The sequence below is a fragment of the Triticum aestivum genome, chromosome 2B (assembly GCF_018294505.1).
Source record: "Triticum aestivum cultivar Chinese Spring chromosome 2B, IWGSC CS RefSeq v2.1, whole genome shotgun sequence".
NCBI classification, from domain to species: Eukaryota; Viridiplantae; Streptophyta; class Magnoliopsida; order Poales; family Poaceae; genus Triticum; species Triticum aestivum.
The window spans coordinates 677180624-677250488 of NC_057798.1; the positions used below are offsets into that span (position 1 = coordinate 677180624).

At 47.3% G+C, this 69865-nt stretch overlaps 6 protein-coding genes and 1 long non-coding RNA gene across 8 annotated transcripts; 4 read left to right on the top strand and 3 right to left on the bottom strand.

Annotated features, from left to right (window-relative positions):
* Positions 1-7127: 7127 nt before the first annotated feature.
* Positions 7128-16582, bottom strand: LOC123046656 (chaperone protein DnaJ). 2 transcript variants are annotated; one of them, XM_044470062.1, is made up of 4 exons: positions 16356-16582; positions 14622-14718; positions 14478-14532; positions 13972-14392 (listed from the first exon to the last, which is right to left on the bottom strand). In XM_044470062.1, the coding sequence occupies exons 1-4, from the start codon at positions 16488-16490 to the stop codon at positions 14287-14289; spliced, it is 393 nt and encodes a 130-aa protein (XP_044325997.1). In that variant the 5' UTR covers positions 16491-16582; the 3' UTR covers positions 13972-14286. The 2 variants fall into 2 exon arrangements, with proteins under 2 accessions (XP_044325996.1, XP_044325997.1); XM_044470061.1 differs by lacking the exons at positions 13972-14392; positions 14478-14532; positions 14622-14718 and adding an exon at positions 7128-7848.
* LOC123046655 (F-box/FBD/LRR-repeat protein At1g78750) lies at positions 9007-11523 on the top strand. The gene is made up of 4 exons (XM_044470060.1): positions 9007-10377; positions 10483-10557; positions 10642-10824; positions 10962-11523. Exons 1-4 carry the CDS (start codon positions 9442-9444, stop codon positions 11298-11300), a joined length of 1533 nt encoding a protein of 510 aa, XP_044325995.1. The 5' UTR covers positions 9007-9441; the 3' UTR covers positions 11301-11523.
* Positions 16583-40958: 24376 nt separating the features above from the next.
* LOC123046661 (uncharacterized) lies at positions 40959-45161 on the bottom strand. The gene is made up of 3 exons (XR_006422497.1): positions 44064-45161; positions 43534-43976; positions 40959-41740 (listed from the first exon to the last, which is right to left on the bottom strand). It is a non-coding gene; the product is annotated as an uncharacterized lncRNA (long non-coding RNA).
* Positions 45162-45975: 814 nt separating this feature from the next.
* LOC123046658 (uncharacterized) lies at positions 45976-47624 on the top strand. The gene is made up of 2 exons (XM_044470064.1): positions 45976-47059; positions 47385-47624. The coding sequence occupies exons 1-2, from the start codon at positions 45976-45978 to the stop codon at positions 47426-47428; spliced, it is 1128 nt and encodes a 375-aa protein (XP_044325999.1). The 3' UTR covers positions 47429-47624.
* LOC123039386 (uncharacterized) lies at positions 47484-49259 on the top strand. The gene is made up of 4 exons (XM_044462581.1): positions 47484-47534; positions 47799-47893; positions 48252-48319; positions 48400-49259. Exons 1-4 carry the CDS (start codon positions 47484-47486, stop codon positions 49257-49259), a joined length of 1074 nt encoding a protein of 357 aa, XP_044318516.1.
* A 1463-nt stretch (positions 49260-50722) lies between these two features.
* Positions 50723-51676, bottom strand: LOC123046660 (uncharacterized). Its single transcript, XM_044470065.1, has 2 exons — positions 51385-51676; positions 50723-51050 (listed from the first exon to the last, which is right to left on the bottom strand). Exons 1-2 carry the CDS (start codon positions 51528-51530, stop codon positions 50723-50725), a joined length of 474 nt encoding a protein of 157 aa, XP_044326000.1. The 5' UTR covers positions 51531-51676.
* Positions 51677-52376: 700 nt separating this feature from the next.
* On the top strand, positions 52377-55922 carry LOC123046657 (uncharacterized). Its single transcript, XM_044470063.1, has 7 exons — positions 52377-52601; positions 52760-52861; positions 52942-53113; positions 53260-53369; positions 53464-53502; positions 54445-55185; positions 55364-55922. The coding sequence occupies exons 1-7, from the start codon at positions 52427-52429 to the stop codon at positions 55465-55467; spliced, it is 1443 nt and encodes a 480-aa protein (XP_044325998.1). The 5' UTR covers positions 52377-52426; the 3' UTR covers positions 55468-55922.
* Positions 55923-69865: the final 13943 nt, after the last annotated feature.

The following is a 69865-nucleotide window of genomic DNA, read 5'->3' on the forward strand; positions in this document are numbered from 1 at the left end:
CTTCGGGAACGTGATCTTCTCACCGAACGTGATCCAGGAGACTTGGACCCTACTCCAAGAAGCTTCCGGGGAGGTCACGAGGGTGGAGGGCGGGCCCCCCTGGGCGCGCCCCCCTGCCTCGTGGGCCCCTCGGAGCTCCACCGACGTACTCCTTCCTCCTATATATACCTACGTATCCCCAAACGACCAGAACAGGAGCCAAAAACCTAATTCCACCGCCGCAACCTTCTGTATCCACGAGATCCCATCTTGGCGCCTGTTCCGGAGCTCCGCCGGAGAGGGCATCCACCACGGAGGGCTTCTACATCATCACCATAGCCCCTCCGATGAAGTGTGAGTAGTTTACTTCAGACCTTCGGGTCCATAGCTAGTAGCTAGATGGCTTCTTCTCTCTTTTTGGATCTCAATACAATGTTCTCCCCCTCTCTCGTGGAGATCTATTCGATGTACTCTTCTTTTTGCGGTGTGTTTGTTGAGACCGATGAATTGTGGGTTTATGATCCAACTTATCTATGAATAATATTTGAATCTTCTCTGAATTCTTTTATGTATGATTGAGTTATCTTTGCAAGTCTCTTCGAATTATCCGTTTGGTTTGGCCAACTAGATTGGTAGTTCTTGCAATGGGAGAAGTGCTTAGCTTTGGGTTCAATCTCGCGATGTCCTTACTCAGTGACAGAAAGAGTTGCAAGGCACATATTATATTGTTGCCATCGAGGATAACAAGATGGGATATTTATCATATTGCATGAATTTATTCCTCTACATCATGTCATCCTGCTTAAGGCGTTACTCTATTTTTAACTTAATACTCTAGATGCATGCTGGATAGCGGTCGATGAGTGGAGTAATAGTAGTAGATGCAGAATCGTTTCGATCTACTTGTCTCGGACGTGATGCCTATATACATGATCATACCTAGATAACCTCATAACTATGCTCAATTCTATCAATTGCTCAACAGTAATTTGTTCACCCACCATAGAATACTTATGCTCTTGAGAGATGCCACTAGTGAAACCTATGGCCCCCGGGTCTATTCTCATCATATCAATCTCCATCACTTTATTTACTTGTTTTGCTTTTACCTTTTTACTTTGCATCTTTATACCAAAAATACCAAAAATATTATCTCTATCAGATCTCACTCTCGTAAGTGACCGTGAAGGGATTGACAACCCCTAAGCGTTGGTTGCGAGTTGCTATCGTTTTGTGCAGGTACGAGAGTTGCGCGTGACCTCCTACTGGATTGATACCTTGGTTCTCAAAAACTGAGGGAAATACTTACGCTACTGTGCTGCATCACCCCCTCCTCTTCGGGGAAAACCAACGCAAGCTCGAGAAGTAGCAATCGCCGCGACTTGGGGGGTGGCCGACTGGCGGGCCACTGCATGCCTCACCCACCGCTGAAGCCTCGACCGACCGGAGCGCTTGCGCTGGCGGGAGACAGGGAGGGAGGACGACGCAGGAGTCGACCGACGGTTTCCGCAGCAGGACGCCGCGGACACATGCGCGAAAGTGTGTTGCCCCGCGGACTGGGAGCGCGTCGATGTCGAGTGGAGCCTCCTGGAGCCAAGCAGAGTCGTCGGCGATGAACGTGAGCGCGCAGAGACGGATCTCGCGGCCCTCCACTAAAACTCCGCCAGAAACCATGGTGAAGGCGATCGGAACAATTGCAACTTCTCCAATAAGTCGCTAAGACACCCGCCCCACGGTGGGCGCCAACTGTCGTGGTACTAAGACTGACAGTAGAATAGGGGGGTAGGTATAGAGAGGCAAGATCCTAGCTATGGAGTAGTTGTATACGCAAGAGATTTACGAGTTCAGGCCCTTCTCGGAGGAAGTAACAGCCCTACGTCTCGGAGCCCGGAGGCGGTCGACTGGATTATATGCGTATGAATTACAGGGGTGCGAACCCTTTACACTTAGGAGGGGGTGGCTTATATAGTGTCTGCCAGACCCCTCCGGCCCTCAGTTATGCGGGGTTTAAAGTACATTAAGGCCAGGCGTTACTGGTAACGCCCTACATAAAGTGTCATCATGACCATAAAGACTACTTAATTACAGACCGTTTGGGTACAGAGTGACTCTCGATCTCCTGGTGGTCGAGTGAGGCTTCATGGTCGAGTGTCTTCGAGTCCATCGAGTGGAATCCCTCCAGGTTGACTGCAAGGCAGTTTCTTCTAGAGACGTCCTTGGGGAGGGTGTCTTTGGACAGGTCCATGACCCTACCCTAGGTACATGGCTTCATCAACTACGTCTACAACTACTCAACGGCAACTACTCCAGTCAAACAATGTCTTTGTCGTCAATATTATTCATGTCACTTCTACTAAGACGACACAGGGAATAGATGAGAAGACAGGGAAGACACCACAATGCCGAACCATCAACGTTGATGATGACGAAGTGGAGAGGACGACAAAAATGTATGACTTTAAAGTCAGTCGCAATTGCTTTCGCTACAATCGAGGGGGTATTTGAAGTATATAAATGTGTTTGGTCCGACATATAGACAAAACTAGATAATACCCCGCGCATTGCTGCGGGAATGCGTAGACAAATATTTATAAAGTTACATGCAAAATTATATATAGTATTAAGCTCTCATGGAAGAATGTAATGAAACCATTATCAACATGCCTAATGGATGGCCACGGGCACAAAATGAATCCCATGCATAATAATTCTCACAGAGAAAGGCGATGACACCAATCCTCCAGTAGTTCGAATACTTTTAAAATGTAGCTCACTGTTACATTTTGTCCTGATTCCTAGCATTTCGTATTAATAATCGTTATCATAAATGTGGAAGTTTTCTATTATCTATAAAAGAATGAAAATTTGTTTTACAAACTTAGAATCGACACAACTAGCCACCAAAATTACTTGGAATTGTATTAACTATAAAATGACAATGCTTATGTTTGCAACTACATATTACAAAAGAAAAATGTGGAATGGACTTAATAATAGTATTTCTATATATTATACGGAACCATTAAAACAAAGCTGAGTGAAACAATTCCTAAAGGAACTAAGTGACACAATATTTTACAGCAAAATAACTTAAGCATGTTTCAGTTTGAAGCATGACGTATCCTAAAGCATCGGGTTTCTACAATAAATGAAAAAAAGTCTCACCTCGGTTACGTAGAGGTGCAATAATAATTTACCATGCCTTGTTCAAAATGGGCAAGATGTAGCACAATGTGTCGACAAATGAAGAATCAAGATCAAGATCAAACTATTAACAGAGAAAAAGGAAGTTAGTATATTTTTGTACAAAAGTAATGTATTTGGCCACCTCAGTGAATCATTTGATGAATCAGTTAATAGGAAAAGAAAAACAGTAGGAAAAATTTCAACATATTTAGGATGAGCATATATTGAATTTCGATGCTGCTATATTATCATAGACTCTGTAAATACATATAAATCGATGCCTTGAAATTTTAGCTGTTACATACTGACCTACTGGTAAGAGCACCTTTGTAGTAACATGTTGGATGGAGCAAACTGCAACTTTTATCCTAATAGATGTTGGCAACAACATAGTTACAAAATCAGAGGAAAATGACTGCACCTCAGTGAGTATAATACAATATAACATGCAATAAACATAATTAAGTGAAAGGTTTAATTAGGGATGAACAAAATTCAATCCGCCACCAAAATAAACTCTACCCTGTGCAAGAAAAAGAGGCATAGCTAATACATATAGCATCACATGGCGTGCTTGACAATTTTGGCAACCCCTTGTTGGGCATCATTCCATTAGACATGAACATTATTGCTAAATGTCAACTATAGTATTCATCGCCTAATTAGGAAAAGGAAGTGTGGGACGGCGCTGGCTGATAAGATGATGTGTCATCCTGGTTGGTGGAGCCCTTGTGGAAGTCGTCTTTGCTGGAAGAGGCGGACTCCTTGACGCTCGTCGCCGCTGCTGACTGTTGCGGAACAGAGCAATGGTTCAGAGCATGGTTAATAGTATAGCCAGCTGCTGGCTATAAGCCAGTGTCATGTCATCTACAGCCCATCTTATAGTCAACATGTACAATAGTAGATCAAAAGAATGTACTATTTTTTTATTATGTGACCCATCTTTGATTCTTATAAAGTGCCTAGAAGCACGTGTTAGAGCTGGCTCTTTACGAAAAACCCGCTTACCTTCTCCATCCTCTTCTTTTTCCTCCAACTAAGCAGAAATATACTAGTTTATTTCTTATAGCCCGCTGACTCAGCTCTATTGTATTTGCTCTCACAGAGGCCTCGTCTATTGTGCATTCAACAATAATCTGGGAGTCCGGGTGGCTAGCAATGGAACGGCGGAGAAACGGCATGCACACGCCCATTCAGTTGCGCCTTCCCTGCCGATCTTAGTGGCCGGTAATAGAACCGTGGCCCAGCCGCGTAGAAAGGAATCAGAAGACCGGCCATGTTGCAAGAGGAGTGGACTTCACGCGGAGATCGCCTGTCAGTCGCCGGACTCTGCTGCATCTAGGGGAGAGAGAGCTGGCCATCGATGACCGCGAGTTGTGTGCAGGGAGCGGAAAAGTTGGCCTTCTCTTATGAAGGTTGCTTACATGAAGCAAATTCGCTTTAGATGAGAGGCTGTTCGGCTGGGAGACTACCCATAGTGGGAGTTGTTGAGATTTAATTAGCACGCGTAATTAAGGAAATCCATGCTTGTAATCGACGTGTTGTTCCCGCGCACTTCCCCTCCCATTCTTTGGGCAACTGACGCTCTTGTTCGACGCGTCTCTCCCAAACATCGCGTCCGTGCGGCATGTCCCATCTATAGTTTTTTTTTTTTTGAAACTTGTCCCATCTATAGCTTATGTGTGGCTCAATAGGCAAACTGTGAGCACATCCAGATGTTCGCTATGACTGGCTTGTGGGCCTGTGACATAGTATTTTTTTTTGCGGGGTTGGGACATAGCTGCTTACTCTATGTTGCCCTACAGCTGTAGTGTGGGCCAATGTTTTGTATCGTTGGCTGCGTTGCTAGCCACGACCGTGGTTAAAACCCAATATTTTACTACTATAATACTCCCTCCGTTTCTATATATAAGTCTTTCAAAAGATTTCACTATAAACTACATACGCATGTATGCCTTTTAGAGTATAAGTTCACTCATTTTGCTTCATATGTAGTCTATAAAGAAATCTCTTAAAAGACTTATATTTAGGAACAGAGGGATTAGTAGCGTAGGTGCTCTAAATGATCTTGGCAATGTTCTCTTTTCTACTCCCTCCGTCCCATAATGTAAGACGTTTTTTGACTCTAGTGTAGTGTCAAAAAACGTCTTACATTATGAGACGGAGGGAGTACCTTTCTGGTTTTATTTTTTTCCTTTCCTGATTATATTTTCCATTTTTTCTTTTATTATTCTTTTATATTTTGTTTAAATAAATAAATAAATATGCATATTTAATTCACAAGAAAACGTGGATATTTTTTATGAAATGCACCCTCTACAAAAGAACACATATAAGAAATCTTAAGTTGTGAAACATTTCTTAAAATTACACGCATATTTTTTGAAATAGGTAGGTACTTCCAGAAGTACCTGAACATTTCTAGGAAAATAATTGAACACTTTTTTACTACATCGACAATTTAAAAGGCATGATTTTTCAATTATATGCACATTATATGGACATTTCTAAAACCCTATAATACTTTTTAAAACTATATGAACTTTTTTTGAGATTGCATTAATATTTTTGAAAAGCACAGACTCTTTTCAAAATTGCATGAACATTTGTTTAAGGGAAACATTTAGTGTCAACTGGCTGATTTTCGTTACTCCATCCGCCCACTCTTCTTCCTTACGCGTGTCCCAGTGGGACCACCGACCGCTTTCTCCTCATACACGTTCTGCTACAAAACTCCATTCACTTTTTCTCCCAACACTACATCGTTGCGTTGTGTTGCCGCCCAATACACCATCATCGCGGCTGCTACAAAACACCAGTGGCAGCAACCACAGAGGAGGTCGACGCACGCACATCACCTTTGGAACAAGTTTATGCAACAACAATGTTGTTGCGGAACGGTGTGAACGAACGATAATTGTGCCAGTGCGACGCAACGGGAGATGTTGTTGCAATTTTTGCAACAAGGATATTGTTACAGAAAATTAGACACGGTGCGAGGTGTGTTTGCAATTTTTGCAACAAGATTCTTGTTGCAGAAAATTTAAAGAAGAAGAAGGTTTTGCAACAGGTGACTTAGTTACAGAAAATTAGAGAAGAGAAAATTTCGCAACAAAGGTCTTATTGCAGAAAATTAGAGATGGGGTTTCGCAACAAGAGTATTGTTGCAAGAAATTACAAAAGAGAAACCGACGGGCTGAAATATGCTTAAATTGAGCTCCCCCTTTTGTTCGGGCACTCCTTTCAGGTGAGAGCGGACGAGGTCCCCGCCGATGTGCAGCTGGGAGAGGGCCGTAGACTACTGGGCCGACGATGATCCAACAAAGAAGGCAATCGGCAAGGACCTCGTCGAGCGGTTCAAGAGCGTCCTCGCGCTCGTCAACCATGCCAGAGGCCTCGTGCCGGTGTTCAGGGATGACGACAGGGCATGCATCTTCTGTGATGGCCGCAAGGCCGTGCCAGTGGTACCCGTCCTCGTGTGGTGCATGCTCGAGTCAATCTCTGGTGATGTCAGACAGTGCAACCACTAGATCATGTATCGGCCTCTGAAAAGCAGGTTTCCGACAGATCCAGCGGATGCAGACGTGTTGGTCAAGGTAGTCGTGCCAGACCGTGTCGATCTCGGGTACGAAGCCCTCGTCCGCAACCCCCCCCCCCTCCCCCACACGGCACATCCTGTCATTTCCAACAACGGTGAGAAGCCAGAGGTGTAGGCTTCCATTTTGGTAGCATCTGCTGATAAAATTAACTTCAATTTTGGAGTATCTCTAGAAAGTAAGCTCCCATTTGGTAGCATCTGCTGATAAAATTAACTTCAATTTGGTACAATAGAATGACATCTTCTTGGTTTATAAAATTGATTCCTTCCTGTATACCAAATTGGCACAATATGGTGACCATATTTACTGTAGAGATGGATCATCACAGAGAAAGCTGAAACTTACATAATTTGTTTTAAGCTAACACAAAATCATCCATGCAGTAGCTAACACAGTACCATATTACATAGAATTACAAAGCAAATACTTCAGTTTGCACCCTCACAAAGCAAATAATTTAGTTTGCATGCATAGACCATGATGGAACACATCATTCCCACTTAGCACTAGTAGCTATCAGGTAATCTCTCATTCTGATAGTTGGTTTTATCAGCCTTTTGGAAGGACCTAGATCATTAGCTGCTCCGGGGGCAGAGAAAGGCCTTGACCTAGTTGTTTTAGCCTGTCTGGTAGCTGCAACCCTTGATCTTGTGATAGGTATGGTTGTTGTTGCTGTTGATCTTGTCACAGCAGATCCAGGTGGAGCCCTAGTTGATGATGGAACCCTAGCTACAGGAGATGTTGGAGCCCTAGTTGTAGCAGATGCATGAATCCTTGTTGTAGCACTTGATGGAGCCTTTGGTGGAGCCCTAGATGCAGGAGATGTAGCCCTTGCTGTAGCACTTGATGGAGCCGTTGGTGGAACCCTAGATGCAGGAGATGTAGCCCTTGTTGCAGTAGTTGTTGGAGCACTTGCTGCAGGAGATATGTGAGCCCTTCTTGTATGAACTGATGGTGGGGCGGTACTTATAGGAGTTGCACTAACAGGTACAGTTGGTCCAGTCTTTCTTGTTGTACTTGAGGCTGTCTGTGCACTGCCTTGTGCTGATGATTCAACCTCCCCACTGTAGGAGCTCCTGTTTGGCTGTACATGAAAACAAATTGTAAACATGTTACCTTAAGAAGTGAACAATGCAAAAGAAAGCAATTGTGAAGTACCTTGTGTTTGTTTTTCCTCATCTAAAGAGATGGTGTAAGAGTGATACCACAGTTAGAGTATCTATGGCCTTACTCTTTGCAGTTGCTGCAGGTTATGGTTGCCATACTTGAGGAAACTTTTGGAACAACAAACTCATCCTTGCCTTTTCTCTTACTAGTTTGTTGCACCCTTTTCTTGCTCTTGAAAACAGGTGGATCAATGTCATGTGAGTTGTTTTAGAGCCACAGATCAGGACCAGGCATAGGATATCTGATGTGCTTGTAGGCTTCTCTATAGAGTGGCTTATTGAAGAAGTTCATGACAAAATCCTCAGAGTGAAGCTTAGCTTTATTGATGGCCGCCACATCATGGTTGCAAGGCACACCAGTCATATCTCACCTCCTACAACCACATGTCCATGCCTCAAGGTTCATTGCATATATCTTATCACCGCTACTAACTTGCCACAACAGTGGGCCAGATTGTGCTGCTTTGCAAAACCTAGAATAATTTTTGGACTCCTCTAGCCTAGTCCATATAATGTTTCAGTTCCTCGGCCCTAAATCCAGCCGCTTGAACATTTGCATGGGTATACCTAAGGCAGTACCAGATGGGTTCCCTGCTGAGTTCTATCAGAAATGTTTGGCAATTATTAAGGGTGATATTCTTCCAATGTTTGTGGACTTATACAATGATAATCTTTCGTTGTTTCGTCTCAACTTTGAAATTATCACACTTATGGGTTAAGGTCAATGATGCCATCGGTCATTATTTCTAAACCCTGAAGGGATTGAGGCAAGGGGACTCCACGTCACCATTCTTATTTAACATTATGGCAGATATGTTGGCAATTTTGCTGGTAAGCCGCTGCCATCATTGATGACTGTTATCACCTGGCATGTGAATTCATTCCTATATCCTTTGAGTATTCTCCGAGAGAAGCTAATGGTGTTGTACATGAATTAGTCAAAATAGTTAGATCTTTGTTTTGTAATGAGTGGACCAAAGATGCTTCTACTGAGCTACTTCCTCTGTTGATCAAAGATGTAAACCTGGATACTAGTTAATAGAGGAAGTAATAAAGTTATTAAAAATGATACTGCTAGCATTTCACGAATTGTTTCTTTAGAGAAGTTCACAATTTTTTTAGGCTTTTAGAGAAGTTAACATTTTTTTTGAGACGAGAGAAGTTAACAAATTGTTGTGATAGCACAGATATTTTTATACGGCCTGCGGCGTAGCCATTCAGTAGCCCAACAAGGCCCAATCCAGCGCCAGCCCACGCACACCACTAGCCAGCCCCCGTTTCCAGTCCAGTCCATTCCAAGTTCCCGACCGGAGAAGCCAGCCAGCCACGCGCCGCCGCTGCTCAGCTGCTCGCCTGCCCCGCCTCCCCGCTGCCTGCTGCTCCCGCGCCGCGCGCCGCCGCCGCTCTCCCCAGTCACCGACTCTCCCGCTCCGGCCCTTTCAACATCCCACCAGCACAGCACAGTCGGCAGCAGAGCTAGCGAGTGAGTGCAGTGGGGACTGGGGAGTACAATGTCGCTGGAATCCGACGGCGCCGCCACCGCGAAGAGGCCGCGGCTGCCGGCAGAAGATCCATCCAGCCATTGCGAGGCTGCGGAGGCAGCCGACCGCATCTCGGCGCTACCGGAGGCGATGCAGCTGCACATCCTGTCCTTGCTCCCGCTGCCGTCGGCAATCCGCACGGGGGCGCTCTCCCGCGCCTGGCGCGACCTCTGGAAGCGCCGCTGGCAGGACGACGGGAACGCCGCCGCCTTCCTCCACCACCACCTCCGCCCCTGCTCCTCCCCGTCGTCCAAGAAACTGCTCGAGTGCCTCGAGCTGCGCCAATCCCAGGGGCGGCGCGGGCGCCTCGACCGCTACTCGCTCGTCGCCGACAACCCCGCCATGGGCGCCCGCCAGTTCGGCCGCTACCTCGACGCCGCCGCCCGCTGCGGCGTCGAGGACCTCCGCGTCGAGCTGCCGGAGAAGCCGCCCTCCCCGGCCACCCCCCAGAAGGCCACCCTCCGCTTCCCCTTCCCGGCGGCGGCCGGCCCCTCCCTCGTGCGCCTCTCGCTCCGCGGCATTGGGCTCTCCGGCCTCCACAGCAGGGCCGCGCGGCAGTGCTCCGCCCTGGAGGTCGTCCGCCTCCACTCCGTCCCCGTCGACGACAGGGGTTTGACGAGGATGGTCGCCCTGTGCCCTCGCCTCCGCGTCCTCGGCCTGCACTCCTGCTCGGCCCTCCGTCGAATCGCCGTGACGGCGGCGACGGGGCGCAAACTGAGGAGCGTCACCATCGCAGGGTGCAGCTGGCTCATTGAGGTGGACGTCGCGGCGGTTTCTAGCCTCCGGTCGTTTCGCTACAGCGGCGGTTTCCTCTCGTCGTTCTATCTCCCCGACAACGCCGCATTCGCCGACCTCTACATCTGCTTCGACGCCCAGAGAAGCTGCAATGTCCGCATCTGCCAAAAGGTCCACTGACTATCTGAAGAATTCTTGTCAAATTTTCTTCAGAAGTTACCATGATGATTATCTTGCTCATATCACTGAACTCTGTTAACCTTTGCACTTTATCAGGTGTTCAGCGACTGGTTCGAAAGCCGTGTATGCTCCAAACTCACCGCGCTCACCATCTGCAGCAATGTCCTCTTTGTATGCACTTCTTTGCTGGACTTTGGTTTTGTTTACGATGTCTGAAATCATGGACTGTTTTGTTAACCTTGAATGCCATCTTAGGTTGTGTCTTCCTTGCCGAATGGAATCTCGCATGCCGAATCGGCCAAGATGGGCGGTGACTTCTTTCGGAGCATGACAGAACTACAATTGCTTATGTTAGATATGAAGGCCCCTGAGCTTGCGAACATCTATGTGTTCCTCAAGAACAGCCATTGCTGTAATCTGGAGAGGCTTTTCTTGCAGGTCTTACATCCTTTACAACCTTTTACAACTTAAGTTGATTTTCTTAGTAGTGATTCTGTCATTCTATTACATTGGCATCTTCATTTTGTTTTCATTTTGATGCAATGCCTCTGAATGGCCGCCATTTGTGCTTGCAGCTCCCTAGCATCCCCACTGAGCCCTCAGTGGATTCAATTGACCATGTGGGGGTAGAGCCGCCAGAGGATGTTTTGGAAAACCTTAAGGTGGTAAAGATTACAAACTTCAACTGGAACCGCATTGAGCTGCAGCTAGTGTGTTTTTTGTTGAGGAAGGCTAGCTCTCTCCATAAACTGCTACTGGTTACTCCCAGTTTGGTTCCATTGGATGTGACCGGTATTCAGAAGGCAGATCTCTTACTTGTTCGAGAAGCTGTGGTGAATGGAAAAATAATTCTCAGCAAGTTGGACGATGCTGCAACCCAGCCATTTCATTCGGATGTCTTTGCCGAAGTTTAGTTGCCAGTCACAAGTCCAATTATGGCCCTATAGCTTGTTATATTGTAGCACCAGGCCTGCCTTTTGACTGCTATGACATATTAAGGATTAGCATATGATATTGATGTAGTAGGCTATCAATGAGGCAACTCATCATGCTAATTTGTATGCAACAAGTACTACTTCTGAATGGGACATAATGTCCTGCTAGATATATATAATGTTATTCGTGTTTAAAACTAAAGCCTGCCCTTGGGAGTTGGGTCAGGGTGGTTTCTTTTTCTACGCACAATGTTGATTTTCTACAATTGCAAGTGTTGATTTTCCATCATTTTCAGTGAGCACAGGATGATGAAGTTTGCTTTGTGTACAGACTTCCCTGATCATTCTCATTTCATTTCCCATGGAGGGATCAATATGTACAACCAACTATCTATCTTGTTGAGCCGAAGGTACAATGTGTAAGCCTAGTAATATTTTCAAGAATTGCATAAAAAGTGATATAAGATGGGAGAAAGTCAAGGTATCGCGTAAACAACTAAACATGATCTTTTGCCCGCAAAAAAAGTTAAACTAAACATGATCTTCTCTCTTGCCAAGAAACTATCAAAAGCTCTCAGTGTCTTGTAATGTTGATTTAGATTGCCCTTGATGCTTGCTATGTGGTTCCAAATTTATCAGCTTTGCTTCAAGTTACCATTTCCTTACACAAATTTACGTGCTCTGTCTATTGCGACTTATTTCCTTAACTCCCTGAGCTATTTTATGAGATAGGATGTCCTTTTCGAATGGGAATGACTGCCTTATTTTAACTTGAATGTAGATAGGTATCCTTTACCAATACATGTTTCTTTGACATGTTTGCGCTGCTAATATGCAATCATGCTAGGAATGTTAATCTTTCTTTGTTTTTTTCATGAGCAGCTCAAAATGTTTAAGCTATGATTGTGAATAGAAACTGACACAGGAAGGAAGCCTTGCTTAAGTGTGCCCGATCAGCCGAATCAGAACTACATGAGATAGGTTGTCCTTTTCGAATTGGAATGGCTGACTTATTTGAACTTGTATATAAATAGGCAAATATATGCCAATACCTGTTTCTTTTACATGCTTGCGCTGCTAGTAATCAGATCATAGCCAATGCACTCATGCTACGAACGTCGATCCTTCTTTGACTTTTCAAGAGCAGCTCAAAAAATTTAAGCTATGAATGTTACTAGCAGAAACTGACACAGCAAGGAAGCCTTGCATTGCTTCAGTGTGCCTGATCGGCCAAGTCTGAATTTTGATTTTGATGGGACGATGGAGCCTCTAATTGGTTTCAGATGATACATTGGGAACGAAAAAGCATTTTGCATCAAATTGACAAGTGAAACGATGTTCGAAAAATAAGGGAAGATAGTTCGCTGGTTTGAAGCATACCTTTGGAAACCTACTGTTCTATGGGACAAAAAACCTGTTACGCAGCACCCCAGCTTTATTACAACTTGAAGAACATTATTATGTGTTGAAGAAAATAAATTACTGTACTACTGTAATAGTATCCCACCAAGACAACAACCAGAGTAGAGTGGCGAGCAGGTCACTTGTAGCTCGCTGATCCGACCGTGAAGTGGATACAACTGGTGGGATTCGAGGCGTCCTTTGCTCTCCCTCTTCAGCTGACCCAGAAGGAAAGACTGCCATCGGGCCATCGGGGGCATCAACCAGAAGGAAAGCAGCTGCCGCGCTTTGGCTTGCTCTCTACGACTACGAGGACAGCTCGCGAACAACCGGTCAGTCCATGTTTGTATGCAGGCAAAGGCAATGGTGCTCACTGGTGGGCAGGGCAGTGATAGCTTTGATTCATTCAGCACACATGTCAGTGAAGAGGCCGAAGGAAGAGATCCTGATGGACAACAACGGCCGTGGACATGTCCACACCTGCTGCTTTCGGCATCCTTCCTCCCGTACCGCGTGAACCATGCTCTGCTCGACGTGTTCCTTTCTTTCCTTGTCGAGCAAAACTGGACGCTCTCGCTCACCGGAGCGGACAGACTGAAGCTTCACCGGAGCGATGTCGCCTTCCCTGTCCTGTGCGAGGAGGGCATGGCGTGCATTCGGGAGGATGGGTTACCCTACCCAGCCGCACCGCTCCCTCGGTTCACCGGCAAGTATAGACATGGATATTTGCATCAAGCTGTGAGGAATTTTGTTTTTAAGCATTTATTATTATATGCAACAAAAATACGTCTAGATACATCCATTTTCAAGACAAGTAATTCCGAACGGAGGGAGTACCTTTCTATAAACTCGAAGCAAATGTCAAGGATGAGATGGTTTGACCGCAAACCAAGTTTTTCCAGGCAATTGTGCATTAGCAATTCTAATCTGATAGTATCCAAACGCCACATTACTCCCAAAACTCCTTCTCAGTTTTCTGACCCAAACATACTAGTCTACAAATCCTCCGCAAACAGACTAACACCTGCTGTTTTATGCAAATTCATTTCTAATCCTTGGCACCAAAAACAACAATGTGGTCTTTTGGCTCTAGACACTCAATTTTGGAACGATGGGTTACAACACAAATGATCAGTTAACATGGATCAATGCTATGTGGTGTGTTCAGATGTGGTAAATCGACATTTTCCTTTTAACAAAGCTTTCAGATCCACATCCTCATCTTCAGGAGCTCAGAAACATACACCAATGCGGTAGAAAGCCCTTATTTATCACCTAATATAGTTGCATACACAATTTTAGCCGGTTGATTAAAGTGATGACACTCGCCCTCTGATCATAATCTACATCTATTTTTCCTTTGTTGACAACAAAATTCTACAGCACCAGCATAAGATGAAAGTTTTCACAGCAACAGACATACAAAATATTGGGCTATAACTTCCAACAGCTCATTCAAATGTTGATCCTATGGCCTCAATGGGATTTTGTTTTTTCCGACCTTTTGACTGGATCAGCCTTCCAACACTGCCTGTGTTTTTTTTCTCTCAGGCCTGTGTGATGCTCATTTCCTATTGACCGTGAAGTGAAAACCCATGGGTTCTCGATATTCACCTGTTCCATGGCATCGGTGGCAGTAATCCAGGCCGCTACCCCCGCATATTTGGCACCTGACAAATGGAAGTCATGTTAGAGGGGTGTGCCGCTGTTCAGTACCTCGGTATGCTAGACGTATATGAGTAGGGGTGTCCTCACCATTGCGGCCATTCTCCCTTGGGGAGCACGGCGAGATCGACATGGTTTATTCTTCCTGCACATTTCAGGCCCGATTTTCATGAGAACTGATGGAACGAATGAACATACTAGCAAGAGAAAATAGCATGGGAGTAAAATAGAGACCTCTACCGAAACAGTTGCGGCAATTTATTGTCCCGGTGCCTTTGCAGATGGTGCATGGAGGATCAGGTCGTTTTGGTCTTTCTCTCCTAACATTCGACTGCATCATGGTACAACTAAGAAAACAGAGAACCGGCCAATAAACAAGTGAAAGAATGACACACAATGTTCAATTATTTGTATCATCTAATGTATATTTGGTCTGACATGGTGTCCTATATGGCTATTTCTCATTTTTTTCCTGCAAGGTGAAAACCTCCTATACCCTGAACTTGGAGGATCACAAGGGAAGCGGCAACATAATACATCGCCGTATTGATACTTTGTTTAACTTATCCAGTGTAAACTCAACCATGACTATGTTTTGTCTTCTGTGGTTCTGTCACAAGAATCACCACGCTAACAATCCAAGGTATCAACACCCTCTTGGGGACTAACTCTTCTGTGGAATTTGAGTATGTTGCTAAGTGGCGGGTTAGTAACAAAAAAACATCAGGCAATCAATCTTGCTCATGCTGCAGCCTTATGGGCTCTCTGGAAACACAGAAATGAACTGCTTTAACAGACGTTCATGACTTGGTGTTGGTGTGCAGGTAGTTCCGAGGGGGATGGATGTAGCGTACTCCCAGTGGGCGACTCTAAGCTCCAGTCCTGCAAAAGAGCACGTTCTGGACATCACAAGTTCTTTATGGGTGCTGACCAAGTGACCAGGAGCCCACCTACACTGATGTGGACGGATCCAGGCTAGCTGGTCACTGGATGAAGCTGTCGTCCCTATCTGGCCTGCCGGCCTCTGAGGATGCTGCTGCCTGGGAAGCCACCATTGCTGGGTTAGCGAAGCATGCACAGGAATCCTCCCGCAGTCTGCTTGAAGACAGCGTCTGGCTCAAGTGTGCGCCGGGAGCTTGGCGGCACTGGGCTTGTGTTCTGATTTGGTTCCTGTGCCATGTGTAATCATACAATGGTCATATTTCCTGAATCCAAAATTGTAGCCTGTTCCCTTCCCTGAACTTTGGGCAGTGCTTGTTTTTTCTTGCTGTAATTTCTAGTACTTAGTTTCCGCTGGAGTTGGCATGTCAGCCTACTCCCGAGTGTGTTCATGTATAACTGTTTGGTTTCATCTCAATGAAATGGAGCCAGGGCTGGTGCCCTTTTCCTCTAAAAAAAATCCAAGGTTTACATGTAACTCTGGTTATTCTGTCGGTAAACAGGCATTTGATGCACAAATGAAGTTGTACGCCGCAATATTTGCACATGAACTGGCCACTGGATCACATGAATTAATCATTTTGCAATGCTGCTTACCCCCATCCACTCAGCCACTCGGGCAACATGTGCAACATCCATTCTCCGTGCTTCTCAGCCTTACCATTACATTAATATCCCAAAACTACTTGGAAGCACAAGCAGTTCTACCTCACTGTTCCAAAAGGCAGCGAGAACAAAAAAATACAAGCTCTGCCTAATTTTCTGTCCTGTGTATTTCATTTTGGATTAGTTGCTAATTTCACCCTTTCTTCTGCACCGCTCTTCAACGGGACGCTGCCCACGGTACAGTAATCAACCACACGAACGATTCACATACGCCTTGCGGCCAAAGCTGTCCCGTGACGAGAACAGGAGCTAGTGTTACTAAAGGTTCAACTATTTTCGCTTGCTGCCTATCAATTGTTCGACGAATTGCGGACACGGGAACAGAGCAGAAGGAATGGGGCAAAGGGGGAAAGCTCAGCTCACCTCGGTGCGGACGACCCATGCCGGCCTCCGAACGCCCAGCCGCCTAGGAGGGCCTTCAAATCCGGGGAGTGAGCTCGTCGGAGCCTGCGCCGGCAACCCAGCGCAACCGGGGCCGGCTGCCGGTGTAGCAGGCATCGGTGGCTACCCCTACTCCACGCCGGATTCTAGAAAAGCCTAAAAAACGTTTTCAGGGTCTGCGTTATCCACTGACGACGACTGGACACTTTGGGCCCTCATTTAGTTGGACTTGCCATCAGAACTTTGGGCTTTACATGTGTCTTGAGATTGTGAGTCCACCCTTTTGTGTTTATTCGACGTTCTGTTTATAGAATAATGTCAAAAAAGATGTGGCTAGGTCTCAGCCAACTTAGATTTAATCAAGTCTCAATCAAGTGACATAACATAGCTGTAGCACACCTACGCTTCGCGGTGCAGCACACAATTGCTCTACGGTGTCGCACACCTGTTCTCTGTTGCGAAGCATATATGTGCTTCACAATTTTTTTTCTCTTTTCAGGCAAACCCGTGCTCCATCCACGATAACATAAGTTTGCTTTGCTGTGAAGCACATCTTTGCTTTCAGCCTTTTTTCTTTTTCTTTTGGGGGTTGCACGCGCTTCACTTTGGGAGCACACGTGTACTTCGTAGCAAAGCACAACTATGTTTCGTGGTGAAACACGCATGTGTCCATCCGCGACAGATGTGCTTCGCGTGGAGCGCACCAGAGAATGACACATGCCGCACTCTTGTGTGCCCCCGCGCTCTACCAAAATGACCTGTGCAGGGCGGTTTCAAGGGGTAACCTCTAACTTGTTGCTCCCTTTTCCATAAATAATACTACTAAACTCCTACATTGATGGGTATGTGTCCCATTAGAAGTTCCCCATTAGGGGTCAGTGATATGTCACAAACGTATATATTATTTTTTAAGTTTAATTGTACATTTTTCCTTGTTTATTAATGAACTGCTACTAATAAAATGTGAGAAGGCAGTTGTCCTCGACTGCTCTAGTGGTGGCTATAGTTGTGCGGGTAGTGAGCAGGAGAAGAAGAAGATATTGATTGCTATGTCACAAGACCAGGTCCATGCTCACGATCCAAACAAGGAAGGTATCCAACGTGTCTTCTCTGCTCATGAGACTAATATCCGGATCGGCCAAAAGGAGGCAGCTATCATGCTTTGGCTTGGTCTCTACGAGGACAACTTAGTCTGGGATGAGGGAGAGGTCGTCAGGATAAGGAGGTATTATCGGTAGTCACCAAGATCCTAGTGAGGCTTTCGATCAAGTCTATCGCGCAGTCCATGCTAGTATGCAGGCAGTGACACTCACTCATTAAGAGTAACAATTTTATTACATCACACATGTTCAATGCAGAAGCCCATGAGGATTTTTATGGCCAATAATGGTTGTTCTCAACATGCTTTCTTTGAATTTTTTCCTTGGTCGATAATTGGCTTCAAGATGCAGGTCCCGCTCTTGCTGGCACTCTTGTCGACGACAAGATCATCTCCTCCAAACCATGTTGCGGACTCAACTTGATAAGCAACAACACCGATGACTTCCTGTGTAACCCATTCACCGGCGCCATCAAGTGTCTGGGAAGATATGGCAAATCACACTTTATACCAGCTGGACATCATCGTTGTCACGCATTCTTTATTGGTAGAAACGTAGAGTTGGGTTTCGACTGGTCAACTGGAGAGCGTTTATGGTCGAGATAGGCTACATATGTGGAACTTTGGCTTGAATGATCAAAACAAGCAGCGAAAAGTAGTGGAACTGCATTGGCAAGCCGCCAAGGATGGTGGGTGATAGGCCACCAACGCATGTCAATGTGACACTCTACCTTTTGCCATCTAAAGATTACAAACATGTTTCTTTCTTTTCCAAATTTTCTGCCACGATATTTTTAGTACATGTTTTCCCTCTTAATTTTAGTAACTAGACGATGATAATAGGTGATGGCAATTTTCTAAACATGGCAAATAATTTAATTATACAATGGCAAATTTAGTAATTATACAATGGCAAAATACATGGGGAATGCTCACATGAAAATATTAAAACTTGTCAAATGGCAATTTTAAACTTTTCTTTGCTATTCACATGTCAAGTTTTTTCTACCCTTTCTTATAATAGTGTCTTACCATGGCAACTTTTTTAGCTCTGCATGTATGTTGTTTTGTACTATGTGTGTGCATCATGGATTTCACATTTTTTTACATCAAGTGTTTTCTAGCATCTTACCAATTTTCTAAACTGAATTCAGCTAAATCTTTTTCTTTTTGCATCATGGCAAGTAATCTGTGTGCATCATGGCAATTCATTCACATTTTTGCCCTGAAGTGTTTTTTAGCATCATGGCAATTCTGCATAATTTTTTTTGCCATCATGGCAATTTTACACATAATTCACCTGAACTTGTCTTTTTTGCTGCACCATGGCAAGTAATCTATGTGCATCACGACAATTTTTAGATTGTTTTTTGCCATGATGTATTTGTTTGCATCATGCAAGTAGTGTGTGCACGAAATATAACTCTTTGGTGAGGCCATGGCGTTTCGGTCTGGCGACTCGGGGTGCGACTCGGGGGGCGACGCAGCGGGCGACGCTGCCCGCGGCCCCGCGGCGGAGGCGGACGGCTGGACGGAGGTGCGGCCTGCTCCGGGGTGCTGGCGGCGGCGCACGCTGTCTAGGGCGGGCCCCCCCGCCCCGTCCCTCTCCGGCAGCAGGTTCTGGGCTCTGGAGGGATTCGATTCCGACGACGACGACGACGAGGTAAGGAGTGAGGTAAGTGCAGGCGGCGGCGGTGGTTCGCCGAGGCCCCGTGCGGGGTGCTCGGTGGGTGATTTTGTCGCCCGTGCGGAGGAGCTGGGGGGCTCTCTCATGGCAGGTCGTCGGCGTGCGTTCGCCCCTGGTGGACGCGGCGGCCGGTGCCTTGCGCCGCGGATCTGGCGCCCGCCAAGGGGTGTGGACGCGGGCCCGGAGGGGCGCTCGCGTGCCCGGCCGGAGGAGGGGTGCCTCGATCTGGCGTTGGCCGCGCCGCCTGCGGGTGCGGCGTGCTCGCCGGAGTCGACAGGGGTCGGCGACGGCGGCGGGGTTGCCCCTGCAAGGGAGTCGCAGCCCTCGGCTAGGTTTTCGGCGCCGGCGTCGCCCAGGCCGGCCCCCTTGCTGCGCCTGTCGGAATGGCCCAGTCTACCAGTTTGCGGGCCGGGGGCCCATTGGCCGAGCCCAGTGCGCCAGTGACAGCAGGGACGCATGGGCGTCTCCCAGTGCTTGGGCCTGTTCGGCCTGGCCCGGTCGCCTCAAGCCCGCAAGGGAAGAGGCCTGGGCCCATCGCGACGGTGGATGCGAGGCCGCCTCCGCCTATTAATAGGTGGTTGTGGCTGCCGAAGGGTGCCCTAGATCTGTCGCTAGGGTTTCCCGCATCCCCCTCGCAGGTGCGGCGACTCGGGCATCGAGCGCGTCGCCTGCGCCGCTCCGCCTCTCCACCCCCACTCACTTGCTCGTTCGCCACCGCGGTGAGGATGGGCTCCCGCCGCATGGAGAAGCCACCCATGTCGCCTCCGATTCCGGCGGCGGAGCGGCAACGCGAGCAAGATCTGTGGGCGAAGGCGCTCGCCAAGGTCTCGTCGCCGCCGGCGGGCGAGGTGGGCTGGGGACCGCCGCCTCCCTGGTGGCTCGCGGAGCAAGAGCGGAAGAAGGAGGAGGAGCGTGAGCGCAAAAATAAGAAGAAAGAGGAGTACCGGCGCCGTGGGCTGGAACAGAAGAAGGAGCTCAAGAGGAAGGAATCCCTCCTTCCTCTGAGCGGCGAGCGGGCTGGGGATCCTCTCGCCAAGAAGCAGAAGCAGAAGGGGGCAGGCTCGGCGCTCCCGATGTTGGCGTCCGGGCCGTCGGCGTCGAAGGGCTCGGCCGACGCCCCGATCTCAGTGGAGGAACTCGATGGGCCAGAGTGCTTAAAATGCGGGAGGGTGGGCCATTACCAGAATATGTGCCATTTCAAGCCTCTGTGCGTCGTCTGCCACGAGGAGGGGCACGCATCGGCGCACTGCCCCATGCGTGGTCGGCCTCTGCAGATGCAGATCATGGGCAACGCCATCCCCGGCGAGGGCTTCTTCTGCCTGCCCTTCGTGGAGACGGCGGGCGAGGAGGTCAGGGCCCCGGCGGTGGCGGACGCGGCGCTCATCTCGGCGGCGCCTGGCAAGCTATCAATCCCAATCTTGAAGGCGGAACTCCCCCACCTCTTCGAAGGGGATTGGGATTGGCAGGTGGCGGCCGTCGGATACGACACGTTCTCCGTCGTCTTCCCAGACAAGGCCATGCTGCGAATGGTGACGCGAAGCGGCAAGCTGTACCTCTCCCTCAATGACATCATGGCTGATATCAAGGAAGCAATTCAGGAGACTCCCAAGGCCGAAATCATGCCGGACGTGTGGGTCAAACTCTGGGGAGTGCCACCCAAGCACCGCCGCATGGACCGTCTCATGGCGGGGACTGTGATGATCGGGCGTCCGATGGAAGTAGACAAGGCGTCGTTGGCGGGGCTGGGGCCCGTGCGGATGCGCTTTGCGTGTCGCTCCCCGGCCAAGATCAAAGGCTATGTTCAAATCTGGTTCAACAGTGAGGGCTTTACCATCCGGATGGAGGCCGAGGCGGGTGGCAGGCTGGGAGGTGCCCCTCCTCCCCCTCCACCGGCTAGCATGGACAAGGGCCCTGATGACATGGACAAGGACAAGGACATGGACAAGGATAAGGACGCGAGCATGGGGGATGACTCCATCGACACTGCGACTTGGGATAAGCTGGGCCTCAAGGACAAGTCTTCGGAGGCCGTGGCCACGACTGCGGGTGCCGCGAAGGACCTGGAGGAGCGCCAAGTTGGCGTGGGCAGCAACGAAACGGGCTTCAATCAGTATGGCTCCAACATGTCCCTCGGCCTCGACCTCGACAAGGGCATCTCGGCTTCATGCGACTCGGAGGGCCGCTCCATGCTCATCTCCCCGGCTGCGGAGAAAGGCGGGCTTCCCACGTCCGCGCGCGTTCTGGAGAGTGGCGGGGTGCGGCTCCATAAGAAGACGGCGGGCCGCAAGACTCCCCCGGTGGTGCCAACGAGTCCCCCCTCGGTGCGGGCGGGCACGCCTGTCTCGCACCGGCCGATGGTGATGGCGTTGGCTTCCCCCCCGCCTTCCTTCGACACTCTCCGGGCGGAGGTGACCAAGGCGGCTCCCATCTCCACGGCCAAGCGCTCCAAGGCGGTGGCGACGACTCTGGTGGCGCAGGAACGGGTCAGCTCCCGTCCAAAGGGCGCCAAGGGCAACCTCCCTGCTCTCCAACGTGCAACTCTTGCTGGCCCAGAAGAACATGGAGACCGAAGGTAACCCCCTACCCCGTTTTACGATTTTCGACGATTATTCGGATGAGCGCCTTGGGGATATTTTAGGGGATAGTGGGGTTGATCTGTCTGATGAGGGAGAGGCTCGAGAGCTCCTGTCTCTCATACGCTCTAAGGAGATCGCGCAGGCCGCGCTTGCCCAGGCTGCGGCGGCACGCGCTGCGACGGTCCCAGAAGAAGCAGGGGCTTCTCTGGTTCCTGTGGCTCCGCCCGATCGGGTGGACACAGCAGTAGGGGCTGCACTGTCCCCCCCAGCCCGTGGTCCTGTTAGGACACGACGAGTGGCCAAGGCGGTTACCGCTCGTGGTATCCGCCTCCACAATCGCATAATCTAAATGCGTTTCTTCTTCTGGAACATCCGAGGCTTCGGCCACGTTGGGAGGCGGACCCAGCTAAACGAGTTCATTCGCGGCGAAAACATCGATGTATTCGGTTTGCAGGAAACCATCAAGGCAGATTTCTCTCACCGAGACCTGCTCGCCATCGACCCGCTCGAACGCTTCGTGTGGCACTGGGTGCCAGCGATAGGCCATTCTGGGGGTATGCTACTTGGCATCAGCCAGGTTTGCTGTGAAGTGGTGGCTTGGGATGCTGGCCGATTTTTCATGTCGGCTCACGTCCGCCACCGTGCGTCTCTCCGCGAGTGGGAGATTATAGTGGTCTACGGCCCAGCAGATCATTCACACTCGCATGAGTTCTTGGGGAAACTTCAGGAAAAGGTTGCGGCCTTGGGTGTCCGCAACCTACCCCTCATCGTGGGTGGGGACTTTAACCTAATCCGTTCGGGAGCGGATAAGAACAATGGGATTATTAACTGGACAAGGGTGTCCATGTTCAATAATGCGATTGCTTCAATGGCCCTTAGGGAAGTGGCTCGTGTGGGCGCACGCTATACCTGGACAAACAAGCAACTCACACCGGTTCGGTCAGTGCTGGACCGTGTTTTTATGTCCGCGGAGTGGGAGATGCTCTTTCCCATGTGCTCACTCCACGCTGAAACGAGGATCGGGCCGGATCACGTCCCTCTTATCCTCTCCTCGGGGAAGGACCGGTTAAAACGAAGCCCACGGTTTTTCTTTGAAACTGCATGGTTTGAAAACCCGGATTTTGAACAAATCTTCCTCTCCAAATGGGAGTCCTGTGTGGCCCGGATCCGGCACGCGAGAGGGCCCATGGATTTCTGGATTTCCGCAGGGGCGGGGTTGCGCGCGCCTCTCAAAGGTTGGGGGGCCAACCAGGGCCATGCGGAAAAGCTGCTCCGAGCACGTTTGGTGACGGACCTCGCCCGTATGGACGCGGCTGCGGACGTACAAGCCTTCTCGGAGCAAGACTGGGCCAAGCGGTATGCTATTGAGGCCCAGGTTGAGGCCCTCCTTCGTGCAGAGACATGGAGCATGCTTTACAGCTTAGAGCCGGGGCTCCAAAAGCGTTTTGAGAGACATGGAGCATATGAGATGTTCGAAGAGCTGAAAATGGTTTTTCAAGCTCATGCCCGGGTCGAGAGATATGAAGTCTCCGACAAATTCTTCAGCTGTAAGATGGAGGAAAATAGTTCTGTCAGTGAGCACATACTCACTATGTCTGGGTTACATAACCGCTTGACTCAGCTGGGAGTTAATCTCCCGGATGATGCGGTCATTGACAGAATCCTCCAGTCGCTTCCACCAAGCTACAAGAGCTTTGTGATGAACTTCAATATGCAGGGGATGGAAAAGACCATTCCTGAAGTATTTGCTATGCTGAAATCAGCAGAGGTAGAAGTCAAGAAGGAACATCAAGTGTCGATGGTCAATAAAACCACTAAGTTCAAGAAGGGCAAGGGTAAAAAGAACATCAAGAAGGACGACAAGGTAGTTGCCGCGCCCAGCAAGCAAGCTGCCGGGAAGAAGCCAAAGAAAGGACCCAAGCCCGAGACTGAGTGCTTTTATTGCAAGGGAAGTGGTCACTGGAAACGGAATTGCCCCAAATACTTAGCGGACAAGAAGGCTGGCAACACCAAAGGTATATTTGATATACATGTAATTGATGTGTACCTTACCAGTAATCGTAGTGACTCCTGGGTATTTGATACCGGTGCCGTTGCTCATATTTGTAACTCACAGCAGGAGCTGCGGAATAAACGGAGACTGGCGAAGGACGAGGTGACGATGCGTGTCGGGAATGGTTCCAAGGTCGATGTGATCGCCGTCGGCACGCTACCTCTACATTTACCTACGGGATTAGTTTTGAACCTCAATAATTGTTATTTAGTGCCAAGTTTGAGCATGAACATTGTATCAGGATCTCGTTTAATTCGAGATGGCTACTCATTTAAATCCGAGAATAATGGTTGTTCTATTTATATGAGAGATATATTTTATGGTCATGCTCCGATGGTGAATGGTTTATTCTTTATGAATCTCGAGCGTAATGCTACACATATTCATAGTGTAAATACCAAAAGATGTAAGATTGATAGTGATAGTCCCACATACTTGTGGCACTGCCGCCTTGGTCACATAGGTGTCAAACGCATGAAGAAGCTCCATGCTGATGGACTTTTAGAGTCTCTTGATTACGAATCATTTGACACGTGCGAACCATGCCTCATGGGTAAAATGACCAAGACTCCGTTCTCAGGAACAATGGAGCGAGCAACCAACTTATTGGAAATCATACATACTGATGTGTGCGGTCCAATGAGTGTTGAGGCTCGCGGTGGCTTTCGTTATGTTCTCACCCTCACTGATGACTTGAGTAGATATGGGTATGTCTACTTAATGAAACACAAGTCTGAGACCTTTGAAAAGTTCAAGGAATTTCAGAGTGAAGTTGAGAATCAACGTGACAGGAAAATCAAGTTTCTATGATCAGATCGTGGAGGAGAATACTTGAGTCACGAGTTTGGTACACACTTAAGAAAATGTGGAATAGTTTCACAACTCACGCCGCCTGGAACACCTCAGCGTAATGGTGTGTCCGAACGTCGTAATCGCACTCTATTAGATATGGTGCGATCTATGATGTCTCTTGCCGATTTACCACTATCTTTTTGGGGCTATGCTTTAGAGACTGCCGCATTCACTTTAAATAGGGCACCGTCGAAATCCGTTGAGACAACACCGTTTGAATTATGGTTTGGGAAGAAACCTAAGCTGTCGTTTCTAAAAGTTTGGGGATGCGATGCTTATGTCAGGAAACTTCAACCTGAAAAGCTCGAACCCAAATCTGAAAAATGCGTCTTCATAGAATACCCTAAAGAAAATATTGGTTATATCTTCTACCTTAGATCCGAAGGCAAGATCTTTGTTGCCAAGAATGGGTCCTTTCTAGAGAAAGAGTTTCTCTCGAAAGAAGTAAGTGGAAGGAAAGTGGAACTTGATGAAGTATTACCTCTTGAACCGGAAAATGGCACAACTCAAGAAAATGTTCCTGAGGAGCCTGCACCGACTAGAGAGGAAGTTAATGATAATGATCAAGATACTTCCGATCAAGCTCATACTGAAATTCGAAGGTCCACAAGGACACGTTCCACACCAGAGTGGTACGACAACCCTGTCTTGGAAATCATGTTGTTAGACAACAGTGAACCTTCGAACTATGAAGAAGCAATGGCGGGCCTGGATTCCAAAAAATGGCTAGAAGCCATGAAATCCGAGATAGGATCCATGTATGAAAACGAAGTATGGACTTTGACTGACTTGCCCATTGAGCGGCGAGCCATAGAAAATAAATGGATCTGTAAGAAGAAGACAGACGCGGATGGTAATGTGACCATCTATAAAGCTCGACTTGTCGCTAAGGGTTATCGACAAGTTCAAGGGGTTGACTACGATGAGACTTTCTCACCGGTAGCGAAGCTAAAGTCCGTCCGAATCATGTTAGCAATTGCCGCATTTTATGATTATGAAATTTGGCAGTAAGCTGGTACGTGTATATGTTGAATGGTGGAGCAGTAAGCTGGTGCAGCTGCAAGCAGAGCGTCGTGGCGGGATCTACATGTGAAGCAGAGTACATGGCAGCCTCGAAGGCAGCACATGAAGCAATTTGGGTGAAGGAGTTCATCACCGACCTAGGAGTCATACCCAATGCGTCGGGGCCGATCAAGCTCTTTTGTGACAACACTGGAGCTATTGCACTTGCCAAGGAGCCCAGGTTTCACAAGAAGACAAGGCACATCAAGCGTCGCTTCAACTCCATTCGTGAAAATGTTCAAGATGGAGACATAGAGATTTGTAAAGTACATACGGACCTGAATGTAGCGGATCCGTTAACTAAACCTCTCCCTAGAGCAAAACATGATCAACACCAGAATTCCATGGGTGTTCAATTCATCACAATGTAACTAGATTATTGACTCTAGTGCGGAGACTATTGGAAATATGCCCTAGAGGCAATGATAAAAGTATTATTATATTTTTTGTTCATGATAATTGTCTTTATTCATGCTATAACTGTATTGTCCGGAAATCGTAATACACGTGTGAATAATAGACACCAACATGTCCCTAGTAAGCCTCTAGTTGACTAGCTCGTTGATCAATAAATAGTCATGGTTTCCTGGCTATGGACATTGGATGTCATTGGTAAAGAGATCACATCATGATGTGATGGACAAGACCCAATCCTAAACATAACACAAGATCGTATAGTTTGTTTGCTAGAGTTTTCCAATGTCAAATATCTTTTCCTTAGACCATGAGATCGTGTAACTCTCGGATACCGTAGGAGTGCTTTGGGTGTACCAAACGTCACAACGTAACTGGGTGACTATAAAGGTGCACTACAGGTATCTCCGAAAGTGTCTGTTGGGTTGACACGAATCGAGACTGGGATTTGTCACTCCGTATGACGGAGAGGTATCACTGGGCCCACTCGGTAATGCATCATCATAATGAGCTCAAAGTGACCAAGTGTCTGGTCACGGGATCATGCATTACGGTACGAGTAAAGTGACTTGCCGGTAACGAGATTGAACAAGGTATTGGGATACCGACGATCGAATCTCGGGCAAGTAACATATCGATTGACAAAGGGAATTGTATACGGGGTTGTTTGAATCCTCGACATCGTGGTTCATCCGATGAGATCATCGAGGAGCATGTGGGAGCCAACATGGGTATCCAGATCCCGCTGTTGGTTATTGACCGGAGAGCGATCTCGGTCATGTCTACATGTCTCCCGAACCCGTAGGGTCTACACACTTAAGGTTCGGTGACGCTAGGGTTGTAGGGATATGTATATGCAGTAACCCCGAATGTTGTTCGGAGTCCCGGATGAGATCCCGGACGTCACGAGGAGTTCTGGAATGGTCCGGAGGTAAAGATTTATATATGGGAAGTTCTGTTTCGGGCATCGGGACAAGTTTCGGGGTTATCGGTATTGTACCGGGACCACCAGAAGGGTCCCGGGGGTCCATCGGATGGGGCCACCTGTCCCGGGGGGCCACATGGGCTGTAGGGGGTGCGCCTTGGCCTACATGGGCCAAGGGCACCAGCCCCAAGAGGCCCATGCGCCTAGGGTTACAAGGGGAAAGAGTCCTAGGAGGGGAAGGCACCTCCTAGGTGCCTTGGGGGGGGGGGAGGGAAACCCCCTTGGCCGCCGCCCCACCCTAGGAGATTGGATCTCCTAGGGCCGGCGCCCCCCTTGGCCCTCCTATATATAGTGGGGGAAGGAGGGCTTTCATCCCATGCCTTGGTTGCCTCCTTCTCCCTCTCCGACACCTCCTCCTCCTCCATAGCGCTTGGCGAAGCCCTGCCGGAGTACTGCAGCTCCATCAACACCACGCCGTCGTGCTGCTGCTGGTGCCATCTCCCTCAACCTCTCCTCTCCCCTTGCTGGATCAAGAAGGAGGAGACGTGGCTGTTCCGTACGTGTGTTGAACGCGGAGGTGCCGTCCGTTCGGTGCTAGGATCTCCGGTGATTTGGATCACGTCGTGTTCGACTACATCATCCCCGTTCTTTGAACACTTCCGCTCGCGATCTACAAGGTACGTAGATGCATCTAATCACTCGTTGCTAGATGAACTCATAGATGGATCTTGGTGAAACCGTAGGAAATTTTTTGTTTTCTGCAACGTTCCCCAACAGTGGCATCATGAGCTAGGTCTATGCATAGTTCTTCTTGCGCGAGTAGAACACAATTTGTTGTGGGCGTAGATGTTGTCAACTTTCTTGCCGCTACTAGTCTTATCTTGTTTCAACGGTATTGTGGGATGAAGCGGCCCGGACCAACCTTACACGTACGCTTACGTGAGACCGGTTCCACCGACTAACATGCACTAGTTGCATAAGGTGGCTGGCGGGTGTCTGTCTCTCCTACTTTAGTTGGAGCGGATTCGATGAAAAGGGTCCTTATGAAGGGTAAATAGAAGTTGACAAATCACGTTGTGGCTTTCATGTAGGTAAGAAAACGTTCTTGCTAGAACCCTACTTCAGCCACGTAAAACTTGCAACAACAATTAGAGGACGTCTAACTTGGTTTTGCAGCAAGTGCTTTGTGATATGATATGGCCAAAGTTGTGATGAATGATATATATGTGATGTATGAGATGTTCATGCTATTGTAATAGGAATCACGACTTGCATGTCGATGAGTATGACAACCGGCAGGAGCCATAGGAGTTGTCTTTATTTTTGTATGACCTGCGTGTCATTGAGAAACGCCATGTAAATTACTTTACTTTATTGCTAAACGCGTTAGCCATAGTAGTAGAAGTAATAGTTGGCGAGCAACTTCATGGAGACACAATGATGGAGATCATGATGATGGAGATCATGGTGTCATGCCGGTGACAAGATGATCATGGAACCCCAAGATGGAGATCAAAGAAGCTATGTGATATTGGCCATATCATGTCACTGTTATTATTTGATTGCATTTGATGTTTATCATGTTTTGCATCTTGTTTACTTAGAACGACATTAGTAAATAAGATGATCCCTCACAACAATTTCAAGAAGTGTTCTCCCCTAACTGTGCACCGTTGCTAAAGTTCGTCGTTTCGAAGCACCACGTGATGATCGGGTGTGATAGATCCTTACGTTCACATACAACGGGTGTAAGACAGTTTTACACATGCAAAATACTTAGGGTTAACTTGACGAGCCTAGCATGTGCATAGACATGGCCTCGGAACACAGAAGACCGAAAGGTCGAGCATGAGTCGTATAGAAGATACGATCAACATGAAGATGTTCACCGACGTTGACTAGTCCGTCTCACGTGATGATCGGACACGGCCTAGTTGACTCGGATCATGTTATACTTAGATGACTAGAAGAGGGATGTCTATCTAAGTGGGAGTTCATTATAATTTGATTAGATGAACTTAATTATCATGAACTTAGTCTAAATATTTTACAATATGTCTTGTAGATCAAATGGCCAACGTAGTCCTCAACTTCAACGCGTTCCTAGAGAAAACTAAGCTGAAAGACGATGGCAGCAACTATACGGACTGGGTCCGGAACCTGAGGATCATCCTCATAGCTGCCAAGAAAGATTATGTCCTACAAGCACCGCTAGGTGATGCACCTGTTCTCCCTGCAGAACAAGATGTTATGAACGCTTGGCAGGCACGTACCGATGACTACTCCCTCGTTCAGTGCGGCATGCTTTACAGCTTAGAGCCGGGGCTCCAAAAGCGTTTTGAGAGACATGGAGCATATGAGATGTTCGAAGAGCTGAAAATGGTTTTTCAAGCTCATGCCTGGGTCGAGAGATATGAAGTCTCCGACAAATTCTTTAGCTGTAAGATGGAGGAAAATAGTTCTGTCAGTGAGCACATACTCACTATGTCTGGGTTACATAACCGCTTGACTCAGCTGGGAGTTAATCTCCCGGATGATGCGGTCATTGACAGAATCCTCCAGTCGCTTCCACCAAGCTACAAGAGCTTTGTGATGAACTTCAATATGCAGGGGATGGAAAAGACCATTCCTGAAGTATTTGCTATGCTGAAATCAGCAGAGGTAGAAGTCAAGAAGGAACATCAAGTGTCGATGGTCAATAAAACCACTAAGTTCAAGAAGGGCAAGGGTAAAAAGAACTTCAAGAAGGACGGCAAGGTAGTTGCCGCGCCCAGCAAGCAAGCTGCCGGGAAGAAGCCAAAGAAAGGACCCAAGCCCGAGACTGAGTGCTTTTATTGCAAGGGAAGTGGTCACTGGAAGCGGAATTGCCCCAAATACTTAGCGGACAAGAAGGCCGGCAACACCAAAGGTATATTTGATATACATGTAATTGATGTGTACCTTACCAGTAATCGTAGTGACTCCTGGGTATTTGATACCGGTGCCGTTGCTCATATTTCTAACTCACAGCAGGAGCTGCGGAATAAACGGAGACTGGCGAAGGACGAGGTGACGATGCGTGTCGGGAATGGTTCCAAGGTCGATGTGATCGCCGTCGGCACGCTACCTCTACATTTACCTACGGGATTAGTTTTGAACCTCAATAATTGTTATTTAGTGCCAAGTTTGAGCATGAACATTGTATCAGGATCTCGTTTAATTCGAGATGGCTACTCATTTAAATCCGAGAATAATGGTTGTTCTATTTATATGAGAGATATGTTTTATGGTCATGCTCCGATGGTGAATGGTTTATTCTTTATGAATCTCGAGCGTAATGCTACACATATTCATAGTGTAAGTACCAAAAGATGTAAGATTGATAGTGATAGTCCCACATACTTGTGGCACTGCCGCCTTGGTCACATAGGTGTCAAACGCATGAAGAAGCTCCATGCTGATGGACTTTTAGAGTCTCTTGATTACGAATCATTTGACACGTGCGAACCATGCCTCATGGGTAAATGACCAAGACTCCGTTCTCAGGAACAATGGAGCGAGCAACCAACTTATTGGAAATCATACATACTGATGTGTGCGGTCCAATGAGTGTTGAGGCTCGCGGTGGCTATCGTTATGTTCTCACCCTCACTGATGACTTGAGTAGATATGGGTATGTCTACTTAATGAAACACAAGTCTGAGACCTTTGAAAAGTTCAAGGAATTTCAGAGTGAAGTTGAGAATCAACGTGACAGGAAAATCAAGTTTCTACGATCAGATCGTGGAGGAGAATACTTGAGTCACGAGTTTGGTACACACTTAAGAAAATGTGGAATAGTTTCACAACTCACGCCGCCTGGAACACCTCAGCGTAATGGTGTGTCCGAACGTCGTAATCGCACTCTATTAGATATGGTGCGATCTATGATGTCTCTTGCCGATTTACCAGTATCTTTTTGGGGCTATGCTTTAGAGACTGCCGCATTCACTTTAAATAGGGCACCGTCGAAATCCGTTGAGACAACACCGTTTGAATTATGGTTTGGGAAGAAACCTAAGCTATCGTTTCTAAGAGTTTGGGGATGCGATGCTTATGTCAGGAAACTTCAACCTGAAAAGCTCGAACCCAAATCGGAAAAATGCGTCTTCATAGGATACCCTAAAGAAACTATTGGGTATATCTTCTACCTTAGATCCGAAGGCAAGATCTTTGTTGCCAAGAATGGATCCTTTCTAGAGAAAGAGTTTCTCTCGAAAGAAGTAAGTGGAAGGAAAGTGGAACTTGATGAAGTATTACCTCTTGAACCGGAAAATGGCGCAACTCAAGAAAATGTTCCTAAGGAGCCTGCACCGACTAGAGAGGAAGTTAATGATAATGATCAAGATACTTCTGATCAAGCTCCTACTGAAATTCGAAGGTCCACAAGGACACGTTCCACACCAAAGTGGTACGGCAACCCTGTCTTGGAAATCATGTTGTTAGACAACAGTGAACCTTCGAACTATGAAGAAGCAATGGCGGGCCCATATTCCGAAAAATGGCTAGAAGACATGAAATCCGAGATAGGATCCATGTATGAAAACGAAGTATGGACTTTGACTGACTTGCCCATTGAGCGGCGAGCCATAGAAATAAATGGATCTTTAAGAAGAAGACAGACGCGGATGGTAATGTGACCATCTATAAAGCTCGGCTTGTCGCTAAGGGTTATCGACAAGTTCAAGGGGTTGACTATGATGAGACTTTCTCACCGGTAGCGAAGCTGAAGTCCGTCCGAATCATGTTAGCAATTGCCGCATTTTATGATTATGAAATTTGGCAAATGGACGTCAAAACGGCATTCCTTAATGGTTTCCTTAAGGAAGAATTGTATATGATGCAGCCGGAAGGTTTTGTCGATCCTAAGAATGCTGACAAGGTGTGCGAGCTCCAACGCTCGATTTATGGGCTGGTGCAAGCATCTCGGAGTTGGAACATTCGTTTTGATGAGATGATCAAAGCGTTTGGGTTTACACAGACTTATGGAGAAGCCTGTGTTTACAAGAAAGTGAGTGGGAGCTCTATAGCATTTCTCATACTATATGTAGATGACATACTTTTGATGGGAAATGATATAGAACTTTTGGACAGCATCAATGCCTACTTGAATAAGAGTTTTTCAATGAAGGACCTTGGAGAAGCTGCTTATATACTAGGCATCAAGATCTATAGGGATAGATCGAGACGCCTCATAGGTCTTTCACAAAGCACATATCTTGATAAGATTTTGAAGAAGTTCAAAATGGATCAGTCCAAGAAAGGGTTCTTGCCTGTTTTGCAAGGTGTGAAATTGAGCTCAGCTCAATGTCCGACCACGGCAGAAGATATAGAAGAGATGAGTGTCATCCCCTATGCCTCAGCCATAGGTTCTATTATGTATGCCATGCTGTGTACCAGACCTGATGTAAACCTTGCCGTAAGTTTGGTAGGAAGGTACCAAAGTAATCCCGGCAAGGAACACCGGACAACGGTCAAGAATATCCTGAAGTACCTGAAAAGGACAAAGGACATGTTTCTCGTTTATGGAGGTGACGAAGAGCTCGCCGTAAAGGGTTACGTTGACGCTAGCTTCGACACAGATCTGGATGACTCTAAGTCACAAACCGGATACGTGTATATGTTGAATGGTGGAGCAGTAAGCTGGTGCAGCTGCAAGCAGAGCGTCGTGGCGGGATCTACATGTGAAGCGGAGTACATGGCAGCCTCGAAGGCAGCACATGAAGCAATTTGGGTGAAGGAGTTCATCACCGACCTAGGAGTCATACCCAATGCGTCGGGGCCGATCAAGCTCTTCTGTGACAACACTGGAGCTATTGCACTTGCCAAGGAGCCCAGGTTTCACAAGAAGACAAGGCACATCAAGCGTCGCTTCAACTCCATTCGTGAAAATGTTCAAGATGGAGACATAGAGATTTGTAAAGTACATACGGACCTGAATGTAGGGGATCCGTTGACTAAACCTCTCCCTAGAGCAAAACATGATCAACACCAGAATTCCATGGGTGTTCAATTCATCACAATGTAACTAGATTATTGACTCTAGTGCAAGTGGGAGACTGTTGGAAATATGCCCTAGAGGCAATGATAAAAGTATTATTATATTTCTTTGTTCATGATAATTGTCTTTATTCATGCTATAACTGTATTGTCCGGAAATCGTAATACACGTGTGAATAATAGACACCAACATGTCCCTAGTAAGCCTCTAGTTGACTAGCTCGTTGATCAATAGATAGTCATGGTTTCCTGGCTATGGACATTGGATGTCATTGGTAACGAGATCACATCATTAGGAGAATGATGTGATGGACAAGACCCAATCCTAAACATAGCACAAAATCGTATAGTTTGTTTGCTAGAGTTTTCCAATGTCAAATATCTTTTCCTTAGACCATGAGATCGTGTAACTCTCGGATACCGTAGGAGTGCTTTGGGTGTACCAAACGTCACAACGTAACTGGGTGACTATAAAGGTGCACTACAGGTATCTCCGAAAGTGTCTGTTGGGTTGACACGAATCGAGACTGGGATTTGTCACTCCGTATGACGGAGAGGTATCACTGGGCCCACTCGGTAATGCATCATCATAATGAGCTCAAAGTGACCAAGTGTCTGGTCACGGGATCATGCATTACGGTACGAGTAAAGTGACTTGCCGGTAACGAGATTGAACGAGGTATTGGGATACCGACGATCGAATCTCGGGCAAGTAACATATCGATTGACAAAGGGAATTGTATACGGGGTTGTTTGAATCCTCGACATCGTGGTTCATCCGATGAGATCATCGAGGAGCATGTGGGAGCCAACATGGGTATCCAGATCCCGCTGTTGGTTATTGACCGGAGAGCGATCTCGGTCATGTCTACATGTCTCCCGAACCGGTAGGGTCTACACACTTAAGGTTCGGTGATGCTAGGGTTGTAGGGATATGTATATGCAGTAACCCCGAATGTTGTTCGGAGTCCCGGATGAGATCCCGGACGTCACGAGGAGTTCCGAAATGGTTCGGAGGTAAAGATTTATATATGGGAAGTTCTGTTTCGGGCATCGGGACAAGTTTCGGGGTTATCGGTATTGTACCGGGACCACCGGAAGGGTCCCGGGGGTCCACCGGGTGGGGCCACCTGTCCCGGGGGGCCACATGGGCTGTAGGGGGTGCGCCTTGGCCTACATGGGCCAAGGGCACCAGCCCCAAGAGGCCCATGCGCCTAGGGTTACAAGGGGAAAGAGTCCTAGGAGGGGAAGGCACCTCCTAGGTGCCTTGGGGGGGGGGGGGAAACCCCCTTGGCCGCCGCCCCACCCTAGGAGATTGGATCTCCTAGGGCCGGCGCCCCCCCTTGGCCCTCCTATATATAGTGGGGGAAGGAGGGCTTTCATCCCACGCCTTGGTTGCCTCCTTCTCCCTCTCCGACACCTCCTCCTCCTCCATAGCGCTTGGCGAAGCCCTACCGGAGTACTGCAGCTCCATCAACACCACGCCGTCGTGCTGCTGCTGGTGCCATCTCCCTCAACCTCTCCTCTCCCCTTGCTGGATCAAGAAGGAGGAGACGTGGCTGTTCCATACGTGTGTTGAACGCGGAGGTGCCGTCCGTTCGGTGCTAGGATCTCCGGTGATTTGGATCACGTCATGTTCGACTACATCATCCCCGTTCTTTGAACGCTTCCGCTCGCGATCTACAAGGTACGTAGATGCATCCGATCACTCGTTGCTAGATGAACTCATAGATGGATCTTGGTGAAACCATAGGAAAAATTTTTGTTTTCTGCAACGTTCCCCAACAGGGGCGGGGTTGCGCACGGCTCTCAAAGGTTGGGGGGCCAACCAGGGCCGTGCGGATAAGCTGCTCCGAGCACGTTTGGTGACGGACCTCGCCCGTATGGACGCGGCTGCGGACGTACAGGCCTTCTCGGAGCAAGACTGGGCCGAGCGGTACGCTGTTGAGGCCCAGGTTGAGGCCCTCCTTCGTGCAGAGGAGGAGTACTGGCGAAGGAGGGGTGGATTAAAGTGGACGCTGAAAGGGGACGCAAACACAAAATACTTCCATGCCTATGCCAACGGCCGGCGACGTAAGTGCGCCATTCTGAGGTTGCAATCGGAGCAGGGGCTCCTATTGCGCCAACAGGATATAGTACGTCACATTTACGATTTCTACATCGAGTTGCTGGGCTCCAGGGAGGAGTGCAGGGCTCGCCTACGGGCGGATATCTGGGATCCCGCTCTGCGGGTCTCGGATGAAGAGAATGAAGGCTTGGGCCTTGCCTTCCTCCCTCAGGAGATCGACCAGGCGACCCTTGGGATGAAAACTGACACGGCCCCGGGCCCGGACGGGTGGCCGGTGGCGATGTTCAAATTTTTTTGGCAAGTCCTCAAGGGTCCTATTTTCGAGGTGTGTAACGGGTTTATGCGTGGTACTGTAGACATCTCGCGCCTTAACTTTGGGGTTCTTTCGCTTATCCCCAAAGTTCAGGGCGCGGACAACATTAGACTTTTTCGCCCCATAGCGCTTATCAACGTCCCGTTCAAAATATGCTCTAAGGCTTGTTCTACGCGCTTGTCTCCGGTGGCTCATCGTATTATTAGTAGGAACCAAACGGCTTTTATTCGTGGTCGCAACATCTTGGAGGGCCCTTTGGCCCTCCAAGAGATTGTTCACTCGCTCAAACGTAGCCGCCATCCGGCAATACTTCTGAAATTAGATTTCGAGAAGGCGTACGATCGAGTGAATTGGGAGTTTCTCCGACAAATCCTTCTGGATCGAGGATTTTTGGCAGTTTGAGTTCACCGTATGATGCAATTGGTCTCGGGAGGCCAAACGGCGATAGCGGTGAACGGAGAAGTAGGGAACTTCTTCCGCAACAAGCATGGGCTGCGTCAAGGGGACCCAGCCTCACCGTTGCTTTTCAACTTTGTGGTAGACGCCTTGGGCGCCATGCTATCGCGTTGCTGGCCACATCAGGGGAGTGGTCGGCAATCTGATCCCAGGAGGGGTGTCGCACCTACAGTATGCGGATGACACCCTACTCCTTTTTGAGCCAGACACACACAGCATAGCAACGGTTAAGGCCATCTTGCTGTGTTTTGAACTTATGTCCGGACTAAAAATAAACTTCCATAAATGTGAAGTGGTGTCCATAGGGATGGGCGCGGCCGAAAGTGAACGGGTGGCCAACTTGCTGAATTGCAAGCTTGGAAAGTTCCCATTTACCTACCTTGGCCTCCCGATCACAGAGAAGAAATGCTCGACTGCCGATTGGGAACCTCTCAACACTAAGGTGGCGGACCGGGTATGTCCATGGAGAGGTCGATTTATGTCATCAGGGGCACGACTAATCCTTACTAACTCTAGCCTCTCGTCCCTACCCATGTTTGCCATGGGTATGTTCTTGTTGGCTGATGGGGTCCATAAGAAAATGGACACTCCCCGGGCACGTTTCTTTTGGGAAGGTGCGGGCCCTAAGCGGAAGTACCACATGGTTAAGTGGCAAGCCGTCTGTAGGCCTAAAGCCCAGGGGGGCCTTGGGGTCATCAACTCTAAACTAATGAACATTGCTCTTATGTGCAAGTGGATCTGGAAGCTGTCCCAGGGAGGGACCGGCCTCTGGATTGACCTCCTCCGTGTCAAGTACTTCCCACATGGGAATTTCTTTGAGGCATCTCCTCTCGGGTCACCTTTCTGGACCTCCATCCAATCCCTCAAACCATACTTCGCCAGGGGCGCGAGGTTTACGGTTAACAACGGCCGCTCCATCCGGTTTTGGCACGACGTTTGGATTGGCCAGCAACCCCTTTGGTCTGAGTTCCCCCATCTCTACTCCATCGCGGTTGAGCCAAATCAACTGGTGGCGTCGGCCCTCAGCGCCACCCCGCCTCCCATATACTTCAGAAGGGAGCTCGTGGGACCGGAGCGGTCCGAATGGGATAACTTGCGGGCTTTGACTACGACCGTACGCTTATCGGACTCCGTAGACGAGGTCTCTTGGAGACTTTCGGGCTCTGGCAAGTTCACTGTCAAGTCAATGTATAGAGAGCTATGCCGCGGGCATGCCCCTATGGCAGCCACGGGGCTTTGGAAGGCGCGAATCCCGCTAAAAATTAAGGTCTTTCTTTGGCAATTATGTCAGGATCGTCTTCCTACCTCTATCAATATAGCTAAGCGCAATGGCCCTGCTTCTGGACCGTGTGCTTTGTGTCATAACGCGGAAGATGCTGACCACGCGTTCTTTCGCTGCCCTTTGGCGTGGTTTGCTTGGAGTGCGGTCAGGGAGGCCGCTGGGGTGGATTGGGATCCACGCTCACGCTCTGAGCTTGTGTCTTACTTATCTTCGATCCGGGGCTCTTTGCGCCGGATAATGTGGACGTGTGCTTCGGCCTTGCTATGGGCCTTATGGCATATTCGTAACAAGTTTACTATTGAGGGAGCGTTTCCCTCTCACCCCGCTGATGTTATCTTCAAATGCATCTTATTCTTGCAGCAGTGGGCTCCGCTGGAAAGACAACAGGATGCTGATCTCCATCGACAAGCTATCGCACGGCTCCGCACCGTTTACTCGGTGTCCCGAGCCTCGTCGCCTCCTCCGTCTGCTGCCTTATAGGGATAGGCGGCCCTTTTGGTCCTGCTACCTTTGAGCCTGCGTGCTCGTTATTCTGGCTAGCTATGCCATGTAATGCACTTATCACCGCTCTCGCCTTTTGGCTGTCTTCGAAACTTGGTTGCCTAGCTTCGGTTCCGTTCAGTTGGTCTTGTTCCATGTATGCACGCTGCCTAATGTTGAGGGCTTTATTAATTTAAAGCCGGACGTCTCTGACGTCTATGTTCTAAAAAAAAGTAGTGTGTGCACCATGGCAATTTTATTCACATTTATTTTTTCCATGAAGTGTTTTTTAACATCATGGCAAAATTAGTGTGTTGTCCTGATGTTTTTTTTTTGAATGAAGTTGTCCTGATGTGTCTTTTTAGCATAATTGCAAAACAAATTACATTTTTTTTATAAAGGGTTTGGTTTTAGCATCATGGCAAATGGTTTGTACATCATGGCAATTTTACACACAGATTTCCATCACGACAATTTCATAGACTAAATTTGCTAGAATGCGTTCTTTTAGCATCATGGCAAACTTCTATAAGTTTTGTTCTGGTCCCATGGGAAATTTTAATAAAAAAAAGTTTTCGAAAACATGACAACTTTTGTAGTGTTCACAGGGCAAATCTAGGATTTTTTGCTCTCTCATCCATGGCAACTGTCTATGATACTTCCTGGAAAATTTACAAAAGAATTATACTAGTCACATGACGGCTTTATTTTGCCAAGAGTCCTGGCAGTTTTTATTCTATGTATCATGGCAAATTTATCTTCAAAAGGATGGCAACCTCTACCCTGGGTTAAGCTATTTTTTGATCTGCATGCTTGTGGTTGGGCCAGACACTCAAGTTAAAAATGCCCAGTAGGGAAGTCCAGGACGGCGCGCGTAGCCACGGGTTCATTCAGCACTTAAAAAAAAAAGAGCCAGGGGCTCATTCGTTTTCTAGATGGTCCGCGCGTTAGCGCCAGCTCTGGCAGCAGTCACGCTGGGTTCGCTCTAGAGCGAACGATCAGATTCGCTCGCTAGAAACAGTCGCGCTGGGTTTGCTCGAGACCGAACGAAGTCGTTCACTCGGGGAACCTCCAAATCTGACGTCAGGTGTGACATTAGCGTTCTGCTAGAAGTAGATTGGATCGAACGATCGATCGCTCCTCCCCCGGCGAACCGTCAGATCTAGCGGACGTGTGCGGGCTTTCTCAATGTACGGTTTTTTATTCGCCCGACCTTACCGGAAAAGACCTCCCAGTTGTAATCGGAATTGTTTGCAAAAGAAAAAAAGAGAGTTTGGTTACAGTGACTTATTGGTGTAGGGACTTAAATAAGTCCCTTTAAGTCCCATCTAAACCAAACAAGAGGAACTTATAGGGACTTAAAGTAGGCATTTGGGACTTATGAAATAAGACTCTCAAGGAAGGACTTATAGGGACTTATAGTTGTAATATGGTCTTTTAGTCCATGTTAAGCCCAGGAACCAAACAGATAGGGACTTATTAGGGACTACGGACTTATAAGTTGGGACTAAAAAAGTCCTAGGACTTATGAACCAAACAGGGCTACACCTACACGGCTACACCTTGGCCCATAAATACCTGTTGGCTCGTTCCACATTGCATCAGACCTAGCGTAGTATCACGGGCCGAGGGTGATTACTGATTACCAATCGATAAATCAGATGTACCTAGCGTAGCCACCGTACCTCCGCCCGGCATGGCACCCGACACGCCGACGGCGTCCAAGAGAAGCAAGGGCGCGCCATGCACGGCGGCCAGCCTGCCGGAAGAGATCGTGTCCGAGATCCTGCTGCTGCTGCCGACCAGGTCCATCCTCCGGTTTTGCGCCGTCTGCCGCTCATGGGGCGCCCTGCTCTCCTCCCCGGCCTTCTAGGACGTCTACGCTGCCAAGGCCGATGCCCGCGCCCGGCATGGACAAGTTCGTCGTCTTCGCACCGTCACCCAACGAATCGACGGCCGTCTACTCCTACGCTCGAGGCGCCTCCGTCGCAGATCCACTCTTCCCCATCAACCACATGCGCGTCGACTTCATGTGCTTGTCGAGCAAGCCCTGCCATGGCACCATGCTCTTCTCGGACACCCGCTCCGGCACCTATTGGGTGTGTAACCCTCGCACCGGGGAGTGTGTCTCCTTGCCGAAGCACCACCGCGGCTTGATGCAATCGAGCAGCGCCGGCCTGGTGTACGACGATCGGACCAAAGAGCGCAAGGTGGTCCATCTCTTCAAGGATAGGACGCATTTCGGTTGCGAGATTTACGCGCCCTGAGATCCTACTCGGCAGTGGAGGCCGGCCAACCAGGGCGTTCGACTCTTGGGATTCAACATTCTAAAGCTCGTCTTAGGAACCGAGGACCTGGTGACCATGAGCGTGCCATTGTTGCCTTGGACATCTCCGCTCGTGCGTTCAACACCCTTCCCTATGAACAAAGCATGAAGAATGACCGTCGCCATGCGTTTCTTGTCGAGCTAAAGGGAATGCTCTCGCTCGTGGCCGTGAATGCCAGTGTGGGAGAGATGGTCATATGGATGATGCCCAAGAACGTGTCCTCGTGGGTTGGTGCGTACAAGATATGCCTCAACCACCATCCTGATTATTCACTCGCGAGGGGTCAGGTGGTAATGCCGGTGGAGATAGACGAAGATAACAATGAAAGGATCCTGCTGAACACAGGACGGGCTTTAGGGTACGACGACGCCAGTACAGGAGTGTTGGACAGCCTGTACTCGTTGGACCAACTGAAGCTTCCCAGGGACAGTTTGGCATTCCTTGTCTTGTGCCAGGAGAGCCTGACACGCATTCAAGATGATGAACTTCCCAGCCGCGTCGCTCCCCCAGTTCGCGACGAAGGATGCAGGCGCTGCGAGCACGCCGAGCACAACGCCAGGGCAAGGACGACACTTGCTGCCGAAATGTGAGGGCAGCGCTTGTATTGATGTTGCAGTCTTCTATCGGAGTTGTTGTAGGAGGCTGTTCTGCGAGAGTTGCCAAAGCCGCTGTGTCGAGCACTGCCAGACACATGCCCTACGCCGTGATCCCATGCTCCCACCTGGCACTTTTGATTGGACCATTATAGGCCCGGACAGTACCTTGCCATTTTGCCATCCATCCGTGCCAGGTCCAGAGTACTGCTACTATTACACGACCATGGAGGAGATGTGGTCCGCCATGTCTACATGTCTCTCAAGGATTACATGCAAGGGAAGCAGTCATGTCGCTGGGTGGAGTGTGGATACAGAACAGAGGGGGAGGTGGTTAAGGAGACATGGGTTCGGAGCTACCTCAGGCTGTGAGAGCAATTCTCCTTTTTTGGAGCGTTTATTGAATACGAAGCTGAATTTATTCTGTGTTCCAGACCATTTACCTTTAGATTTCCACAACATGGCCCTTCTTTCTGAAATCTCAAAAAAGGAAAGTGTGAAATATAGGCAATTTGTAAGTAAAAGAGTTTTCACGCGATTTGTAAGTAAAAGCGGGGGGAAACCCTTTATAGAGATTTTCAACAAGTGACTACATACGAAGCAAAATGAGTGAATCTACACTAAAAGATGTCTATATACATCCGTATGTGGTAGTCCATTTGAAAGCTCTAAAAAGACAAATATTTAGGAACGGAGGGAGTAGCACACAAATTTAGTGACTAAAACTGATGGTCCTTGCCCTGATCATAATCTACATCTTGTTTTTCTTTGCTGAGAAAACAGTTTTAAAAAATAAGCATAATATCAAAGTTTTCACGATAAAATAAGCATAATCAACTACTGAAAAATCGGTCGTTATCGAGTTCATATGTGTTTGCCGAGTTCAACAACGCAGGGTCACGGTGAACACCAGTTTGCCAATAGAAGAGCTCCGCAGAGACACCAGTTAGCCTCAAATGTACGTCATAATATAGCCTCAAGTGGACTTTTTTTTTTAACAAAGTCGTTCAACTTGTATGACGCTCATTTCCAATTGAGCGTGAAATGAAAGCCCATGTGTTCTAGATATTCACCTGCTCCCTGGAACCGGTGGCATCAATCTAGGGCACTATCCTCACATATTTGCCACTTGACATGAAAAGGTCCACATGATTTATTATTCCTGCAAACAGAACATATTAGCAAGAGAAGATAAGATGGGAGCAAAATAAACACCTCTACCGAAATAGCTATTGCAATCTATTATCCCCGTGCCTTTGCAGATGGTGCATAGAGGATCAGGTTTTTTTTTTTTTTGAGGATCAGGTCGTTTTGATCTTTCTCTCCTAACATTAGACTGCATCATGGTTACAACTAAGATATCAGAATACTGGTCAATAAACAGTGTTCACTCGTTTAACAACTAACAAGCTTCCCGAATGCACCCTGTCACAGTCAGGCATCAGAAACAGAAACAATCTGGTTTGAAGCCGTATTTATCAACATGACAAGTTACATGCACATATTTGGCTAGTTGCTTAAAGAGAAATCAAGTACACTGAAAGCCCTCTGTCACTACCACCGAACATGGTTGCCAGTTTGATGAATACAGCGCGGTTTTGTGGCCCTGTGTTACAGGTTTTTCTTCAGCTAATTCTAAGGATCTGCCGTTGCACTTTGATGCTGAAAAACTAGATCAGCATTGACAACTTGCTGCAGGTTCTTCATCAATCACGATGAATTTCCATAGCTCAAAAGATCCATGAGATGGGGCCTTGTACACATATTTTTTATGTTTGATTCATCATCTAGATTCTACCCAGAATATTTAAATGATGGGGTCAAACTCACCAATGCAAAATGGCATATTTGTTCCCAATGGAGAACACATTCTGAAAAGGAAATTACTGGATAGAGGAACCAGCTTAGCATGTCATCCTATGGCTCTTATATACTCCTACGTACTTTGGACAAAGCATTGGCTCATCAACTCATCACAATAACTGTATTGCCAATTTAAGAGTTTATGGTAGAAACTGCTAGGAGATGTTTTTCCCTATTTACCGGACGCTGTGCCTTAATTATGTAATCTTCAACTTTTTGGCTCCTCTATACCTATACCCAACAACCAAGCTCTAGTCTATTCTATCTTCAGTATTTGATATCTGTAACCCCCTGGTTGGATTTTTTTTTTGGATCCTCAGGCAATAAATAGCTTGCTGAAGCTGTTTCTAAGAAGAAAATGTTTTGTTCTTTCTCAACTAAGGATGGAGTGGTTATTCTGTTTCGAGATTTCAGAATTTTCCAGGCTAAGCGTGTGTAGAAAGGGCGTTCATGGGTCCTAAGCCTTTGTTTATAACCACAGATAGACTTGTTATGAGTTATGGAAAGACAAGAAACAGGCATCCAAAATCCAATTAAATATTACTCAATATTAAACTTTGGCTAGAATATACTAGGTCCTATTACATCATAGTTGATTAAAATAATATTCCATAAACAAACACAACAAAACAACAAAGAGTGCCACAACTAGATCAGACATCTATAACACGTTAGCCTTTTGGTGTAGGGCATTTAACAACCTAATATATGTAAATCGCGTGAAATCCCAAACATAGTCTGATTAAGTGGGCCTAAATTGTCCAAACTGAATGTTGTTCAGTTGTATAGCAGCAAATAAAATTACCCGTAGTAATCTCCAAGGCACTGATTAGTGAAGTTAGAAGGGTGTCAAGGTATTTTGGACACTAAACAGATCGCCGCAAACTAACTGCCATTCAGTTCAACAAGCAGAAAACATCTACTCCCTCCGTCCGAAAATACTTGTCACCAAAATGGATAAAAGGAGATGTATCTACAACTAAAATACATCTAGATACATCCCCTTTTATCCATTTTGATGACAAGTATTTCCGGACGGAGGGAGTATATGCTCACGCTGCAGTTTGCTGCTTGGGTGTGTGTTCATCTCACCTCGTGTGTACACTTGTCTGACACTGGCAATAAAGCGCTGTGTGCACCGGGGTGATTGAAGATGAAATCCTTTCCTGAAAATTCCTGCTCAAACCCACCTAGATAGTTGTCAAACTGACAGACATGTCTAGCCCTACTGTCTGCTTTATCAGCCACGGCATCGCAGACTGGGTGCAGCGCAGCAACATGGACCAAGTGAATCAACTTGCGGTGAGACGCACAGCTGCAGCGGCAACTCTTTTGTAGCAGCAGCACTGACCAAGAGAGAAATGCGGCCTCGGCTGTTCTGGGCCTGGTTCGTCACATGTATAGCAGAGCTCTTAGATTTCACGAAAATGGTTTCACAACCTGCCAAGGGGCACCCTATTGTGCTCTCTCTTCTGCGATTTAGACGCTAAATTCTCGTCCAGCCTGCCGAGGGGCACCCTATTTGGTTCCCTGTTCTGCATTTTAAAAGCCAAGATTAGTACACAAAATCATACATGCACTTAACATATTTAGTATATAGATGGAGGCGATTTGGTGGTTACCTTCTGGTCATTCAGTGTCTCCTTGAGATTCAGTCTAAGCCTCCTTAGGCTAAACGTATCCAATGTCTTCTTCTTCCTTGTACTAGGCACCGTTCCATAGGCTCAGGCTACCCAGTGCTTCAGATTGGTTAGCCTTGCTTCAATTCTCTTGCTCCACTGCCACAGGTTCAGTAACTTTCTTCGCAGCAGCAGCTTCAGGAACCGTTGTTGCCTCCACGGTGATGGAGTCCGTGGATAGGGACTTGGTGGCATCCTCAAACAAGCTTGGAAAACATGACCACTGACCACGGCAGTCTCCGGCATCGTCGAAAACCGGTGAGCAGGCGAAAGCATTCTCCTTGACTGCCCATTCGTCATCTGTTACTGTGGCTTGTGACAGGTTGTTGTCGACGGTGGCAACTTTCTGAACATTCTCTTCCAATGTTTCTGGGCTCTTTGGCATCTCGTCAGCGGCGGCCACCACTTCCTCCTCTTCGACGGACACATCTGCGAAGTCATCTGTTGCTGTGGCTTGCGACAGGTTGTTGACGGTGACGACTTAACTCAGCACTCCTCAAACACCATTGGTTCCTCAAACAAGCCTGCAAACAGCGGCGAAGAAGTGATGTGATTACTGCAGTCTCTGGCAGCGTCGACGGCCTGTGAGAGGTCGCCAGTGAAATCACTCTGCTTGACAGCCCCTTCACCTTCTGTCACTGTGGCCTGCGACAGGTTCTCGACGGTGACCACTTCCTCGACAGTCTAATCCACCATGGCCGAGCTGTGTGGCACCTCGGCGGCCACCACTTCGCCCTCTTCAACAGACACATCTGTGAGGTCACCGGTAAAAGCACTCCGTCATCGGTGGCCACCACCGCCTCCTCTTCAAAGGACACATCTGCGAAGGCACTCTCCTTGACTGCATCTGTTACTGTGGCTTGCGAGAGGTTCTCGAGGGTGACCACGTCCTCATCCATCCTCTGTGAAACCTTGTCGGTGACCATCACTCCCTCCTCTTCAACAGGCTCTTCTGGGTTATGCTGCACCTCATCAACTTGCAGATTTTCCTTGTTCTCATTGGCCTTGGCTGCGCTCTGAAACAGAGCACCAAAGAATGACACTTCATTCTCCTCCACTGCAACAGACTCATCAACAAGCAGATCTTTCTTGTTCTCACTTGACTTGGTTGCGCTCTGAAACAGAGCACCAAAGAATGGCACTTCATTCTCCTCCACTGCAACAGACTCATCAACAAGCAGATCTTTCTTGCTATCAGTTGACTTGTGTTGAACCGGTATGGGCCCTAGCCCATCAAGATCTGTCTCTTGGGCCCAAGCCCATGAGAGGTGCTGACCTAGAAGAGGAGCCCCTCTTCCCCCTGCCCCAGGGTGAGCCGCCAGACACAAGAGGAACCACTCTGAGGTCACAAGACACGACCGGCCCTCCTCTCTGTAGGTACTCCCCCTCTCATCTCAACATGGTATCAGAGGCCAGCGACGGCGGGGCCTAAGGAGACGGCGGCGACGTCCGGCGAGGTGGCGGCGGATCTGGCGCGCGCGCGGGAGGCTGAGGAGAGCTGCACGCACGAGAGACGCGGGGAGCGGCCCGGCAGAGCTGCGCGGGTGGCTGCTGCTGCTGCTTCTTGGACCGGAGGCAGAGCCCCTGCTCGGGCTCTTCCTCGTCCTCGGGCGGCTGCAGAGGAAGAGGAGCTGCTCGGGGTGGTTGCTGGCGTGCGTGTGCTGAGCGGCAGCAGGCAGAGGAGCAGAGGAGGAGCACTAGTGGAGAGAAGGAGTGCGTGCGTCCTGCGTGCGCTGTGGTGCTGCTGAGCGGAGAGTAGAAAGGGGAGTGGTCGAGAGGAGAGGAGCTGCTGCTGGTTGGAAAGAGAAGAAGAGGTGTTGCTGAGTTTTGCTGTTGATGCTTATCCCGCCAAACAATGGCTGAACCAACTGGTCTTGCCGAGGCTTTGGAGAAGCTCGCTAAGATCCTCGCGGAGTCCAACTCTGGGGCCATCGTTCCTCGACAGGAAGTGGCTCAAAAGCTTGAAATGTCGCCCCTGGACATGAAGCTAGAGGGGGCAACAAATTATTTGAGCTGGTCCAGAAGGGCTTTGTGGGCTGTGGAGCAGAAGGAGCTTGATGGATATTTGTTGGGCACCGTTGTAGAACCAAGGGACACGAGTAGTGCAGAGGGCAAGAGGTGGAAGGTCATCCACTCTGTACTTATGGTGTGGTTGTTGAACTCCGTGGTGCCCTCCATTGGACGCTCTGTGGAGGGGCTATCCTCACCTGCTGAGATATGGAAGATTCTGTCCACTCAATACTCTGGCAAGGGCAATGTCATGCTCATTGCTCAGATTGAGGACAAGATTAGGTTGCTGCGTCAAGATGATGGCATGTCAGTGATGACATACGTGGCAGAACTGCAGGCTCTGTGGGCTGACCAGGATAACTGTGATCCCTTGGAACTCTATGATGCGGCTTCAATCGAGACAGGGCATAAGTGGATGGCACGCAGGCGTGTGCTGAAATTTTTGGCTGGCCTCAAAGGTTGCTTTGATGGCAGGAAGGCTTCCCTGTTGCACCAACCTAGTCTGCCTACCATTCCTGAGGCTATTGCAGCGATGACTCAAGAGGAGGTGCGCCTATCCCTTGAGCATGCAGACATGAAGGTTGTGCCAGCTTCGACATTTGCAGTCACTGAGCGCATGGAGTGGGGAGATCCCACCAAATGTCACATCTGTGGGGAGGTAGGTCACTGGAAGAGAGAATGTCCAACTCGTGGCAGAGGCAGGGGATATAACAGAGGGGGAGCAGGCAGAGGTAGAAGTGCTAGAGGCAGAGGTGGATACTCAGAGACCTCATGGAGCCAGGCTTCTAGAGGTAGAGGTGGCTACTCAGGACACTCAGGGGGTCAGAGGGCTCACATGGCCGTTGCAGGAGACACTGGGACGTCCAAAGGCAAAGATGTAGATGATGTTGCCTATGGAGACTTTGCTCACTGGGCCTCCACTGATGAAGGTAATCCGGAAAGAGCATCTCTTGCTACTAATGAGAGTGCTCCAGAGTGGGTTCTTGACTCTGGAGCATCTAAGCATGTTGCTAGTAACTCATGTGTGTTCGAATCTTACACTAAGCATCCTCCCTCTCACACGGGCACTATACAAACGGCTGATGGCACAAAACAACCAGTCATAGGGGTTGGTACAGTAAAGTGTACTCCGACCATTTCCCTATCGTCAGTTTTACATGTGCCAGCCTTTCCTGTCAATTTGGTCTCTTTCAGTGCACTCATTGATCAAATGGACTTCGTGTGATCCTTGACAAGTTCGGTTGCTTGATTCAGGAGCGACAGACGAGCCAGACGGTTGGGACTGGCACCAGGCTTAGGGGGCTCTGGTACATGGACCAGGAGGTGCAGCCGGACTTGGTGTGTGCTGCGACCATGGGGGATAAGGAGAAGCAGGCGATGATCCATCATTGTAGGATGGGGCATGTATCTTTTGATAAGATGAGTAGAATATTTCCGGATGTTATGTGTGGAATAGGCAAAGGCAAGCTGACATGTGATGCTTGTGAATATGCAAAACACACACGGGCCTCATATGTGAGTAAGGGGCTCAGGAGCATATCTCCTTTTATGCTTATTCATTCGGATGTATGGACTAGCCCAGTGGTGTCAATGAATGGGAAGAAGTATTTTGCTACCTTTATTGACTGCTATTCTCGCATGACTTGGATTTACTTGATGCGTCACAAGGATGAGGTGTTTAGCTGTTTTCAGAACTTCCATGCTCTTGTAAAGAACCAGTTTCAGGTACAGGTCAAGGTGCTCAGGACGGACAATGGAACGGAGTATGTGAACAACATTTTTGGGGCTTTCATGGCTGACCATGGGATTCTTCATCAAACTTCATGTCCGGACACCCCCCCTCAGAATGGAGTGGCCGAACGGAAGAATCGTCATGTTCTTGAGGTTGCTCGGTCGTTGATGTTTACCATGAATGTGCCTAAGTTCTTGTGGGATGATGCAGTTATGACAGCCACATACTTGATCAACCGAACACCTTCCAGGATACTTGGCATGAAATCTCCGTCTGAGTTGATCATTGGAGATAATAAGTTTGTTGTTCCCCCAAAGTTGTTTGGCAGTACCTGCTTTGTTCGTGATCACCGACCATCTGTTGGCAAGCTTGATCCTCGGGCAGTGAAGTGTGTCTTTCTGGGATATTCGTCTAGTCAGCAGGGGTATAAATGTTGGTGTCCCTCTGAAAAACGCAGGTTTGTAAGTATGGACGTTACATTCAGGGAGTCTGAGCCATTCTATGGTGAGCCGACTGATCTCAGTCTATTGTTTGCAGAGCTTGACCACCTACACCCTGTGCATGATGGTCAAGAGGGGGAGAAGGATGTGTCTCATACTCACGGTGATCCTGTGGACATTAACACTGATAATGATGTGCAGGCTCAGGTTCAACCAATAGTGGGTACAATTCCGGTTAGTACCATCACTGATGATGATGTGCGGGCTCATGTCGAGCCAACTGTCGATACACTTAAGATTGGTGCTCTCCAGGTTCCTGTTCGGGATCGATGGCAGACGAATACCCTGGTGTACTCTCGGCGGCAACCACAAGTGCAGGGGGAGCAGCAAGGCAGGGAGGCAAGAGTGCAGGGGGAGCAGCAAGGCAGGGAGGCAAGAGTGCAGGGGGAGCAGCAAGGCAGTGAGGCAAGAGTGCAGGGGGAGCAGCAAGGCAGTGAGGCAAGCTCATCTGACACAGTGGAGCTGCCCATTGCGTTGCGAAAACCTACACGTGAAGCGGCAAGGAAGGGTGAGGTAGCAAGGAAGGCTCTGCCAAAGGATGATGCTTGTGATGACCTTGATATTGGCAATTTTGTGTCTTACAAGGCTTTGTCACCTTCATATAAGGCATTTGTTGCCTCTCTGCAAACTGTGTCTATCCCTAGGGATTGGAAGGCTGCAAAGCAAGATCCGAAGTGGCGTGAATCGATGATAGAGGAGTTAGAAGCATTGAAAAAAAACAAGACATGGGTGCTAACCACATTGCCGGCAGGAAAGAAAGCAGTGAGTTGTAAGTGGATTTTTACTGTGAAGCAGAATCCTGAGGGCAAGGTGGAACGGTATAAGGCTAGATTGGTTGCCAGAGGATATAGTCAAACTTTGACTATGATGAGACATTTGCTCCAGTTGCAAAGATGAACACGGTACGGGTATTGGTCTCGTGTGCTGCAAACTTTGGGTGGAAATTGCACCAGTTAGATGTCAAGAATGCCTTCTTACATGGTGACTTGAAAGAAGAGGTATACATGGAGATACCGCCAGGTTTTGGCACAGAACAGACTACGGGGAAGGTATGCAGGCTGAAGAAATCCTTGTATGGTCTGAAGCAATCGCCGAGGGCATGGTTTGATAGGTTCAGACGAGCTGTTTGGAATATGGGGTATGGCCAATGTAATGGTGACCACACGGTGTTTTATAGACACACTAATAAGAAGATCACCATTGTTGCAGTGTATGTTGATGATATCATCATCACTGGAGATGATGAGGAGGAAATAAAGAGAGTGAAGGGGTGTTTGAGCAAGGAGTTTGAGGTAAAAGACTTAGGAAATCTAAAGTACTTCCTTGGCATAGAAGTGGCCCGGACAGAGAAGGGAATATCTTTGTGCCAACGAAAATACACCTTGGATCTTTTGAGTGACATGGGCATGATGGGATGTCGTGCAGCCCCTACTCCAATTGAACAAAATCATCAAGTAACAGCACAATCAGGTGAGCTAGTGAATAAGGAAGATTATCAGAAGCTGGTTGGGAGGTTATTGTACTTGTGTCATACTAGGCCTGACATTACGTATGCCGTGGGGGTGGTGAGCAGATACATGCATGAACCAAGGAGAGGGCATCTTGATATTGTTCACAGAATCCTGAGATACTTGAAGGGGACTCCGGGTAAAGGGTTGTGGTTTGCGAAGAGTGGACATCTTGAGGTGGATGGCTATAGTGACTCTGATTGGGCTAGCTGTCAAGATGATAGACGATCAACTTCAGGTTACTGTGTGTTTGTGGGAGGAAATTTGGTGTCATGGAGAAGCAAGAAACAGAATGTTGTGTCTAGATCAACAGCAGAAGCTGAATATAGAGCATTATCTCAAGGGTTGTGTGATATGCTCTGGGTGAAGCACCTACTATGCGAGTTGAAACTCTTGAGGAAGGGACCCTTAAGGGTGTGGTGTGACAATCAGTCAGCTATAGCCATTGCTAATAACCCAGTTCAACATGATAGGACGAAGCATGTGGAAATTGATCGCTTCTTCATTAAAGAGAAACTTGATGCTGGGATCATCAGCCTTACTCATGTCAGCTCTGGGCAGCAGTTTGCAGATTGCTTGACAAAGGGACTGGGAACAAAGGACTGTAACTTGGCGTGTGACAAGATGGGGATGATAGATATCTACCACCCATCTTGAGGGGGAGTGTTGAACCGGTATGGGCCCTAGCCCATCAAGATCTGTCTCTTGGGCCCAAGCCCATGAGAGGTGCTGACCTAGAAGAGGAGCCCCTCTTCCCCCTGCCCCAGGGTGAGCCGCCAGACACAAGAGGAACCACTCTGAGGTCACAAGACACGACCGGCCCTCCTCTCTGTAGGTACTCCCCCTCTCATCTCAACAACTTGGTTGCGCTCTGAAACAGAGCACCAAAGAATGGCACTTCATTCTCCTCCTCTGCAACAGACTCATCAACAACAGATCTTTCTTGCTCTCAGTTGACTTGGTTGCGCTCTGAAACAGAGCACCAAAGAATGGCACTTCATTCTCCTCCACTGCAACAGACTCATCAACAAGCAGATCTTTCTTGCTCTCAGTTGACTTGCTTGCGCTCTGAAACAGAGCACCAAAGAATGGCACTTCATTCTCCTTCTCTGCAACAGACTCATGCTGCACCTCATCAACAACCAGATGTTCCTTTTTCTCATTGGGTTTTGGCTGTGCCCTGAAACAGTAACCAGGGAATTAAGTGTCAGGAGATGGAGCAAAACAGAAGCACGGGTACTACTGGCAGTAGCAGGGCAACATAATAGTGGCATATGACCTAGGAGCCAAGTACATGAACTCTAGGGTGCAGGGAGGATTAAAATTAGGAAATAATTAATGCTGGGGCATGATCACAAGCCCTTAGGGATATAACCAGCACCACATGGCCAATAGCAAGTCCAGGTGTATGGATTAAACTCTAAGCAGAGGACATATAGACCCAAATCCATTAAGCCAAGCACTAGCAGGACTAAGATCATATAACCGGTGCCTCCAGGAACCTAGAAGAGTACCATCTATCCACAGACAGGAATAGGATCTCGGTGTGGCCTGCAGCACCGCCTCGTCGATGGAGACCATTTTTAGTCTCTTCACCGGAATGATGAACCTCCTCAGCTTCCTTCTCACTGGCCTCACTGGTCTCGGTGATGAGCGCCATTTCATTTCAGTCTCTTCACTGGAGTGATGAATCTTCCTGGCTTCCTCGATTTCTGTCTTTCACTGGACCTGTGAATCTTGTCAGCTTCCTCAACGAGCACCACTTCTTCAGTCTCTTCACTGGACTGATGAATCCCCCCAACTTCCACGGGCAATGGCATCATTTGAGTCTCTTGAGTGGACTGAGGATCCTTGGCTAACCCTGCAATTTGAGAGAGGCAGACACATAGATAATTTGGCTACAGAAAATGTGGGAGAAGAAGCATGGATTTCAAGTTGCTCTCCACCTGGTCTCGCCTCGTGTCTTCCTGGGCCCACTCCTCAGCGAGCTTGTTCCGCCCCTCGTTCAGAGACCCCGGTTCCAAAGTCCAAACTGAGGTGCGTTGAGTCCATACAAGAGGAGCAAGGGCAGGTTCCTTCCCTCACACGCGGGGTAGGAGGCGGAGGCGGACGCCCCTCCGCCGCGCATCTAGGGCATCCGCCTCCGCCGCCGCCGCCGCCGCCCGCACTCCTCCTCGCGCCGCCCGCTCCCCTCCCCTCCCCTCCCCTCCCCTCCGTGCGTGCCTAGGGCCTCCCGCACTCCTCCTCGCGCCGCCCCAGCCCGCTCCCCTCGCAATCGCACCAGCCCGCTCCCCTCCCCTCGCGGGCCTAGGCTAGGCTAGGCTGCTAGTAGGCTAGTAGCAGTAGCCCACCCTAAACTTTCCATACGGAGACAGCGATGGGCCTGGGCCTGGGCCTCCTGTCGCCGAATCAAATAGAGAGTTCCTTCTTCCCTCCCTCGCCTCTCCCTGCTTTCTTCTTCTCCTCCCCGCAGCGAGAGGCAGAGCCCCGAAGAGCCCCTCCAATTCCTCCCCCTCCGCCTGCAATTCCTTCCCCCGCCTCCACCTGCCTTCTCCTATGGCTTCTAAGCTTGACCTGTCGCCGACGGACGGGGTGCCGGAGGACAGCCCCCTCCCCGCATCATCCGACGACCGGGTCGCTCTGCAGGAGAACAACGACGCGATTGGGTCGACTTCCGGGCCTGGACGTTCGACGGCCGCACACCACGGCGCGCTTCTACCTCCTGCTCCTGGTCCGTGGGATTCTGCACTTCTTCACGCTTTCTTGCTGTCTCTTTCTTCTTCTCTTCTTGATGTTTCTTCTTCTTCGCTTCTTTCTTCCTGCAACCAATGGTTTTGCTCTTCTACTGCTACTTTGCTACTAAGAATGGCGTTTCTTGGATTCTTGCAGCAGGCGGTGGTTTCAGCGGCGGCCATCAGGCGGGGGCAGCGACGACGCGGCCTGGAGGCCTCACCACGAGGGCACCCGGGGACGACGCCCTGTCACTTGAAGGTGCAATCCACGATTCTTTTTCGATTCCGTTGGGTTCTTGAATTGAATCTTGTTGCCTGCAATTTCTTGGTTTCTTGCAGGCACGGAGGCGCATCAAAGTCAGGCGAGCACCGCGTGCACGTCCTATCACCCGTCCCCGGCGAGTGATGCCATCCCCACCCTCAATCCCCAACTGGAGAAGAAGATGACCACGGTCGCCGCCGACTCAGACCGCGCGCCCGTCCCCCGTCGTCCCCGGCACTGGCGATCGAGGTAAATCCAACAGAAACAAGCGCTCCATTGTCTAATTGGTTCTTGCATTGTGAATTTTTGACGCTGCTGTTCATTGGTTTGTTTTTCAATTCGATGGGTTCTTGAACCGAATCTTAGTTGGCTGCACGATTCATGGTTTCTTGCAGCCACGGAGGTGGCGCAGCGGCAATGTCAGGCGAGCACCAAGTGTACCTCCTATCACCCGTCCCCGGCAACTCAGCGCGCGCGCCCGTCGTCCCCACCACTGGCGATCGAGGTAAACCCAGCAGAAACAAGCGCTCCATTGTCTAATAGGCCCTATGGTTCTTGCATTGTGGGTTTGTGACGTTGCCATTGATGGGTTCTTGCAGCATCAAGCAGCACGGCGAGGCAGGATGCAGTTCCGACAGGTTGGTCCTTTCCTGTCTCAGTTCCTTTTCTGTTCTTAGTTTTGTGCGGATGTTCTGTTTGCAATCAGGTAGTAATTGGGTTAGTCATTACTAGTATGTGGCAGAATGTTACATTCTTACGGGCATGATCTTTAGAACAATGGAGGTTATGATTTCATCTAGTCGATTGGCGCAATTTTGTCGGTCCAGGAAGTTTAGTAGCTTCACCCATCTCAGTTCTTCTTATGTTCTGCTTTTGTGCAGATGTTGTGTTTGCAATTAGGTGTTAATTCGATTAATCCTTACTATTTGGTGGGGTTTAGGGTAGAACGTTGCATTCTGACGGATTTGATCCTACAACACTGGAGGTTTTGCAGCGCTCATCTAGTTAATAGGCGAAATTTTGTAGGTTCAGTAGGTTCTGCAGCTTCATGGTCTGCATATTGCTCAGTAAATGTGTTTTGAATCTCAATAAATGCTGTTTAGTGTGCCATCAAATTTTAACGAGTCATTCAGAAGTGAACACCTTATAGGCAGCAAATGGGTTGATCATTCATTGGAAATGACTCAGGCCTCTAGGATTATGATTCAATAAAGAATGTTACACTAACAAGCTATCGAGGTGATAGTTAAATAGTGAAAACAAGCACCATGACAAGTATGATTATTCATGCAAGCTATGTTATTTAGGCCTATCTCTAATACAACCCCTAGGTAGAAAGGTAGGTCATAGGTACTGTAAGCACACTCACAGGTGATAGATCAAAAGAAAAAGAATCAGCATCTAGATGATGTGCAGCATACATATATAGGGGAGATTGGATTAATTTTGCTCCCAACCTATTCGCACGCGGAATGCACACTGTTGAACTGCTGTTATGAAGGAAGATGGTTGCTTGTGTTTTTCTGAGATTTTGAGTGCTTGGATTATGCTATTCAAACTCCGAACTTTGTTTTTTGCAGCTGAAGATCACAAAAGGCCCAAGCGCAAACGAAGCTCAGATAGAAAACCATGGATCCGTTGTCTGCCAGATGACCTGGTCGAGAAGATGCTAGTTCATCACACGATGCAGACTGACTTGAATAACGTCATGGCATCATCTTTCTTCTTTTTGAGAGTGGCACTCTTGCCCTGTCCCTGCCATAATCTTGGACGACAACCTCGACTTGTCGCTGCTTTGGTGCAGACAAAGAGAGGTTTGCTTAAAGTCGCAGCTCGAGACGGGCCACGCTTAAGATGGCTGGAGCCCGCGGCCAACATGCTGAACAAGTTCCTTCATCTCGTGTACCACTCACGTGGATGGGTAAGACCCGTCGACTGTCGAGAAGGGACAGTTGCAGTTATCAGGGACAGACAAGGAAGGGTTGTTGAGCTCCTGAGACCCTTCCAGGGTCAGAAGATTACTACACTACCTGAGGCTCCTTGCCACAATGCGGATGAACTGCTCACTGGTGGGCTGGTTCCAGGGGAGGCTGGCGCATTCAAGTTCTTCCTTGTCTTCAGAGGCATAGGACAGATCGAACAGCTGTCTCTGAAGACATTCAGTTCCGTTACAGGACTCTGGGAGGTTAAGCAGATGGGCTCCCCATTTATCCTCTCCAGAACATTGGCACACAGGGCAGTGTTTGCATCAGGGAGGCATTACATCCTTGATCACCAGAATATGAAGCTACTGGTTGTGGACATCGAGAGCCATAGGACAGGTACACAATCTTCAAAAGCATCTTCTTTATACTGTCTTGTTTGGATCATAGTATTATTAGTGTGAATCTGCAATTGTTACAATTAATAATTATGTTTCCTCGACCATAGATGGTCAAAATTAGAGAGTCAACACAGAATGATGTCTCTTTCCTGATTCGCTATTATTTTGTGATACAGATGTTATTGTGCTACCCGTGGAAAGGGTCCAGAACAAGCTGTGCGATGATAACAATACACTTGCTGTCTCTAGAGGGGGGGGAGCTCTACTGGGTTGTGCTTAATGGATTCTTCATAACCTTCTTTGCCTTGAGTGGTTCGGAGTGGGTCCCAAGATGGAAGACAATGATACCGGACCATGTCCCTAGCAACACTTGTCCAGTCCAGCTTGTTGGGGATGCTGCGAGCAGTGGGGTCGTTCTTATGAGGTGCTCCCGCAAGGTTTTCGCCATCGACGTTGAGGACGGCGGTCTGGTGAAGTTCAAGGACTGTCTGGATAAAAGCGACACTTTTTTCTCATTCGAGGTGATTCGTCACGTCATTGCCGACCACGTGCGTCGGATGTAAAACTCTGCTTTTGGGCTGAACTTGAGTTACTGTGTTGTCACCTCTGAACCAACACAAATTTGTAGGAGTTCTATGTTGCTGATACGCATGTAACTCGGCTCTTGCTGAAATTCAGCTACTGTGGTTCCAACCAATTGTGTACAGTATATTGCAGTATGTAGTGTACTATATCCATTTGCTTGCAATCTAGTGCCTGAATCGTAATAACTGTAGTGTTGGAGCAGGTTTCTGGCCCCCCTTGGTGATTCTCTTTCTGAGTTAAATCATCTGAAGACTCTAGTGACTGATGGTTTGGTTCTGTCTGTGAATGAATGAGCTTCAGGACTGGGGCTGCAGTTGCACTCCTCTGAATGCCAAAACGGCACCTATCTGTACCTGGTGACGGCCTGAATGAGGTGGCGAGCGGCTGCGGTTGCTCTTCCTTGCCGTACGCGAGCGCCTACTGCTCTGTTGCCGGCGTACTCCTCTCTCTGTGTCCGGGGGCCGTCGGTGTCTGGCTGGCGGGCCCGTAGCCACCCCATCGAGCACCTGCTGCAGAGCGTGTGGGCGTGTGTGCGGCTGCTCGTGTTCCCGGACAGGCATGCCTCGTTCGTGCCATCCGTGCTCATGCCGAACTCGATAGGATGGCGCACACAAGGTGCTCGATAGAATGGCGCACACAAGGTGCTCGACAGAATGCACGTCAAAACTTGCTCCGACCTACTATGTTAATTTCATCATTATGTGAAACTCCTATATTCTGTTTGAATATGATTCAACTGCTATATCGAGCTGACAATGCGGCGTTATGCCAGTACATACCTCCAAACTCGTTTTGGACCCTACTTAAAAATAAAATTGAAGGCTGTCGAGCTTACGTGCAAACTCAACTTACGGCGACCTTCTCCCTCTCATTTCTCTCTTTTCTTTGCGTCAACTCAAATTTTGTAAACTAAACTCCGGCCGAACTAGATAGTTCATCTGTATATGGGGCTATTAATCACTTATTAGCGATATTTCAGACAAGGGGAAATGTGGACAGGAACTTTGTCTTACAGACTTACACAACTCTAGATGATGCATGACGAGCCCACCTACAACTTGTCGGGGCGGTTGTGGCCTTGGAGTCGCGGGCGAAGGCGTGTGTGATGGCCTAGCGGGCATGGAAATGTGTGAGGGTGTGTGCCTCCCATGTCAGCCATGGGTCTTTCTCAGCGTCGAGGGAGATTTCACGACAAGTGTGTGGTCCCAAATGATGCTCTCCCTCCCTCCCTCCCTCCATTTCCCACGATGCCACCATGGTTTTCCGCCCGGCCCACGTTCTCATCAAATACCTGAGCTGAGGCCTGACGGGTTCTTGAGCTTCCCTACTAGTGGGGGTGCGCTTGTGGCGTGACGTTGGCGTGTCGACGGACGACATCCCTTACGACACAATTTGAACCACACTCCATAATTCATGGTGATTTTTTATCAAGTTGATGTTCAAATGATGTCTTGCTTGTCGTTAATGTGACCCTCTAAATACAAAAATACAAAAAAAAAATGATGGCAACACATCGTTATGAAACACAGTCACCGATCTAGAGAAGTCATGGTGACTAAACATTCTCGTTGTATGTCAGCCAGACATGTCGCATACACACGCTGGCTCTCAAGAGCAAAGTGTAAACTGGGAAGCGTCTCACCCTCCAAGGAGGGCCCCATGGTGTATATATATTTTGTTTTATTTTCGATCGAAGGGGCCACACGGCCCCCATTTTCATTATGAAAATAGAGTTGTTTACAAGGCATCAAACCACCATTACATCATTGATCTAGAAGCCACATCAAGATGCTCCAGCCTATCCAGCCAAATCATCACACCACTGATATATATCACCACATCAGGATGCTTCGAACAGTCCAAAACTAGCCATGGAAGGGCCTAGTGCTACGCTAGCTACAAAGGTATCAGCAGACTAAATGACAATAACCAAAATAACCTAAATGCTTTGAAGCCAGCAAGCATTTCCAGCGGCTAGCTTCACAAAATCCTTCTCACATGCGGCGCCAAACCATGCCCTCCTCTGAAGATATCACGAGTCACCCTCACGATACGCCTAGACACCTGATGAAGCATGCTTTGCACCCCTCTTTTCTGCAGATTTTTCCATGAGTCAAGTAGGGAACAAACAAGAAAGATAATGTCAGTAGGATCTCTAGGCATAACACTTTGAAAACATGATTTGTTCCTTGTTTTCCATATAGACCACAAGAGAGCAGCAATACCCAATAAAACAACTACTCTATCTTTGCCAGTATAGCTAGACAACCAGTTCTGGCATAAGTCAAAAAAAGACATTGGAGCTCTCTGGCTCCCTAGAGCACATCCCACAATATTCCACGGGAACTTAGCTAAGGAGCAAGAGAAAAATAAATGATTCACACTCTCTTCACAGTCACAAAATTCACAAAACTTAGCACCTTTCCAGCCTTTTTTATTCAGATTGTCCTTGGTCAGAATCCTATTTTTGATTACTAACCAAGAGAATGCCTTAACTTTAAGAGGCATCTTCATCCTCCAAAGTTTATTAAAAGGGAAAACGGCTTGTCTAGCTATAAGATAGTGATACAGAGATTTAACGGAGAAGCTACCGGAGTTTGTAAGTAGCCATTTAACTTTGTCAGGCTTATCCGACAAAATCACCTGACCACACATATCAAGTAACTTATTCCACATATCAAGAGTCTCCCCATATAAACATCTTCTGAACCTAATGCAATTAAACTCCATGGCAAATACTTTCGCAACAGTAACATGTTTGCAAAAAGTTAGATTATAAAGACGAGGAAAAATCAAACAAAGAGGTTTATCCTTTATCCACGCATCTTCCCAAAATCTAGTTTTACGACCATCCCCCACAATTCTGTGACAACAGCTATAGAAAATATTCTTAACTTCCATTAAGCCATTCCAGAAGTGGGAGCTGTTAGGAGATGATTCGCATTGAGTCAAAGTTTTCTTCTTCAGATACTTTGCTCTAATCAACTCCTACCAGTCCCCCTCCTCATTTTCTAGTCTCTAGAGCCACTTACAGAGAAGACTAACATTTTTAACATCTAGATTAGTAACCCCCAGTCCTCCCTGGTCCCTAGGTTGGCACACATCATTTCAGTTGACCAGGTGGTACTTCCGCACTCCCTCCCTTTCTTGCCAAACCAAACGAGCTCGGAAAAAATCAAAGCGTTTACCCACACCTTTAGGCAATCTAAAGAAGGAAAGCATGTGACTAGGAACACTACTCAAGCAAGTCTCAGTTAGCATAAGTCTCTCTCCCATAGGAAGCAAGCTCCCTTGCCAGGTAGCTGCTTTCTTCTCACATTTCTCCTCAGCAGGTTTCCAATCGCTATTACTAAGTTTCTTATAGTGTAGAGGCATACCCAGGTAGCGAAAAGGAAAGGTTCCAATTGTGCAAGTAAAGATCTGAGCATGTTCCTCCTGTCTTACTTTCGCCTCACCGAAGCAGTAAACCTCGCTTTTAAAAAAATTAATTTTTAGACCAGTCAAGTGCTCAAAGACACAAAGGATGATTTTAAGATTCCTAGCTCCTTCCAAGTCGTCCTCAAAACAAAAAATCGTGTCATCAGCATATTGTAAAACAGAAAGGCCACCTTCATAAATCTGAGGGGTTAAACCTTTTATAAACCCTTGCTCCTGAGCCCTTCCAACCAGGATCACCAGGACATCAGCAGCTATATTAAACAGCAAGGGGGAGAAGGGATCCCCCTGCCTTAGACCTTTTCTAGTAGTAAAATAATTACCCAACTTATCATTTAAAGTAATAGCGACTTTCCCATCAACAATGGCTGACTTGGTCCACCGAATAAACTTTTCAGGGAACCCTTTCATTTCTAACACAGAAAGCATAAAGTCCCAGTTAATTTTATCGTAAGCTTTCTCAAAATCAACTTTAAAAAGCACACCAGAGAGCTTGTTTCTATGAAGATAGTGCATGGTCTCATGCAACATTACTACATTATCCAACAAATAACGCCCTTTAAAAAACGCTGTTTGGATCTTAGACACTATCTTGTCCGCAACTAGCATAGGTCTAGAGTTCAAAACCTTGGTAAAGATCTTAAAAGGAACATTAAGCATACAGATAGGTCTATACATCTGAATCTTATCAGCCCCCTGGCCTTTCGAAATCAATGTAACAACACCATAATTTAGCCTAGAAAGGTCCAATTTGCCATCAAAAAAAATTGCTAACCCTAGGTGGTGGGCGGCGGTGGAGTGGCCTGTTGTTGGCGGAGGTTCTGGTGCCCGCGCGCCGTCGACCGGTGGGAGGACTTCCTTTGCGCAAGCTGCCATGGCCGGGAGAGGGGATTGGCGAGGGGGTCGACAGGTGGGCGCTGGTGGAGGACGCGGTAACCGGCCGCCTGGCCAAGCCGCCGAGGACTGGGCGGGGTGGCGTGGTCCACCACTGCAGCAGCCCTTTCAGCCCAACTCCGGCTCGGGCAGCGGCTTCGGCCCTGTTCCTGGCTCCTTCATCGGGCAGCAAGGAACTCAGCAGATGCGGCCCATGGAGTTCTTCGCTCCAGGTCAAGCATAGTTCGGGAAAGGTACTTATCATGCTCCAATTCAGCCAGGCTACAGTTTTGAGCAGCAGGTGCCGACGGGTGGAGGGAACTTTGGTAATTTTTCCATGCTGGGATGAATACTCAACACAATGGGCAAGGGTCAGGACAAAATATTGCTGGATTTGGTTTTGTACATGCTGGTGCTAGGACTAGTAGTGGTGCTAATTTTGCTGATGGTAGACCTCCTTTAATCTGCTATAAGTGTGAGCTCCCTGGCCATGGGATCAAGGATTGTAAAACTGCTCTGTTCTGTGTGAACTGTACCAAGAGGGATTCTCATCTATCTCGGAAATGCTCACTATTGACGCAACCTAAGGCGATAGCTGGATTGATTGGTATGGGAGCTGATGGGCTTCAGATGTTCTCTGCTCGTACTGGAAAGAAGCCGGAGTCGGATAAAACTAAGGAGGCGATTGCTGTTGTCACTGTTAAAGATGGGATGCTCACTGCACAGCAACTGGTCAACTCTTTGAGCATGATGTTTCAATGGGGATGGGAGTGGCAGGCTAAACCGTATCTAAAAAATAAGTTTCTGGTGAAGTTCCCTTCAATACAAAAAATTGATGAAATGAAAACCTATGGCTTCTTTGGGTTGATTGGTAGCAGAGTCAGTATAAAGATAAGCAGATGGACAAATTCCTCGATGGCATCGTACAAGTTATATGTATGCTGTGTGACAATAGGCGGAGTGCCAGAAACCTTGCAGCACTACCAAGGGTTTTGTGAGGTTGGGTCTCTGATTGGTGAGGTCCTTGAGATCGATATGGAATTGTACAGGCAATGTGAGGTTCTTAGAGCAAAAATAGGTGTTATGGACCCAAGAAAAATACCATCAAGTGTGCCTCTTAATGAGGGTGGCTACATTTATGACATCTACTTCGATTTGGAAGATATTGTGGAAGAAGGAGGTCCAATGGAAGTGGGAATTTTAGTGAGTAATCCCAGAAACATTGCCGCGAATGTTAGTGTTGCTGAAAAAAGACCTAGAGATAAGGCAAATGGAGATGATGCAGGATGCAGTAAATCTTCGAGGAATCAACTACATGTAGATACAAGTGCAGCTTATGATGAAGATACACACAGGGAAGAAGTTATTTCTAGCCAGTATGAAGTTGACATGAACTTAATTGCTGAGAGAGAGACTAGGAAAAAACTGCTTGAGAAAAAAATGTCAAATGAGAAACTACTCTCCGGAGTGGAACAAGTTAATGTTGAATTCGCCAAAGACTCAGCTATGCTGGAGGACTTTACTGATGATGTGGATTATCAGGAAGAAGACGAATTTGATTGTACGCAGGACCCTGATGACTTTGCGAGGCGACTTGGCATTGGTACACAAAAAATTGGTGAGATCAATGAGGCAGTTGACAGAGAGATGCTTGGTGGTGATCCTGATGAAGTACAGAATGATGTTGATAAAGAGAATGAAAAGCCTGTGTGTCTGAATTTGACTAGTGCACCTGTGGGGAAAGATGGTGGTCTGGGGAAAAACCCTTGTGTGGTTATGTCTGAAAATGCGTTACAAAACCCATTACCTAATATTGGCGGGGGAGTTGATGCTACCAAAATGAAACTCGTCGAGGCTGCTGCTAGAGTTCAAAAGGCTAAGGACAAAGCTGCTTCCGACGAGGCAGCAAGAAGAAGGAGCGATAGGAACAAGAAAAAAGATGAAGGACAAACTATGGATAAAGCTACGGAGATGGCTAGAAAGAAAAACCTCGAGATAACCCCAGGTGAGACCACAGTACCTACTGTTCTAAATACTGTACCTAGCTTTATTTCCCATATTACTAGTTCTATTGGTGTTAGCTTAGGTAGGAGTCCTGAGGAAATAGAGCGATCTATTTCTATGATTAAGGAATTAGAAAAGTCTAGAAGTGATTTATTTACTGCCAGATTAAGGAAAGAGGATAGAAAAGATAATGATACTGAGTCAAAACTGGATAGTTTTGACCCTGATGCTATTAAGAACTTAGCTTCTGATTCTGATTCTGATTCCGAAGAGGATGAGGATCTAAGAGAGGAAATATTGATGTTATCTTCTCTGTTTAAACCTAAAAGAAAGGTCTGCACTGGTGCATTCAGTGTTAAACCAAAGGTTTGCTGTAATGTTGGTAATGATACCTGATTATATATAAAGTTTTTTTATGGCTGGTATTTTTTGGAATGCTAGAGGATTAGGGGAACCTGAAAAGAGAAGATTTCTCGCAGAAACTATCTCGGAGCATAAGCTAGAATTTGTTTGTATTCGGGAGACAAAAAAGAGCGCATTCCCTGACCCCTGGCTGGCTGGGGTTAGCGGCCGTTTCACCTTTATTTGGCTTTGGCAGCCATCTGTTGGTGCTTCGGGTGGCTTGCTTATGGGGGTTAGGGAAGATTTATTTGAAGTAGATAATTGTGTAGCTACTAAATACTTAACTAGGATGACTCTTATGGATAATAGGATGGGTTTCAAATGGAATCTGGTCAATGTCTATGGAGCTGCTCACTCCCGAGACAAAGAAGATTTTTTGATTGATTTTGTGCATATGCTTGGGTGTAATGATCATCCTTTTGTTGTTGGAGGTGATTTTAATATCATTAGGAGGAGCAAAGATAGGAACAAGGTCAAGAAGCTTCCTACATGGTCTTTTTTTTCAATTCTATTATTGAGCATTGGGGCCTGAAGGAGCTTGAGCTTTCTGGGCGAAATTTTACTTGGTCGAATAACCAGATTGATCCCCTTTTTGTTAAGTTCGATAGGATCTTAGTTAGCCCTGCTTGGGAGTTAAAATTTCCACTAGTTACTGTCAGGACACTGGTTAGAGGTGTCTCTGACCATGCAGCCTTGCTTATGCATAACGGGGTTAAAACCGTTACAACTAATAAACCTTTTCGTTTTGAATTATGTTGGTTTACCAGAGATGATCTTGCTGCTGTAGTTAATAAAATTTGGCATTCTAATGTGAATGGCAAGGATAATTTGGCCATCTGGATGCAGAAAATGAGGAATTTGAGAAGATGCCTGAAAGGCTGGAATCTCAATGTGGAGGGGGCTTATAGGAAAAAGAGAAACACTCTAAGTTCTCAACTAGATGATCTTGATAGGAGATGTGAGCTAACTGGGTTATCAGTAGCTGACTATGAACTTAGGAAAGACCTTTAGCATAGTTTGAATAAGATTTTGAGAGAGGAGGAAATCAAATGGTATCAGCGCTCTAAAGAGAGAGATCTCAAGGAAGGGAATAACATCACTAGATATTTTATGATTAAGGCGAGCTGTAGGAAAAGAAAGAACAAGATCTTTCGTTTTGTGCAGGATGCGGTTATTATCCAGGGTGATAAAGAGCTACTGGACTATGCTACCAAGTTCTACAAAGAGCTTTTTGGTCCTGTAGACCTGTTACCTATCTCCCTAAGTATTCCTGTTCCTACTTGTTTAGATATTAAAGATAAGAAAATGTTAACTGCTAGATTCTCCTTGGAAGAGATCAAGCTTGCTGTCTTCTCTATGAAACACAACCGAGCGGCTGGCCCCGATGGAATGCCCATTGAATTTTACCAAGTATTTTGGGATTTAATTTGTTCCAATCTACTTCAGCTGTTTAATGATTTTTTTCATGGTGTATATATTGATCGACGAGGCTTATCACATATCTGCATACATTGTTCAGTTACAACAGAACAAGGAGATAAAGATAGATTACATGGACATAATAAACTCTTAACTAATCAGTTGATCTATGACATGCTTACTACTCCTTCTGGAACCTTCTCGACATACTTCAACACCATCCTTCAATCATAATTTGGTTAATTTGATATTACGCTTGAATTCTTCTAGTCCTCATTCAAGCAATGCGTTTGTAAAGCCATCTCCAACTTGATATTTTGAATGCACAAATCTAATGTCTAGTTTGTTTGCAATTCTTTCTTTGAGAAAGTGAAAATCAATTTCTATGTATTTTGTTCTAGCATGAAAACAACGTTACCTGACATATAGGTTAGCACCCAAATTATCACACCAAAGACATGGGGTTTGGTTTTGTTTTACTCCAAGTTCACCCAGCAGTGATTGAACCCAAATGATTTCATTTGTTGCTTTTGCCAGATATTCTGCTTCAGTATTTGACCTTGACACAGTAGTGTGTTTCTTTGCACACCACAAAATAATATTAGGTCCAGAAAACACAACAAAGCCTCCAGTGGATCGCGTGTCATCAAGACATCCTACCCAGTCCGCATTAGAAAAGGCACTCGCCAAAGTGGAGGGTGACTTTATGAAGGCCATTGTTTTTAACTTATTGGAGTATATGATTTGCTGTTGTCCAACGTACAGTAGTGGGTGCATTAATAGATTGACATATCTATAATATATAATCTATACCAATATAAAAAGACCCAAAGAAGCAGATCCAACTGATCTCGGCCATCTGCCTGCTCTGCTGCGGGTCCTGTGACCAAATCGAACACATTTCGTGCGGTAGGGTTGGCCACCCTAGTGCCAGCATTCATGGCGGTAGGGTTGGTCACCCTACGGCCTGCTCTGCTGCCTCCTATGACCAAATCGGCCACATTTTCGGCGGTAGGGTTGGCCACCCTACCTCCAGTGTTCATGGCGGTAGTGTTGTAACCCTACGGCCTGCTCTGCTGCCTCTTATGACCAAATCGGCCACATTTTCAATGGTAGGGTTGGCCACCCTACCACCAGGGTTCATGGCGGTAGGGTTGGCCAGCCTACCGCCGGATCCCATGGCGGTAGGGTTCTGATCCCTGTCCCTTTCCCTTTCTTTTTAGCCCTTTGTCTTTCCATTTCTTAGAAACTTCTATGAACTAAGCATCCACAAATGACATCCAGAAATGATCGAGTACCAAATAAATACATAACTGACCATAGTTTATTACACCCACAAATGACACTTGTTCAAATGACTTAAAACATCTACTGATTCGAATGACAGGAGTTCAAACTAGAAGCTAAAGCGGGAGCATACAATTTCTACAACGGAAAAATAGATCTAAAACGTATAAGACGTTCAATTTGTTCGTCACGCTCAGAATTAGGCTTTGGTTGATAATCCGAGAATCCCGCCCAATTCTCCAACACACCTTTCATTTCGCCGAACCAGGCCCGTCGAGCACGGCGTTCCGGAATCTCTGACATGCCTTGTGTGATTGCCCATCCAATGACCTGTTCGGGTTTTGTCAAGTCCAGCTCACGGAATTCTCCTTTGCTGACACAGAACCCAATCTCCATTGCCACAACTTTTCTGCAAGCATATTCCATCTCATGCAGCTCATTAAGTATCTTCTGTTTTTCTTTCACAAGCCTCTGGAAAACTGTTTTCTCCTTAAGATCAGAAGGTTCCTCCATAAAAGGATACTTGTTGAAATCCATCATGGCCGCATTTGCCTCATCATTACTCTTGAACCATGCTTCAAGACCCCTCTTGATACCAAGCTGTCGCTCCACTACAACCTTCTCACACGCTACAGCCAGACTCTTAGATGCAATGGCACAACACTTCTCATATGCTATCTTCATCTCCGGGGTCCTGTTTTCCATGCTACATGAAATGGAATATAACAAAACTTAACTCAAATGATACAAAATAAACACAAAGCATAACTTATTTAGAATTACCTAATACATGATACGTCTCCATCGTATCTACTTTTCCAAACACTTTTGCCCTTGTTTTGGACTCTAACTTGCATGATTTGAATGGAACTAACCCGAACTGACGTAGTTTTCAGCAGAATTGCCATGTTGTTATTTTTGTGCAGAAATAAAACTTCTCAGGATGACATGAAACTTCACGAAGAATATTTTTGGAATTAGTAAAAAATACTGGCGAAAGAATCAAGGCCAGGGGGCCACACCCTGTCCACGAGGGTGGGTGGCGCGCCTACCCCCCTGGGCACGCCCCCTACCTCGTGGGCCCCCTGGTGCTCCATCGACCTCAACTCCAACTCCATATATTCACGTTCGGGGAGAAAAAAAACCAAAGAGAAGGATTCATCGCGTTTTACGATACGAAGCCGCCGCCAAGCCCTAATCTCTCTCGGAAGGGTTGATTTGGAGTCCGTTCGGAGCTCCGGAGAGGAGAATCCGTCACCATCGTCATCATCAACCTTCCTCCATCACCAATTTCATGATGCTCACCGCCGTGCGTGAGTAATTCCATCGTAGGCTTGCCGGACGGTGATGGGTTGGATGAGATTTACCATGTAATCGAGTTAGTTTTGTTAGGGTTTGATCCCCAATATCCATTATGTTCTGAGATTGATGTTGCTATGACTTTGCTATGCTTAATGCTTGTCACTAGGGCCCGAGTGCCATGATTTCAGATCCAAACCTATTATGTTTTCATGAATATATGTGAGTTCTTGATCCTATCTTGCAAGTCAATAGTCACCTACTATATGTTATGATCCTGCAACCCCGAAGTGACAATAATCGGGACCACTCCCGGTGATGACCGTAGTTTGAGGAGTTCATGCATTCACTAAGTGTTAATGCTTTGGTCCGGTACTCTATTAAAAGGAGGCCTTAATATCCCTTAGTTTCCAATAGGACCCCGCTGCCACGGGAGGGTAGGACAAAAGATGTCATGCAAGTTCTTTTCCATAAGCACATATGACTATATTCTTTGGCTCCCCTTGTGTCGAATCAATAAATTTGGGTTGAATACTCTACCCTCAAAAACTGTTGTGATCCCCTATACTTGTGGGTTATCAAGACTATTTTCTGGCGCCGTTGTCGGGGAGCATAGCTGTATTCTTTGAGTCACTTGGGATTTATATCTATTGATCACTATGAGGAACTTGAAAGACGAGAAAACCAAAATTTATCCCTCAACTACGAGGGGAGGTAAGGAACTTCCATCTAGCTCTGTACTTGATTCACCTTCTGTTTGAGTAAGCTCGCGACACCTAAACATGCTTCTGCTATTAATTCTGATATGGCGCATGTTATTGATGATGCCACTTCTGGTATGCATGATACTTGATACGTCTCCAACGTATCTAGTTTTCCAAACACTTTTGCCCTTGTTTTGGACTCTAACTTGCATGATTTGAATGAAACTAACCCGGACTAATGCTGTTTTCAGCAGAACTGCCATGGTGTTGTTTATTGTGCAGAAAACAAAAGTTCTCGGAATGACCTGAAAATCCATGGAGATAACTTTTGGAAAATATAAAAAATACCGGCAAAAGAATCAAGACCAAGGGGCCCACACCCTGTCCACGAGGGTGGGGGCGCGCCCCCCTATCTCGTGGGCCCCCTGGAGCTCCACCGACCTCAACTCCAACTCCATATATTCTGTTTCACGGAGAAAAAAAATTAGAGAGAAAGTTTCAACGCGTTTTACGATACGGAGCCGCCGCCAAGCCCTAATCTCTCTCGGGAGGGCTGATCTGGAGTCCGTTCGGGGCTCCGGAGAGGGGGATTCGTCGCCGTCGTCATCATCAACCATCCTCCATCACCAATTTCATGATGCTCACCGCCGTGCGTGAGTAATTCCATCGTAGGCTTGCTGGACGGTGATGGGTTGGATGAGATTACCATGTAATCAAGTTAGTTTTGTTAGGGTTTGATCCCTAGTATCCACTATGTTCTGAGATTGATGTTGCTATGACTTTGCTATGCTTAGTGCTTGTCACTAGGGCCCGAGTGCCATGATTTCAGATCTGAACCTATTATGTTTTCATGAATATATGTGAGTTCTTGATCCTAACTTGCAAGTCTATAGTCACCTATTATGTGTTATGATCCGACAACCCCGAAGTGACAATAATCGGGATACTTCTCGGTGATGATCGTAGTTTGAGGAGTTCATGTATTCACTACGTGTTAATGCTTTGGTCCAGTACTCTATTAAAAGGAGGCCTTAATATCCCTTAGTTTCCACTAGGACCCCGCTGCCACGGGAGGGTAGGACAAAAGATGTCATGCAAGTTCTTTTCCATAAGCATGTATGACTATATTTGGAATACATGCCTACATTACATTGATGAATTGGAGCTAGTTCTGTGTCACCCTATGTTATAGCTATTACATGAGGAATCGCATTCGACATAATTATCCATCACTGATCCAATGCCTACGAGCTTTTCACATATTGTGCTTCGCTTATTTACTTTTTCGTTGCTACTGTTACAACTACTAAAAAACTGCTATCTTTACTTTTGCCACCGTTACCATTACTATCGTTCTACTTTGCTACTAAATACTTTGCTGCAGATACGAAGTTATCGAGGTATGGTTGAATTGACAACTCAACTGTTAATACTTAAGAATATTCTTTGGCTCCCCTTGTGTCAAATCAATAAATTTGGGTTGAATACTCTACCTTGGAAAGCTGTTGCGATCCCCTATACTTGTGGGTTATGAAGAATAATTCTGGCGCCGTTGCCGGGTAGCATAGCTCTATTCTTTGAGTCACTTGGGATTTATATCTGCTGATCATTATGAGGAACTTGAAAGACGAAAGAACTAAGATTTTCCCCTCAACTACGAGGGGAGGTAAGGAACTGCCATCTAGCTCTGCACTAGATTCTCCTTCTGTTTTGAGTAAGCTTGCGACACCTAAACCTGCTACTGCTATGACTTCTGATATGTCGCATGTTATTGATGATACCACTTCTTCTATGCATGATACTTATGATGAAACTACTTCTGTGCGTGATACTACTTTGCCATTAGGTGAATTTCTTGATGAACAACTTGCTAGGTTTAGAGAGAATGAAATTATTGATGATAGTGATGATGAAGGTTCTTCCCCTAATTATGAATTGCCTGTTGTTCCTGAGGGTTATGTTATGAATGAAGAAGCTGCTAGAGCTATTTTTGCTTGCAAAGATAGATATGATCTTAAGAAGTTATTAGCTAAATGGAAGCAGCAATCTCTTAATGCTAGAATGAAACCTGACCCCGCTGTTGCTACTTCACCTATCTGTGTTACTGATAAGGATTATGAATTCCCTGTTGTTTTGAGATAATTACTTTGGTTGAATCTTATCCTTTTTATGGCTATGAATCTGAAACCGTTGTGGCACATCTTACCAAGTTAAATGATATAGCCACCCTGTTCACTAATGATGAGAAGTCTCGCTATTATTATATCCTTAAGATATTTCCGTTCTCATTAAAGGGTGATGCTAAAACTCGGTTTAATTCTCTTGATCCTGGGCTTGTGCGTAGTCCCCAGGATGTGATTTATTACTTCTCTGCTAAATATTTCCCTGCTCATAAGAAACAAGCTGCCTTGCAGGAAATATATAATTTTGTGCAAATCGAAGAAGAGAGTCTCCCACAAGCTTGGGGGAGGCGTCTCCGATTACTTAATGCTTTGCCTGATCATCCTCTTAAGAAAAATGAAATACTTGATATCTTTTATAATGGACTAATCGATGCTTCCAAGGACTACTTGGATAGTTGTGCTGGTTGTGTTTTCAGGGAAAGAATTGTCGACCAAGCTGAATTACTATTGAATAATATGTTGACTAATGAAAATAATTGGACTCTTC

Coding starts and splice junctions, on each gene's coding strand:
- LOC123046660 (XM_044470065.1), bottom strand. CDS start 51,530: ATGGCGCTCATCACCGAGACCAGTGAGGCCAGTGAGAAGGAAGCTGAG. Junction 51,051..51,384: donor TTCCTGTCTGTGGATAGATG/GTACTCTTCTAG, acceptor TTACTGTTTCAG/GGCACAGCCAAAACCCAATG.
- LOC123046656 (XM_044470061.1), bottom strand. CDS start 16,490: ATGCCTGCTACACCGGCAGCCGGCCCCGGTTGCGCTGGGTTGCCGGCG. Junction 7,849..16,355: donor CATGGGTCGTCCGCACCGAG/GTGAGCTGAGCT, acceptor TTTCATGTACAG/CCAAACAGGAGCTCCTACAG.
- LOC123039386 (XM_044462581.1), top strand. CDS start 47,484: ATGGGGGATAAGGAGAAGCAGGCGATGATCCATCATTGTAGGATGGGG. Junction 47,535..47,798: donor ATCATTGTAGGATGGGGCAT/GTATCTTTTGAT, acceptor ATGCGTCACAAG/GATGAGGTGTTTAGCTGTTT. Junction 48,320..48,399: donor TGTCCCTCTGAAAAACGCAG/GTTTGTAAGTAT, acceptor TATTGTTTGCAG/AGCTTGACCACCTACACCCT.
- LOC123046658 (XM_044470064.1), top strand. CDS start 45,976: ATGGCTGAACCAACTGGTCTTGCCGAGGCTTTGGAGAAGCTCGCTAAG. Junction 47,060..47,384: donor CTGGGCCTCCACTGATGAAG/GTAATCCGGAAA, acceptor TGCTTGATTCAG/GAGCGACAGACGAGCCAGAC.
- LOC123046655 (XM_044470060.1), top strand. CDS start 9,442: ATGTCGCTGGAATCCGACGGCGCCGCCACCGCGAAGAGGCCGCGGCTG. Junction 10,558..10,641: donor TCTGCAGCAATGTCCTCTTT/GTATGCACTTCT, acceptor ATGCCATCTTAG/GTTGTGTCTTCCTTGCCGAA. Junction 10,825..10,961: donor TGGAGAGGCTTTTCTTGCAG/GTCTTACATCCT, acceptor TTGTGCTTGCAG/CTCCCTAGCATCCCCACTGA.
- LOC123046657 (XM_044470063.1), top strand. CDS start 52,427: ATGGCTTCTAAGCTTGACCTGTCGCCGACGGACGGGGTGCCGGAGGAC. Junction 53,370..53,463: donor CCCCACCACTGGCGATCGAG/GTAAACCCAGCA, acceptor GGGTTCTTGCAG/CATCAAGCAGCACGGCGAGG. Junction 55,186..55,363: donor CATCGAGAGCCATAGGACAG/GTACACAATCTT, acceptor TTTGTGATACAG/ATGTTATTGTGCTACCCGTG.